This window comes from Papaver somniferum, chromosome 7 (assembly GCF_003573695.1).
Source record: "Papaver somniferum cultivar HN1 chromosome 7, ASM357369v1, whole genome shotgun sequence".
In the NCBI taxonomy this organism is placed as follows: Eukaryota; Viridiplantae; Streptophyta; class Magnoliopsida; order Ranunculales; family Papaveraceae; genus Papaver; species Papaver somniferum.
Genome location: NC_039364.1, coordinates 43,218,490 through 43,279,437, shown reverse-complemented (window position 1 = coordinate 43,279,437; position 60,948 = coordinate 43,218,490). Strand labels below are relative to the sequence as shown.

Here is a 60,948-nt window from a genome sequence, read left to right as displayed (position 1 = left end):
TACTAAATATTTGCATGATAAAGTTAAATATAGGAAGAGAAGAACTCAAATTGAGTCTATTCAATCTGATGTTGGTGTATGGCTAACTGACAGGAGTTGTATTGCTTTAGATCTTAGAAAACATTTTTCTGAAGTTAGTAAATCCACTAATCCTCCTACTTATAGTGAGTTTCTAGGTGATCTCTTACCTTGCATTACCTAGGAAGAAAATGAAATGCTTATTAGAATTCCCATCCCTGAGGAGATAAGATATGTGGTTTTCCAAATGCAACCTTGGACCTCTCCAGGTCCAAATGGTTATCCTCCTGGTTTTTACCATAAAATGTGGCATGTTCTAGGCAAAGATACTGATAGTGTGGTACAATCTTTCTTTCATTCTAAGCATTTGTTGAAACAGCTCAACCATAGGTTTATAAGTTTGATTCCCAAGAACAGTAATCCGATGAAACCTCATGATTTTAGGCCAATTAGCTTAAGCAATGTTGCGTACAAAATTATCAGTAAAATTTTGGATAATAGATTAAAAAAAGGTTATGGACAAATTTATTAGTCCATACCAAGCTGCTTTCTTGACTTCTAGGCAGATTACTGATAATATAGTATTTGCACATGATATGATTAATACTATGAGGAAGTGCAAAGCTAAGAAAGGCCTTATGGACATTAAACTGGATATGTCAAAAGCATTTGACAGAATTGAATGGGGTTTTTTGATAGAAATTCTTAGGAAATTAGGCTTTCATGAGGATTGGTGTGTTATGATCTTAGAATGTGTCTCAACTGTTTCTGCTTCTGTCCTTCTTAATGGTTCTCAAAGAGATATCTTCTATCCTACTAGGGGTCTTAGACAGGGAGACCCCTTCTCCCCCTATCTTTTCATTATTGTGATGGATTGCTTATCTAGATTACTGATTAAAGCTGAACATGACAGACTTATGCAAGATATTAAGGTAACTAAAACTAGTCCAGCTATTAGTCACCTATTTTTTGCAGATGACTGCTTGGTTTTTGCTAGAGCTAATCTTCAAGGAGCAAGGAAATTGGATAGTATAATTGAACAATTCAGTAAGTACAGTGGTCAATCCATCAATCTTGATAAGTCAGGTATGGCTTTTATTCCTAAGATGGATAATTATGTTAAAAGTCGGATTGTTTCAATCCTAAAAATTAAGACCTTAGGGATTAAGGATAAATATCTAGGGGTTCCTCTTATTATCCAAAAAAAAATGGAGACCTTTAGTCATCTTCCAGAAAAATTTAAAGATAGACTAGCCAGTTGGAAAGGAAAAAACATGAATCAACCCACTGGAACTGTAATGGTTCAGTCAGTTCTAGGTTCCTTAGCTTCTCGCCATTTAGATGTTTTTTCAATGCCTAAAAAACTCACTGATAAACTTGATAGTATTCATAAGAATTTCTGGTGGAACAAGAAACAAGGTGAAAAAGGGTTTTCGCTAAGAAATGGGATTCCGTTGCTAAGTCTAAAGCTTTGGGTGGGCTTAATATTAAGAAAACTGTTGAGCTCAATACAGCTCTCCTTGCAAAACTTTCCTGGAGAATGCTTACTGAGCCTGATGCCAAATAGGATAAAATCCTTAGTCATAAGTATTTTCCTGACCAAAATCCACTTCATGTGACTACTGAAAATGGAAGTTGGATATGGAAAGGAATTTGTAGAGGACTTGAGATCATTAAGAAGCATTATTGTTGGGAAGTGGGCAATAGTAAGAAAATTGAACTCTGAAAGGATATTTGGGTTCCAACTATAGCTCAACCCCTTGACTCTAGGATAACTTCTAGAAACATGAAGATTGTTGACCAACTTATGCATCCAAATAGTAATAGATGAAATATGGAAATCTTAAATGCCTTGTTTGACTCCCATATTGTTAATGAAATCTGCAAAATTAGGATTCATGTTAAAGGTGAAGATAGAATGATTTGGAAACCAACTGATAATGAAATGTTTTCTGTTAAAAGTGCTTATAGAGTTGTGGATGTTGCAGGTAATTCTTATTCTCTCTCTGATGGACCTGTTAATTTTTCTTGGGTTAAATTTTGGAAACTTTGTCTGCCTCCCAAAGTCTTACACTTTCTGTGGAAGTGTGTTCATGGTTGTCTTCCTGTTAGACATAGGATAGCAAGACATGGATTGGATGCAAATACTGAATGTCCTATGTGTAATAAGGATGTTGAAACATTAGATCATTTGTTCTTAAATTGTGATGTAGCTAAGCAGGTTTTGACTGATATTGAGCTGCCTCACAATATAAGTCTTATAGGCCATAGTTTGATAGGCTTGGCACTTGATCAAATAGTTGTTTGTCTATTCCACAGAACATGTTGGTATTAATAACTCATACCCTATGGCAGATATCGAAAATGAGATGTGATGTGGTTTTCGATAATGTGACTTTGCAGGTTAATAAAATTGTGCAATTGATTAAGCAGTCAGTTCAAGACTGGAATGATGTTAGCACAAAAATCAGAACACATAGAAGTCAAGAAACCAGAGAGAGCTTCTGTGCCATGGCAGACTCCTATGGAGGGTTATATGAAGATTAATTTTGATGCTTCTTTTTGTAAAGAAACTAAATGTATGGGTGGAGCACTAATGATGATTAATGATGCAGGTGAATTCCAGTGAGCCTAGAGATTTCCAGCAGTAGCTGGAGATGCAGAACAGGCTGACGCATTAACAGCTCTTGAAGCAATCCATACAGCAAGAAGGAAAAATATCATCAACCTTCAAATTGAAGGGGACTGCCTCAACGTCATAAATGCCTTGAAAGGAAAAGTAGAAGTTGTTAAATGGAAGAATAACTCAATCATTAGAGATTTTCTTGACTGTCTTAACTCTTTTAATAACTATGAAGCCATTCATGTACCCAGAGAAACAAACTGCGCATCAGATCTTTTAGCTAAGGATGCAATTTGTACAGCAAGGTCTTATTCAGTTTCTGAAATTCCGATGTGGTTAGATACTCTTATTAAAGAGAAACTTCATGTAATACAGAGTTGAAATTTGAATGAAATTTATCTTTCCTATTAATATATATATATAGATTCTCCCTCATAATATTATGAGTCATATTACGGAAGTGCTACATATCCCGCAGGTTGTACCGAGTGAGAGAGTGGGGTGGGAGCCCTCCCAACCCGGGCGATTTTGTAGGGGGCGGGTTTAGTGTGGATCCACCCCACTCTTTCACTCGGTACAACCCGCGGGATATAAATCATTTCCGGTTATATTATTATAAGGATCTCTTAGGTTAGCTAAATTAGTTATTTTTATCGGTTAAAGTTAATAAACCTGTTATAGGGGCGGCAGATTTTATTAGAGGGACGGCGGGTAATAGGACAAAAAGGATCATTACATGGTAATTTGAAGTGCCCCTTATCCAAAAAACTGAAAATGACTAATTAACCATTACATAGTTTAGTGTTGATAATCTAGTTTAGTGTTGATAATCTAGTTTAGTGTTGGTAATCTAGTTTAGTGATAATGATTAATTTTCACTTATATTAACTCTAAATCAAAACAAAATCAGATTTTAGAGTTTAAAAATAAATCCATTTTTTTATATTTTCAGTGCTAATTACGGTTGGAAGTTTGCTCGTAATCAACCGTAAATCTTAGTTATGGTTCGTAAAATATGAACTACCAATAGTAACTGGTTAAATTTGGGGAAAACCCAATCGTAAAACCAGTTACGGTTGGTAACCAAATGCTCGAGACGAACCGTAACTTAGTTACGGTTCGTAAACTAAAATGGTCACCAACCGTAACAGTATTTATGGTTCATCTCGAATTTTAGTTATGAACCGTAATTGGTGACTTTTCTGAACTCTGGGTTCCAGGGTTATTTACGGTTCGTAATTCTGGTATCGACATCAACCGTAAGTTCACTTACAGTTGAAAAACAAAACGTAACTGAAGAAAATTCTCAGATATAAGAACATACGGTTGGTAATAGTTCAATTACCAACCGTAACAACATCAAAATCTCCAGTTACGGTTCGTATTGAGTTAAAATCAACCGTAACTCACATAAACCAAGTAATTTCAATTTCAATTTTCATCTAAAACCCTAATTTTTAATAGAAATTAAATTTAAATCGAACAAAATAAACTAAATCGTAACTTGGTTTTTCAAAAATCAAAACATACCTCATATAAGTCATTACACTACACTTGATTAATTTTCGAATCGTCGATTAATCAAAGACGATGAAATTTTGAGTTTTAATGAAGGTTACGGTTGATGGGAGGAGGAGGAGAGAAGAAGAAAGAAAACAAATTTTCAATTTAGCTTTGATTTAGGTTAAGAAAATGGGGAGGGTAATCTAATCAATTTACATCCCCTACAGGATATCCCCTAACTAATTAGAGGGACACTATTATCACATTGCCGCCCCTCTAATAAAACCGGCCGCCACTATATCACGATTGTAAGAAAAAGCAGGGCCACATCCAAGAAAGCCATTTTTATTTATTTTTTACTTTTTTTCTTGAAAATATCATACCTTGAGATTCTAAAGGAATTTGATCCTTGAACTTGATACTCCATTGCTTTGTATTAGAAAGATTACTAAGAACTCAGACTAGTAGGGAAGTGCACGAGTACTTCATGTATGTCTTCACAGAGGTGTTCAAAACAAAAACAGAAGACTATAATCCAAATATTCATCCTCGCATTTCACAGTTTTTGCCAACTGGATGAGAAACAATTTTCACTAAAAACAGATACAACCTAAGAAAACCTTGATTTTGCTCAATACTGCCAGACTACTGCTTTCAATTCTATTCGACCTCCAACATAAACAAGCAACTCACTTATGAACAGAACATGAAAAAAGAAAGAAACCCAGCAGGAGCAGAAAGTTCCTTGAGGAGTTCAGTAATATCCACCCTCGAATGACTATGATTCTTCCCTTTCTTACAACGAAAACATTCCGACAGGACATAGGGTTGGGTAATTTATGTTACAAATATGGTCAGCTTGTCTCTCAGTGGGTTCCGTTTGAAAGAACGGACCGAAGATGGCAATCACAAGTATCCATCAGAATCTGTTCAGTGGGCAAAAGCTATGTGTGTCCAGCCGACAGACATGCTTTGTATAAGGAAATTGGATGCTTTGCTTCACGGAGAAATAACTTTTCACGATCTACCCAGAAAGAAGATGTTCAAATCCTTGTATGTCCAACTCGGGCCTTGACGGATATTCAAGACCCTGAAGTGCAGGCATCCGTCTAAGGTCCTCTTCTGAGTAAGCAGGGATGAACCAGTATTTTTTATCTGTGCCAAACACCTAGAGAGAGGGAGAGAAGGAAGTACACGAGAAAAGTGCCGTTAGATGTAAATTAAAAAGATAATTGGAAAGAAACCTCACAAGATCTTGTAGTTCCACATTCTAGTTACAGGTAAAAAGTATCCGCAATTTGGACCAACTTAATTTAATTTTCATATGCTTTAATTTCAGCACTAACAAAGAATTCAGGTGGGCATTAAGCAATATCAGTGTTGTCTCATTTACAAACTTTTCTTTGGATTAGAAAAGCATTTAGTTCATGTTGCAGTTCCTGGTTCTAGGAGGAGATACGCCGTTTAACCTTATGCCAGAAAGTAACAAGGAAGTAGGACACCAAACAAAAAGAGGAAGAGGAAGGAAACCCAAGTGTTCAGTCTACATCAATTCAGCATATCAATTATTCAGGTGCGACCAACAAAAACAGTGATTTACAGGTAAAGTCGGTTAAATCTCTTTGGAGTCTTATCATCTCTAAGAAAAAAGAAATAATCGAAAATGACCATACTCATCTTGTCCATATTATATCAAAAAAAAATTGCATTCTCATCTTATCATCTCTAAGAAACAAAAGATTGTTGCTGAAACTCAAAATAGAGTACAAAGATGGAAGGACACATTGTGAATGTGGTGGGCAAGACTACCACTTGGCGACCCAACCTGATCAGGTTTATTTATGAGTCATGACTGGATCAAAATATCTGGCAAACAAAGACCATGACTGAAGTGCTGCGTTGACATGCACACAATGATGCTCTTCATATTACCCGTATGATGAAAGGTCGTGAGCTGATTCCAGGTGATGACAATATAATATACATATCCAGTAGAATATCTTCACCAAAGATCAACTCATTCTATAACGTATAACCGTGCCATCCATGGACTATATTATGATATGATGTTTAATCAAAGTTGGTGTTTCAATACATTGATGATGGTTTACAAATTTTAGAGTGAACTGACTTTTGGTGAAAATGTACTACTCAAGGTGCTATCATCCCCAAAAAGCAGCCATTGGGTGTTCAAACTTTGGGGATCCAGGTAGAATGCCAATTAAAAGTGTCCAAATAAGCATGTCAAGGGGATCTCCCTCTTAATAATATATGTGATTTTAAGCATTTGAGTTTACTATTTAGTAAGAAGACCAAATACAACAAATATAGCAAAAGAATTAGCAGGGGAATGGACAAACCTGCTCAAAATTTCTTCTCCTTCCAAGATCATATCTCCATTTTGGAGTTGTCTTCTTCTCATATGCCTGATCACATGGAAAAGACAACAGAAAAACCATAAATATCAAAAACCATAAACTGTTGGCCAGAAGATATAGCGATGACAGAGCATTATACCTCAATAGTGGTCGTATTACCCGCCACAAGTGATATATGCATGATTAGAAATCCCATAACACTCAATGAGAATGCTAAGTTCAGCACTACATGGAGCAAAGAGTTGAAAGAAATTAGGGTCAACAACAAAAAAAGCGGCATTTTGACGTCAAGTGTTGAAGACGTGATTTAAGTGCGAAAGGACAACTAACAATTGAGAAACTATGAAGAAGTTCCATTTGCTTGGAGACAACACTTTCATGTATTGTATGCCAACTTCTGAAAATCTTAATGTTAACAATGGATTTACTGAGTACATTGCGTTAAGTTTAATCAGGAAACATGAAGTAAAGTACTCCATGGTGTACCATGAAGTAAAGTAAAGCACTACATGGAGTAATAAATAAGAAACCTTATTCCTTAGCCCTCACCAAATGAAAGAAACGTCGTAGCAAGTGTCCCTGGTGTACCAGGTATCTCTCCATCAGAAAAGAAGGCAATAAAACTAGGCAACAAGGACAAGGTGACCATAGCTGTCTCTAGAAATGTATAGAACTGCAATGATAGAAATTTAGTAAGAAAAGCATCAGTATTGCAGTTTGAATTTTATCGAAAGCCCATAAACTACAAGGGATAAAAGAGTAAAACTCAAATCATGCCCATATGCAAAAATTGCAACGTTAGTAAGTACTCAAGTTTCCACATGTGCAGATAATGTAAGATCCCAGTCTTGAACTCCTTGGTGTGGGCCATAATGTAAGATCCCAGTTTTGAACTCCTTGGTGTGAGCCATCACTGATGTGCCACTGAATCTATTTGTTGGTTAGGGAGTTTGAACACAAAGAATAGTGTTCTTTCTCTCTTCTGAAGTGGTTGATCTTCCCACTAGAAGATTAGGCAACCGGGATAAAGTTCATATTTTAGAGATGGCACAGTTAGGTAGCTAAATCGGGTTCACTTTAGGGTATTACATTTATTTTGCAGAAACCAGAAAGAGTGCAGTTTCCAGTAAGAAGTCATTAAGACAGATGTTCACGTGACAGAAAAACTACCTGATCCAAACCTCCAGGGAGTGATAGAAAGCTTTGCCACATAAAGAAGGTGCTATATGGTTTTGGAACATGATGCCATGAAAAAACTAGGTGCCTACGTCAAGGCTAAGGAACACTCGGTTCACTCAACGAAAACAAAACACATCACCAGAATAATAATGAGCCCCTCTTCTCCCATTGACCCCAAAAAGCTACCTCGAAAAATAATCCCACCAACACAGATAAGGCCAGAGGCACAATCATGTGCTTAACCTTACAATGAGCTTTACCTTCTTTTTAAAAGTATCAACTATTTTCCAACAAACCAACCTAAAGGAGCAGAAGTATAGTCAAAACATGGACGCTTGACAGAAATCAATGTTCTCAAAATAACTAAAATATATATACGCCATGTTGGCAAGTGTAAAATTCAATGAAATCAAGTACTTTTACCAAATCTGATAAGTTATGTTCTTGACAGGGCACACTAAAACAAGATTCTCTTGCCATCACTAAGTAATTGAAATGAGTAGGACCTCGAGCTGCCACAAGCAATGATATCTCAATGAACAAGTGATGTGACAAGGCCTTATATTGTTAATATATACAAAGATACCCTATATCACTCTGATAAATGTTGTTGGATTAACACTAAAGTGAATCCAAGCTCTGTGCAGGTAATAGATTCTCACACGTGCATAATGATATAGATTGAGAACTCTTGATACAGCATAAAAATTAAAAGACAGGACGACATCAGGATTTAACATTGCTGTGCCCACAATATTTGACTCAATAATAATTTGCAGCAAGGATCTCATCAAACTCGTACATATCTAGATAATTGCTTCTTCTTAAATTTTGACCCAGTTAAAATACCAACATCATGTTAGCACCTTTTTTTATCTTTCACGATAGATTCCTTATTTGGGTTTGGTTTTGAGAGATTCACTGAGATGAATACTGGGAGGAATACTTCTATACAACACAACACGATTTATTAGAGAAAAAATTATGTAGTTGATGTGTCTCCTAAACAAAATAAAAATTAATGGAAAATAACGTACCAAGAATAAAAGGAAATACTTATAGTTTAATGCTCCAACACAGTTGACAACCCACACGCAATGGTGGTCCATTTTCAAAATGCATCTCCCACCTAAAACCACAAAGAAACAAAAAATGTCAGCAAAATCTATTCTTCCTTCCATAAAACAACATTGGCCATCTATCAAGAGAATTGCATCTAGAGAATCAAGAGCTCACAAACAGAACAGTGATGACAACGAGGCGGTTTCAGCTGATTGCACTTCCTGCAAATTCGAACTCCCGGGTTTGCAGGATCGCCAAGCATAGAAGATTGCTGCAAACCTGAAGATGCACCATCAAATTCTAACCCTACCATAGGATCTATATCACCGCTCTCCTCGTCAATAGCAGAAGGCCTCCACTTTGGAGGAACACCACCAGGATCTGTAAAAACAACTGAAAAGTAGCTCCACAACAACATCACCAGCTGCAAGATCAAACAAAAGGACTAGCTAAGTCGGAGGTTTAGCAATTAATTAGCTAGGATTATGACACAAAATTGCACCAGAATAGTCAACTTCGAAACTTGTAGTAATCTTGACTTGGCAACTAAAATTCCAAAAGTTCTCAAGACCCAGTGATTATAAATACAAAGGAGCTATTTTTATGCAAAATTTAGACAAAAAAAAATGGTCAACAAAAGAGGAATAAATTACCAGGAAATGAAACGGAATCAAGACAGAAAGAGATATAATTGAATCAAGAGCACCATCAAACAAAGCTGGACCATAATTTGTAATTACAACAGCATAGTAAGTAACACTAATAATACCAAGAACAAGAAAGATCATTATAGAACCAAGACCACGTAAAGCCGTACAAAATTTGAATACATTCCAAGCCATTGTGACTCCGGATCTGTGCATACTCTGAGATAACAATCAATAACAAGTATTGAAATTCAAGATTTCTCTCTTATTGATCCAGAGCGGTATTCAGAGTATATCTAATAGGGTTTCTGTAATTTTAGTAATATTAGGTTTGGGTTCAGGAATTCCAAATAGGGAACGGAATTCCATTTCCCAGAGTATTGCAGTATATTTTATATTTTAGGTTTTTGAGGGTTAAAAATAAAATAATGAAAAAGAAAAGAGATAGTCTAAATTTCAAGTTTTCCAAGTTCAACCACTTCCAAGTGTTTACACGAACTAAAATATTTTAAGTAGGCAGCGCCAACAGTTTTACAAAGTAACCTGTTACAGGGGCCAGGCCCGGTCCTGACAAATTGATGGCTCGATGCAAGAAAAAACAAATTGGCCCCCATCCTTAGGCTCCACGTTGAACGGTGACTTTCACCCACTCACATAATTGTTCCGTTTCACTTTTGATCAAAGGAGAGAAAAAAATGATTTTTCTCAACGGTCCGCGAGTTATAACCCCAAAGATGTCACATCCATGCACAAAAACTCCACCAAAACAAAATGTTCACAAAAACCCCATTTAACATAAATTGTCTACATTACGCTTCTACTATTTAAATCACCCCAACAAAAACAAAAATCAACCCAACCTTTAAATTTTATTATATTATCACCACGCACAACAACCCACCACCAGCAACACCACCACCGCCTGTCGTCGTCGCCGCCACCGACCACCTTCGCCGCCGCCGCCACCGACCACCTTCATCGGCTCCACCGACCACCACCGCGCCACCACCAGAAAAATGATGAAACCAAAAATTGGTTTCACCAAAATAAGATGAAACCAAATTTTGGTTTCATCATAAAAGAAAGGAGAAAGAAGAAGAAGAAAAAATGAAACACAATAAGATGAAACCTTCCACCACCGTCAACTGCACCGCCCCCATCGCCACCACAACCATAATCACCACAACCACCACTACCATTACCTCCTTAACTAAGACTACTTTCAACAAAAAACAATCCACAATAAGATGAAACCTACCACCACCGTCAACTGCACCACCCCCATCGCTGCCACAACCACCAGCACCACAACCACCACTACCATTACCCCCTCAACTACAACCAGTTTCAACAAAAAATAATCCACCTGTATCCCACCATCAAAAATTGGCTTCACAGATATTAATATTCAACAAAATGAAAAATATACGATGAAACCTAATTAGGTTTCATCAACTTCAGCCAATTCATTACACTTTTAACAATGCAGACATACACCTCTTTAATTGTAACCCATACCAGTCCTTTATGCAACACCTGAAGCTCAACTACAACTCTCATTGCATTAGCACCACCCTTACTCAGTTAATCCATTCTTTATCACTTCCATAACTTCAGTTAAGGCCACCACTACCAACAAAACTTCTTCATCAATACCTGGAGTACCAGTACCAGACCCTGCTATACACATTCTCCCAATTCATACACACATATAATCAAAACCACCATTGTACATAAAATCGAAATCACATATTGTCATTTCACAAACATAACTTCAATGATGAAACCAAACATGCCGTCTTCTAAGTCAGACCGAATAAACTAGAAAAAAATCAGGTGAAACCAAAAATTTGGTTTCATCATTAAAATCTTTGGTTTCATGACAGAAAATAGGCAAGTTTATGATGAAACCAAATTTGGTTTCATCATTAGTTTACTGTTTTCACCAACCAAAACTGTCAGAATTTGATGAAACCAATTTTGGTTTCATCATAAATCTGTCATTTCCCAATACAATATTGATTTCGACTTTGAAGATGTATCATCATTTGCTGGTGATGAAAACATCATAAGGTGGTGGTGGTGGTGATTGTAGAGGATTGAACGAGGAGGCGGAGGTGATGTTGGGAGCGGATCTGCAAGTACTGGTGTTGATTGTAGATGAGGTGTTGTTGGTGGCCGATTTGAAGGTATTGGTGGTGGTTTTAGATGATAAAAGGAGGAGGTAGAAGTAGTGTTGGTGGCGGATCTGATGTACTGGTGGGAAAAACAAAAATAAGAGGAGGCGGTGTTGTTGATGGAAAATCTGTAGACGGAGAAGAAGAAGGTGATGATGGTGTTAATGGAGGAGAAGGAGGTGATGATGGTGTTAATGGAGGAGACGGAGGTTCTGTTGGTGGCGGATCTGGACACATCGGTTGGTTTGATGGTGGCGGAGCTACTGTTGGTGATAGATCTGAATAGAAATAGAAGAAAAAGAGACGAAGGTTTCGTGGAGGAGACGAAGGTGTTGCTGTTGGTGGTGACAGAGGTGTTGTTGTTGGTGGTGACGGAGGTGTTGCGATGGTGTTCATGGAGAGATATTTGTTGCTGCTGGTGTTAATGGTGGTGGGGAGATGAAGACCGCATAAATAGAAAAAAGAAAGGAGAGAAGAAGAAGACAAGGTAAAAAGGGTATGTTTGGTTTTTTTTAAAGTAATAAAAACTAAATTTGCACATTATTATTTGACCTGGAGTTTTTGTGTCACTTTTTAATTAAATGGATTTCATTTATTAAAAATAATATGGCTGGATTTTTTGTACCACATGTTTGGTCACCTTGGTTTTATTTGACTAGTTTCGTTTTCGGTCCGCGGGTTATAACCCCAAAGGGGTTATAACCCATCACAAAAAACCCATCCAAACAAAAGTGATACAAAAACCCCAAATATCATAAACTGTCTAAACTACCCTTTTAGTATTTAAATCACCCCAACAAAAACAAAAATCAACCCCACTTTTAAATATACTATCACTAACAACAACAAACCACCAGCAACAGCGCCACCGCCGACCACCACCGTCGACCACCTCCGCCACCACCATCGTCGACCACCTCCGCCGTCGCCCACCACAACCGTCGCCGTCGCCACCTCTGACCACCACCGCCGCCGCCTCCGATTACTGTCGCCGTCTCCGACTACCGCCGCCACCGATACTGAGCAATTGCATCACCACCGCTACCAGTCAGCACCACCGCCAACACCCGCCGCACTGCCACCAGCACCACGACCGCCCACCACCACCTAAAAAATTAGTCATCATAAATACGATGAAACCGATTTTGGTTTCATCTTGGTTTCGTGAGAATTCACCTGCAAGAAGAATTATAAGAGGTATTATACATGTTCATGGATAGAAATACATCGTTGAAATACGATGAAACCGATTTTGGTTTCATCATTAATAAGATGAAACCATAATTGGTTTCATCACACTAACAGCTGCCATTTCAGTTCTTGCAACTTCATTTTCTCTCGGCAATAGCGGCATCTCCCTTCAGTTCAGGTGCAAATGTCCACTATTGCTCCATATCCTCTTCAATCCATTCCCACCAACAAACCAACTTCTCTGTCTTCTAGGTGCAACATCCGCAACCGCAATCTTCCATTCTCTTCAGCACGAACTCATCAGCACCATCAGTTCTTACCTGCAACACCTTCATTACATTGCAGAGTCTTGCTGCGTTACAGCAGCTCGGTAACAACAATACTGCTTCCTTGATGCTCATACACCAGCAAAAATTCCACCAGCATCATATTATCTTCCCTTCCTTGCTCTTTTGTTTACAATTCCACCAGCACACGACCTTGTTTTCTTCTTTCATGGCTCAGTCTTGTACTCAAAATCTCAATTGCAAGCAACCCCAACACATCACCATCTTTATCTAGTTATCATGACCACAACCACCTATAACACGGCTAGCTCAGTCACCACCAATGCTGCAACTGCACAATCCTGCACTTGAGCTAACACCACCTGCACCAGTCACTGCACATGCATCTACTCCCTTGTTGATCCTTCCGTTAATCAGCTGAACCCAAATCAAACCATCCATCTTGCATCTCAGCTCAGAAAGCTCTTAACTCTTTCCATGTCCAGCTCTTTCACTGAATTTCACTAATCTGTAGCGGAAACCCTCGTTTCTCCTTATACTCTGGCCTGAACAGTATGCGACAAAACCCCAATCACAGACCACAATTGTAACTGCCATTATCACTGCTTACAGCATAAGCTTCTCTGCAAATTCAGCTCGACTTCTTGCACATTCTCTACAACAACAGCATATCACCAGCTTCATTCCTTCTCTACATTGCAGCAACGCCAACTCATTCAGCTGGCCTGCAATCACTGCCATCACCTGAACCTCTTTCCCTGCATTGCACTTCTATTGCAACAACAGCAGCACTGTCTCTCATACTTTCCTGTAACTTCTGCTGCACTTCTTTACTGCCTTCTCCAGCAAATTATGTCCTTCCTCGGCTTCCGAGATCAGCCTAAAACCACTTCATGCAACCCTTTCATTTAAGCAACAACAACTGCTCCTATCATACTTCATTTCCTTCCATCTGCGAGTTGGTATTCAACACCACAGACCCAATCAACCACATCAGCAACCTGAACCCTTTGAGTCAAACACACAGCATATCAACAGAATAAACAACCAACACTCCATAGATCAACAGATTGCCCATAACTGGTGGATCCAAGCAAAAGTTCAGGAGGCCGATACCATAAAGTAACAACTCGACTAGTTAATGGTTGAATGTGCCCGACACTAACAAAATTTGCCAGGCCAAAATCAGCTATCTTCAGAGCTCCATCATCACTAACAAGAAGGTTGTATCCCTTGATATCTCTGTGCATTATACCTCTTGAATGACAGTGTTCAAGGCCAGATAGTAGTTGATGCATATAGCATTTAACCTACACAACATGAACAAATCAAACCCTTTAACATTGGTAATTCCCGAATACTAGAACACACATCAAGAGTTCCATATATACGAACCTGTGATTCACTGAACTTGATGTCAGGACAAGATGATAAACCAGCAATATCATGTTCCATGTACTCGAAAACAAGATATACACTAGTTTACCGTCTAGAAGTAATTAGTCCCTCCAGTTTACGGAGAATCATTATTTCCCGCGACATAAATCTCACACTTTCTGGCTCAAAGTTATCGAACCGAAATTTCTTTAAGGCAAGCATCCTCCCAGTTGCAAGCTCTCGTGCTCAGAAAACACTGTTGTATGTACCTTGTCCAATCTAAAGATACAGCCAGAAAATTGCACTATTCACATAATTGCAGCACATGAACAAATACAAAAATACCTTGTCGACGTACTAATCCACTTCAACATTCCGATGTATAGCGACACAAATTAGACCAGAAATGAGCAATTCAAGAACAATAAAAAATAGTAGCAAAATAACAAAAGAAGAAGAAAAAACCCTTACCTTTTCCAATTTCTCGAAACTTTCAGCACGAAGAGGAATCCAACCATGAATAGCTTCACGAGCAACAACACTAAGCCAAGAAGGCCAACCAGCAACAACTTGTTCACCAAACCCAACAGGTCTTCTGAGATTAACATCACCAATTTCTTGTTTGATTCTGCTCTTATCGACAGACCCAATTACCTTCCTGTTCTTCGTTTGGAGATTCAAATCGAAACCCTGATTTCATAAATTTCCTCTTCATCTCTGAGATTAACAGCAACAGGTCTTCTTAAACAGCACCAAACCCAACTCTCCATCTGTCTTTATCTGTATTCTTGAATCAAAAGCAGCCACAGCTCAGCATCAGAACATAAACCCTAATTTCTTCATTGTTTCTCGATCTCAATAAATTCTAGCAACAGTTTTTTGCTGATTCTTCCTCTCTACGCTCTATGAACATCATCTCAAATCTTATTTCCTTCTCAATTTCTCAATCAGCGTCTCGATCTGGTCTCTCGGATTTAACAGCAGCGGCTGCTGCTTTCTCTTTCTTTTCTCAGTTTTAGGGAAATGAATGAACTAATGATTGAGAGAAAACGTCTCTCGAATTCTTCATCTCTTGAATCAGCGACGTTCTTCTCGTGGAGATCCATTGTTGCTGCTGCTGATGAAGGTGGTGGGAGAAGGAGACGGAAGAAAGAAGAAATCAGAGAAGAAGAAGAAGAAGAAGAAGAAGAAGAAAAAAAAAAGATAAAAGGGTACATTTGGATTTTTTAAAAATAAAAAAAAAAGTTAAATTTGCTAATTATCATTTGACTTGGGATTTTTGTCCCAGTTTTATTTGAAACGGTTTTTATTTGGTAGAAATAATATGTCCGGTTTTTTCTTATCACTAGTTTGTTCACCTAGGGGTTTTGTCACTAGTTTTGTTCTTCTTTATATATCTAAAATCCGTAAAACTCTAATATTGGTGATTGTTTCCGGGTGAATTTTTTTTTATCGGTGTTTCCGGGTGAAGTTACTGAAGTTTTTTTATCCATCTACTGTTTTGGAATGACAAGAGTCGTATAAACTTCTATCTGCTTTTGTATCCAAATACTGTTGATATATTATATATATATATTCAATAATGGTAGGATAGCTTGCTGTTGAAGGCATAAAGCCATAAACTACTGTCGGCAATTTTGGCGACATATCAAACCAAATCCAAAATGCGACGTGGCGAGCGATGCCGTGCGACACCAAATCAAAAATGTATATGGACACCTCACCAATTCAAAAATCCTAAGCATGCATTGGGACGGGGCAAGGCGATGCCGAGCCACGCCAAATAAAAAGTGTATGACGATGGGGCAAGGCGAAGCCATATCACACCAAACCAAAAATATGGTTAAAAAAAAATGACAGCGAACGGTTTTCGGATCCGCCCAATGCGTAGCACCACTACGGTTTTTCTATCAACACGTTTCCTAACTAAAATTTATTTATTTTAGTAACTCAAATGATCCATTAAGATTCTAGGTATGTGAATGGATACGATTAACACGATTGTATGGATACATTTTGATTGATGGATTTTGGTTGAATTATATCAGCTTGATAATACTTGAAAAGGTTATACTTTTTCAATCACCATTCAACCGTATAATGGATTATGACGGAGCCTAACCGTATACATTTTTGGTATTGTGTATCTTTTACACTTGAATTTTATTTTCATATTTAAATTTAGATTTTATCTTCATATTTAATATGGTTAACCAAATCAAAAATTCTAAGTAACGGGACAGGGCGAGGCGAAGCCGAGCCACACCAAATTGTTGGAACCGGGCGAGGGGAAACCAATCTTTACCAATTCATATTGGGACGGGGCGAGGCGAAGCCGAGTTTTACCAATTCAAATCGGAATAGGGCGAGGCGAAGCCGAGCCACACCAAATTATTGGGACCGGGCGAGGGGAAACCGATCTTTACCAATTCATATTGGGACGGGGCGAGGCGAAGCCGAGCTTTACCAATTCATATCGGGACAGGGCGAGGCGTGGCGAGACGAAGCCGAAACCGAACTTTATTAAATCAAAAATATAGTTCAAAGAACAAAAATGCACGGGCACAAAATCTAGTTTTACATGTATTAGTCTTTTTACAAAATTAACATATAAGACGATTAATCTTATATTAACTAGAAAAACATTCATTGTAATTGCTCGAAAAGTAATTGTGTATGAACATTTTTCATACGAAACCATGTGAGCGATGCATAGTTCATATTTGCAAAACATGACGTATTCGATATGTAACTTCTGGTCTCGTAGATTGGGTTTGTTTTGATTAAATGAAAGGTAACTACCAGGCGGAAAATTGAAATGGAGAGTGAAATGAATCTCTTTTGTTGCGGCAGAGATGTTTAACGCCTACGAAATAACTGCAGACCTAAGTATATATTGTATTTAAAAAATAATAAGATTTTATGACATCATATTCACATCTGATCAAATTCATTTGAAGCTAATTAGGCCGAACATGGCAATCATAGGTTATTCTCACATAGAATATTTCTCAAACTAAGATTTTATAAGAGATCAAATTCAAAACTAATTTCAAGCTTACAAGCTAATTAAACTGAATATGCAATTGACAAAGACAACACAATATCAACAATTATTAATTAATAAACAAGACAAAGAAATTACTTTAATTTTTTGAATTGAGTTATTAAATAGTTATATCAAATTTATATTTATAAACCTTAGTTTTCCTCCTCTTCCTTTTCTCTCGAACAGTATGTTGTATAAAAACACAAAACAAAAACGGTTTTGTTTGTAAACCAACAAACAAAGCCTAACAAAATTAATTTGTGCCCCATTGCAAAAATGAAATAGTGACCCTTTGAAAGTTTTCAGTTATAGAAAACTCCCCTTATAGTTCATTTTTAATGTGAAGTACATATATTATGTGGCCCCCAAAACTTTGTGGCTCAATGCAAGGCATTGCCTGCATGGGCCCAGGGCCGGTCCTGACAGGGGCTAATTAGGGCTGCACATACTCCGGTGCGGACCGGTTCTCTTATGGAACCGGTGTCTGTACTTGGTGTTGACCGGTACCTCTTTTTGAGTACCGGTACCTGTACTTGTACCTGGTGTTGTACCTGTACCGCCGGTACCGGTCCGGTACAAGACCGGTACCGGTTTTTTTACCCGGAAAACGTTACAAATTAATACTAAGTTATACAACATTTCCATATGATCAATGTATCCAAAATAAGTTCAGGTTGCATACATACTTAAGTTCAACATTTCCATAACTTCAAAACAACAATCCAAAATAATTTCAGTTTGCTAAAAAGTAAAAAACAACATTTCCACAACTATAAGTCTGTCTACGACAAGTCGATAACGATAAGAAATGAAATGTGATCATTGCAAACGAAAATGGATGGTTGCAAAGCCTGCACTTGCAATTTGCAATCCTAGCCTGCATTCATTTCCATAAATTACATAGTAGTAATGAGAATTTGGTATAGAAATGAATCCAAATTATGTTTCAACAAGGACAGCAAGAAAGATAAAGAAAGTTACCAACCTTCCATTTCTTAGCAAGGAGCCAAGAAATAAACTTCAAGCTTTTAGGAAATTCTCAATTATGACTGCAACATGCAAAAAAAAATAAACAAGAAGAAATAATTAAAATTCAGTCAATACAATAAAAGTAATTACTATTAAAGAAAACAAAAAAGAAGAAAAACCTAAATAAGTACCTGCCGCATCTTCACCATCATCATCAGGTACATAATCACATAGTAGATCAAGAGCCATGGGTTTTTGTAAATAACTTTGTGTACAAAGCAATGCCTCAACTGTCTTTGTAGACATAGAAGCTCTCCATGGAGTAAGCACGCGCTTTCCGGTGCTAAAAGCTGATTCAGAGGATACTGAAGACACAGGCAAGGCTAATATATCTCTTGCAATGTAGGACAGTACCTTATACCTGTTTGCATTAGCCTGCCACCAAGCCAATATGTCAAAGTCATCATCTTGATCTACTTCACGCATTTTTCCATCCATCATCACATCTGTCAAGTACCTATCTAACTCCGTTGTTCTTGCTTCTTCAACACAACTTGGGTTGTCCCAATGCTGTCTCTTCCTTGATTGAATTCTTGATTTCAACCCTTGAGATGGCGTGCTAACTGAACTGGCAACTACCGAAGCAACACTAGATGACCCTTCCTCATGAGTTGAATACACTGAACTATAATCATCAAAGAGTTCCTGAAATTCTAATTTCACCTTTCTCATGATTCTTTGAACCTCCCACAAATTGTTCTCAAACAAACAGTTAAGAGTAAATTCTAGCCCCTTTAGTTTCTCTCTTGGATCCAACAATTGAGCAAAAAACATAACAGGATTCATTTTCTCGTACACACCCCAATACTTATTGTACTTGGCAAACATAAGACGAGACATACGTGAAATAAATGGATCTGATGCTACATTTTCTCTAAATTCAATTAATTGTTCATGGATGAATACCAACTCCCATAAGAAAGAATGAGTAGTGACTTGTGTAGAAGCAGAAAAATTTACAGTTGCATCGAAGAATACCTTTAAACACTTCACAAGACCTCTAGCATAAGCCCAATCTTCTGCATAAGGAGCATGAGTCTTTACTTTCTTTTTCTTCTTCTTATTTACCTCTTCTTCCATATCCTCAACCTCTTCATCTTCTTCCATATCCTCAACCACTTCTTCCAAGATATCATCACTAGCTATAGCTTCCTCAATATCAGCATCACTTGGTAAAACAGATTCCTTGTCTTGCTCAAAAATAAACCTCTCTTGAAAGTCCTTATCAATCTGTGCTAACATTGCAAAAACTTTTTCATATCTTTGAGCAGCTTCTAACATCAAGTAAGTGCTATTCCATCGAGTGTATACATCTAAATTCAGTGCTTTCTTATAATCTACCTTTGCTAGGGAAGCACATTGTTTAAACTTTTCATACCTAGAAGGAGAACCAAGAACATATTTTACAACTGACCTTATCCTTTTAACAGATTCATTAAAGAGTCGTACTGCATCTTTTATGACAAGAGCAAGAACATGGGCTGAACACCTCACCTGATAACAATAAACAAATAATCAAGAAAAATTAGTCATAACTCATAAGATGCATGTGACAAATTCCAAAATAAATTAATGATGTGAAATGAGAATGTTACATGTAAATATTTAGCTCTGATTGGTGATCTTGTCCAGCTAGTAACAACTTGCTTCAGATGATCCATAGCTACTGTGTTGGCGCTGACATTGTCTAGAGTGACACCAAACACATCTTTTAGACCCCAATCTTCCAAACAATCCACCAACTTCTCACCGATTGCAATACCTGTGTGACCTTCAACTTGACAAAACATGAGTATTCTCTTCTGCAGTTTCCAGTCCTGATCAATGTAGTGAGCGGTTACACAAATATAATTAAAATTATTTGGTGATGTCCATGTGTCAGTTGTCAAAGATATCCTCTGCTTAGATGTCAAGAAGTAAGTTTTTAGGTTATTCTTCTCTTCTACATACATCTTTAACATATCCCTATAAATTGTCATACGTCCTGGAACCTTGAACCTAGGTTGTGCCTCTTGCATCAATGCCACAAAGCCTGACCCTTCTACTTTTCTAAAAGGAATTTCATCCTTAATTATCCACTCAACAAGACGCCTTCTTAACCTATCATAATTGTAAGTATGAGCAATAAGTTTACCATCCTGACCTGGTTTTGGGGGTGGCATCAACAGAGATGGTTGTCCCTTTTCTTTCTTCCTGTTAGGATTCTTTAGACATCTATTCAAATGCTTTCGCAATCCAGAAGTGCCATTATTGTCATTGTGAGCTTTGTATTTATTGTGGCAATAACGGCATTCAGCCCATTCATCATCTATCCTAGTCATTTCCAACCAAACAGATGATCTCACTCTGCCGTGCTTCTTTTTGCTATCACCAACTTCAACTGCTTCAGCTCTGCCTTTACTTGTTGGAGTTGCAGTTTCAGATTCATTTGTGTGAGATGCAGCTTGAGAGGATGATCCAACTTCTGTTTGTTGAGTTGTACTTGTAGTTGGAGTTGCAGTTGCATTTGTAGTTGGAGTTGCAGTTGATGTGGTCATCTAACAAACATAAAACAGAACCAATTACATTCAGATTATACCAACATTCATTATAGAGTATTAGAAACAAATAATAATCAACCAATGGTATATATATATGGTCATCTAGCAATGCAGTTAATGATGACTGAGCACTATGATGACTGAAAGAGTTCAAGTAATCTTTCACACTTCTTATTTTAAGGTTCAAGTAATCTATCAATCAGATTTAGGAGCCCTATATCTTGTTAGCTGAGCACTATGATGACTGAAAGAACTCATCATTTCCCCACTCATATCCCTGACTACAACGAAGATGACTGAAAGAGTAAAATTAATGAAATACAAGCTAGTTTACATACTCTGAAGTACTTTAAGTCTTTAATGGGTATTTTGTAACACCTGCTGCCCTGAAACAAATCACGATCCTTAAGCGTTCAGCGGTTCAGCCTGAAATTCATTTATAGTTAAAGAGGAAATTAACAAGTAAGTAAATTTGCACAAGAAACAGTAGTCAGTAAAGGTTCAAGTAAATTTAACAAGGAATAGATAAACTGCATTGTGATCCATATCAATATGCACTGAACTCTTATTGCTTGTTTCTTTATATAAGAGTTGAGTAAAAATTGAGCTTACCACAAGCCATTGTGCAGTACTTGAGAACCCCAAAAATCTAATTCTTCCTTCTTCTCTGCTTTGGCCTTTGGACTAATCTTCTCAATATCTGAAAAAAAAAATACAAACGAACTTAGAACATAAAACTGAAATTAGAAAAGGAATTCTACTGAGAGACAATCAGACAAACCAAAACAAAATAAAATGAAAAAATAAACCCTAAAAAAATCAATACAACCAGATATACAGTAACCCTAAAAAAATCAATACAATCAAAACTCGGATCATAAAACTGAAATTAGAACCATACCCATGATTTGAACTTCATAAAATCAAAAAGTTTGCTAGAGATTATGTCAAAAAAATCAATATTCAATACGAAAATCAATGTACAATCAAACGATTCAAAGTTTCAAAGCCTAAGGAGAAGAATACTGACCTGAATCCTGATAGAGATGGTGATCCACTGATATTACTGATATTCAATCTCGATTCAAACCCTAAGAGAATCGAGAAACTGATGTTGCCGCTGAGTGAGAAGAAGAGACGAAGAAGAAAGAACTGAAGAATGCTTCTTCATTTTCTTTTGTTCTCGACATCCTATATAGATATCAACGGCTAGGATTAAAAACCTAGATAGATCTCAACGGCTAATAACAGCCGGTACAAATGGTCCGGTTCAAGTACGGTTCTCCCCAAGAACCGGTGTCTGTACCGGTCTAGTCCGGTTCTCAAATTTCAGAACCGGTGTCTGTACCGGTCAAGCCGGTTCCGGTTCGATACAAGTCCGGTTTTTCCGGTTCTACTCCGGTTCAGGTCGTGTAGACCGGTTCTTGTGCAGCCCTAGGGCTAATAGTTTTACAAAGTAACCTGTGATGGGGGTTAATGAAATCGTTGGAGGGGCTGAACCATGATAATAATATCTATCAAATTGGTTAGGGGGTGTTCTAGTGTCATGTTAAAGGTTTAGATTATCCTTTCATTTTTAAAAGAATTAAATTACCCTCTTATTCATTCAAACCTTCATAAAAAATAAAAATAAAAACGAAATCAAAATCAAAATGTGGGTTGCAGATGGAGTTACGGTTGGTTATAACCAACCGTAACTATAATTTCTAAAGGTGTTACGGTTGGTGATTGAAGAACTACCAACCATAAATCCTAAAAAACCATTTGGAATATCCAGTTATTGTTCATTGTGTAACCGTAAAAATAGTTACCGTTGGTTTCGATTTTAACAATACCAACCGTAAAAATCCCGAGCAAACATAGTTTAAGTTTTTAAGTGTGATTACGGTTGGATTTCACTTAAATGTTATCAACCGTAACTAGTTAAGGTTGGATACTAGCCACCGACAAACGAACCGTAACTAGTTAAGGTTGGATACTAGCCACCGACAAACGAACTGTAACTTATTTACGGTTCACCTTGTAAGATAACAATCCAACCGTAACTGGTTTATGATTGGGTTTTCCCAATTTTAACCAGTTACGGTTGGATGTTCATCAGATACTAACCGTAAATGGCACCTATGGTTGGCTTCTATGGTTAATTCCAATCGTAAATGGCTCCTATGGTTGGCTTATATAGTTAATTCCAACCGTGAATTGCCCTGAAATGGACATTGGAGTTAAGAGATCAACTATAGTAGGATCTCCATCGTGGGGTATCTGTAAAATATGGTTTCTCTATCATATAGAGATTCACCCACCTCCAATTTGCCACTGAAATCATTCATTTTTTTTGAGCAAATCAAAATCTAGATTTTTGAAATAAATCACTAAAAAAAAGAAACCTCTATATCTTATCTCTCCAGCAAACCTAACTCTTAATCTAATTTAATTTTCAATTAAGTATAAAAAAAATTCATTAACCTAATGATTAGCTAATTAAACTAACAACACTAACTAAATAAGGACTTTTTTGCCATTATGAAAATTATATAGATAAGGGGTTTTTGAAATTACTAACTGGTGACCCTTTTTGTCCTATTATATCATCCCCTCTAATGGTTTCGTCAGCCCCTATAACAGGTGTTTTGGGGTAAAAACTGATTCTGCTGGAAATGGTAAATTTGGGCGTGCCGCCGAAAAACGAATCTAAACCCTAAACAAATGCACTGCATGGGAGTACTTTAGGTTCGAGAAATCAATTTGTACAATCCTGGCCTAAACCAAGAAATGGTCGTTCCAGTCTTGCTTCGGTCACAAAATGAAGGAGAAGGGTTGATCTTAGGGAGGGAAGCGAAGAAGGTGTTGAGATCAGAATGGTTCACTCTGAAGGTGTGGTTGTTTTATGACTTGTATCAGAATGTGGAATTGTCTTGTGGAGTGTAAGCTATCAGTTATTTTTTATGTTTTCTGGATACTTGTGTGATAACACTTGTTGTTTGAAATAGGTTGAAAACCTATTTATATAAGTCATAGTTGACGCATCCTGATATCATAGGAAGTAGGAGTAGTTGAGTGATGGAGAAGTGGGGTCGTGTAAAAATATTGAAAACCACGTCTTTCTATGAGAGAAGACCGGTTGGTTTACACCCACTACTTCTCTGCCTCCACTAACTGTTCCCCTTTCCTGACACTTTCTTATAATGGGCGTGTTGCACGCCGCACGTTGTAAACCGCCAGAAAAATACCCTGATGAACATCCCCAAGTTTGTGACATGTTTGATGTCTCGAGTATATTCGTGGAAAATATGCAGCAGGTTGCTGAATGAGTCTTCTTTGCAAGACCTAGTTATTCTGACCAATCAGGCACAAGCTAGGTGGCGGGTGGTCATATGTTACAAGCCAAGTCATGAGACTTTCCGCAAGAGGTAGCATGTAATGCCTTTAGGTCAAATAATTAAATTATTTGTAAAACATCGTTTGTAATCGATGCATATAAAGCATCGCTTTTAAGCAAGCAACTCAAAATAATCGATGTTCATGAAGCATCGTTGTGTAAAGCCTGCCTAAATTAGTCGCGGAACTTAATGTTTTTAAAGGAGCATGACCGACCATTTTCAAGAAGTTGTTAATAGACATTCATGCGCGCCAAAGGTAGGCCGATTGGTCCTTATAGGAGAGTGACGGCTGGCGATCACGGTGAAATCTTATTGGTCGCCTAAAATTAGATCTAGGCCGGTCAATTTGGCTAGCGAAGTTGGACGACCGAGATGGCTTGTGGCGGTTAATGGCTGCTATTGAATTTATTAAAATTCCTAAATGCAGCGCGACTAGCCACTTTCGAGAGACCGTTTGGGGGCCATATAGGCAAGCCGCGGCTTGGCCGATTGCAGCTTATGAAAGAGGGGTGGCCGATGATCATGGCCACATCTTGTTGGCCGCCTAAAATAGGAGTTAGGTCGGCCGATTCGACCGGTGAAATTCGGCGGCCGAGATGATTTGCGGCAGTTAATGGTTGTCGTTGATTCAATTTAGGTTTTAAAATCCGTTTGGCCAACCCATTTTGGGCCAAAAGTTGGTGTTGGAAGCATGTTTTGGACCATTCGACCGGTCAGCGCTATTGTCGAGTCGCTAGTAAGTGTATTCGCACTTTGTCCGTCGATCGGAATTGAATCTATACCGGCCAATTCGGCTGGCGAAGCTGGACGGTCGAGATCGTTTTGCGGATGCAATGTAATGTTGCTTAATAAAAATAGGGTTTTGTAAGTCGCGTGGCCAACTAACTTTGGGCAATCGTTTAATGGCTCTGTTGGCGAGTTGGAAGGCTCTGATTGGCTGGAGTATTATTGGACCCACCGGTGTGTCTGATGACGCTTGTTCGGTCGCGTCAGGGAGCGGCCATGCTTGGTAAATCATCTGGCCAAAACGTAGGGCTGTGATCGTTTTGAGACTGACATGCGCAGTCTATGTCTAATTCCTTAAGAATTAAGTGTGTTGACCAACTAACTTCCATTTTTAATTGGAAGTGCATGTGGCGCTTTTAAAGCAATCTGATGGGTTGGTGGGAAAGGGGGTCGGCAAGCAGCAACATGGAGCGTAGCCAGCCGGCCACAGGTGGCGCCTGCTGAGGAAATTCGGTCGACCAAGTGGCGGCCACGCCTCCTCTTGCCGCTGCTCTTACTTGCCGCAGTTCCTCTTTATTTCTTGTTTTCTGATTATTGGTAGGATCTTGCTCCTACTAGCTCCATGATGGATCAATTTCCTAGTTTGATTAGGTTTAGTTCCGACCAATAGGGCTCGAACTATCGCGCAGGGCGCAAAAAACTTAATTTCTGTAAATTGATAAAATTAGGTTAAAGAACTGAATTTTGCGGGTTGCCGCAAAATCAATCAATTTTTTTGGTGAATTTCGCGTATTGATACAAAAATCACTAATTTAATATCAAAGGGAAGCATAACTTTGTGTGCCTCTGATTGAGTACTTCTACACGCATCCTAATCCTAACACTTCAGGAGATTCATGCTACTCAGCTGCGAGCGAACATTAGTCGTCATGTAATGTCAGTATTAAGAATTCAACTGGGGAACATGGCATAGAATAAATACTCAATAATTTACAGAATATTTGGGATTGTTGTTGCACGCACCATTCTAGATAAATTTCATATAAATATACTGAGTTGCTCAATACATATGTGAGTAAAGAGACCTAGGCACTCGTTACTTTTACATGGCTCTGTTTCTTTGCAGAACGATGGCACATTAAATACAGGGTCTTACAATTATATCCCTGAACTAAAAAGCACCATCAACATTAAGTCCCCCGCTTAGTACGTAACAGTGACATTGTTGTGGGGTAAGCAATAGATGCTGACATTCGAAAATAAAAATGAAAAGACGAAGCAGGTAGATATTACCAGGAAAATTCTAATCGGCCTTCAGCGGCGGGATCGCGCGGCCAGTGGCCTTCGTAGTAGCGTGTTGCTAGCTCAGCTATGGGGTATGAGTGTGTTGCGCCCAACCATTTATTCCCGTTCATGGAGCAAGAAGGAATCCTTCTTCTGTTCGAACTCTAGAAACTTCGTTCGTATAAAAAAGGGGTATTGACCCTCTTTTGTTTTTTGTTGCTCGTCCGGTTCCATGCTTTCGTCTGCAGTGGCCGTCTCCTCTTCGTCACTGTCTGCAGCTCCATCACAATCGTTCCAATCGTCAGCGGCAAGGTAAGTTCATCTTGTCTTTGTATTTTAGCTGTGAGTGTAATATCTTGTCTTTGTTAGCATCGCTAGAGCGAGCGTCAAAGGCAACAAAGCAATATCCAATAATTATGATCAGCAATGCGAGCAAGGATAACTCAAGGTAGGTGCTTTTTTTCTATTTTGCACATGTAGCCACCCAATAGTAACTAGGAGTGTACATCTTTTTTTTAATAAGATGTTACCTGGAGATATTCCCTCTTCTAAGCCACTAGGCATTAATGATTCCAAAGACATGCCAAATATAGATGATGACTTCTTGTAAGTGTCATATACGACTGTTAGGACTCATCTTAATCATGTGACGGTTCTTCTTCCTGGACCATAGGGTGTAGAAGTTGTACCATCGATCTTCTCCAAAATGTGTAATGAGGTTATGTCTCCAGAAGAATAAGTGTCTAGCCTCTCCAGTGGATTTTAAAATTTTCCAAACTCCATTGCGCTCAATTGAAAGAGGCCTTGACTTTAAGTTGTTTGGTGTCTGGACTGCTGAGTCGTAACTAAAATGTTTTTTTTAACTCCTGAGCATTGACTGGAATGAAATTGCGTTCATTCTGACTCTTTATCTCATAGGCTCATTCTTGCCCTGCTGATTGCGATATGTTTGGGATGCTTGTATGGGTAAAATCTTACGGAGCCATTGGGTGGAGTAGACAAGTTGAGAGGCGCTCCGTTTCCGACGTGGTGCTATCAAGTCTTCAAGTACTTCGTTCAAGCGACATCCTTTGAACCATCTTCTGAATCTTGGATTGTTATATGGAATGGGATGCGATGAGCAGTCCCCATTTACACTTTAGATCTGATGGCGTGGCCGGATATGTGAAAATATCTCTGTGGCGTACTTTTGGAGGCCAAGAAATCTTCATCAAATTTGCAGCACTCTGGTTGTCTATTTTTTATGAGCTGGATAGATTTTCGACCGTGAGGGGATTTTATACAAGCCTTCAATCCTCCAAGTATGATTCACGTGATTCTTCGTATGCAGTTGTGCTTCATGCAACAGTTAATGCGAATTTTCTTGTTTGTTGAAGAATCTCGAAAAATTCAAAGGAACTGTAGTTCTGTTTTATTGTTGATCATCAGGCGAGTCCCTTGATAGCAATCCTGTAGCTGAGGGGCGTCATATCTGCTTTGCTCAGGGGTGATACGGCCATAAGTATCTCTGGATCTTTTTTTGGGGTCTTTGATGCACGTGTACAGCTTCATGTTGAGAAATTCCTGCGGCTCGTAAAGCTTTGACAGTGATGATGCTGATATCATAAATAACCTGGTTGAGGGACGTGAAGGAATCCCGTGCTGGAAGTCCCAGGTGTATCTTGAGCCTATTTTCTCCTGAAAGATGTACTTTCATTGCATTTACTGGCAAGGTGGTTGACGAATTGACAAAAGCGGCAATCTTTTGGATCTGTCATTTGTTAATCAATGGGCGGGAGTCGCACTTGATAGACCTGTATTGCATCCAAACTTCTGGCAGCCCATGCACCCCTTCCATAGGGAATTGGGAATCTAGAAACACTGATTCTGACTTTGTCGGCGATGTGGTTGTTGATGCGCATCTTCGTGCAGGCATTTGGGGCGGTGCTGAGTTCTGAGTAGGTGATGCGGAAGACATGATGTGATTGGTCTGTGTGGCTTGCTGAGGCGCAACTTTCCTCTTTGATTTTTCATTGATAACAACGCTTATGAATGGCTGAGACAAATACTGCTTGTTGGGCAGGCGCTTTCCAGACAGGGAGGTGATGATATCCTTACGCTACATCTTTGAAGAGTGGTGAACTTGTCACGGTTATGACTTATCGGTTGACTGTCTCTTCTGAGTTGAAGAGGTCCTTGACGGTGAAAGGATTCCGTGTTGAGCCTCATTCCCCAAGTGTAGTTTTCGTGGTTCTATCTTGTATGGTCGGTGGGTTGACCATGATCCTTTCTTCGAACAATCGAACAACATTCGCCAAAACGAAAAATTTCTCATCAAAGTTCATACAGACAATCTTTCGTCTACACGAACTCACAGAAATTACTCTCAATTGAGAAAAATTCAATCATTCAGAGCATTTTCACGCTGAATTCACAACACACCTACAATCTCAGATCACCATTGATCTCACGCATTTCTCAGCTTCCCTCCTACAGATCAACCCATCCTCTCTTGTGACCGAATTGACTCTGGAACGACCATTGTTCTTGGTTTAGGCCGGGGTCTTACAGATTGATCTCTCGAACTTAAAGCACTCCCTTCTTGCAGTGCATCTGTGTGAGGTTCACCATTTCGCTCAGTTCAAGGGTATCCACACGGTCGACTCTTCAATTCCGTAAAAACCAGCAAATCGTTTTTCCCCATTCACGATAAGATCAATTCCAAGGTAAAATATGTGCAAGAAAAAATTCTTGTGATTGCTACAAAGTTTCCCGAAATGAAGGAAGAAATGGAAAAAGTTCAAGCATCTTGGATGGACTCTGACGACGAAGATGATGATTAGTTTTTCTTCTCTTATCATTTTGTCTAGGAAACTTCTTATGAGAATTTATTCTTGTGTTTTAAGAAGGATAACTAGGGTTTGGAATAACATATATTGTGATTACACATAGCTATTGCCAACGATTTTCATCTTGCAATGTTTTTAGATTTATTTATTTAAATTCTAAAGTTTATTTGGAAGATGATTTTGCAATATTAATCTTCATCGGTTTTATATATTGCAAATAATGTTATGGGATATGTGTGTTTACGTCCGTGAACTATGATTATCCCATATATGTCAAAAGTTAAGTCTATTGTGTCATTATGAAAATATTGATGGGAATAAAATGAAATTTTGAGTTGCAAAGATTAAGTCTATGATATCATTATGCAAATATTAATGAAAAATAGAATGAATCTTTGAATATTCCGTAGTATTGATCTTTCCCTGATCCACTTCTATGTGAAAGTACTGAAAGGTTCCGTAAGTTTTCTTATGTTGATTTCCGATTAAATTAATCATTGAGGTTCCTTTGTGGTTAATTTAATTGAGTTTTCCGGATATAAATTCATGTTTCATGTAATTTGTTAATGTCCAAAGAAATCCTTCTTTTCTTGCAAAAGTAAGGTCGCTCTTGTTGTTCTTCCGGGAATGACATTTTATGGGGGAGAGTTCTTAATTGAACTTGTGCTTAATTGTAAAATCTTTGTGGGGGAGTGCGGCCATGGAATATTGTAGGAGTTTTCTTATATCTTTATAAACTCCTTGATGAATACACTAAGTATAGACTATGTGAAATCATCGAAACAAAGTTGTTATGTTCTCTTTTAGTCATGGAGTATCTCTTTGAGAATTTCATTATGATCCCACTAGTTTTCGTACCTTTGCCAATTTATATTGACAAAAAGGGTGAGAATTATTGTGTAGTTCACACTACAAATACATATGATTTACGGATCATTATGTAAGGGGGAGTGGTTTTCATTGTGAGATGAAGTATTGACTAAGGAGGAGTGATACATCACCGTAGTATTATTGCCAAAGTTGTTATACAACTGATATTTGATGAAGTGTAATAATATTATGACATTATATAACAATACGAAAACATCTTGTTTTTATATATTATTATGGCTACGGATCTTCAACAACTATGATGCTGAGTTGAACACGTTCAAAATCGTTGGAGTACTTGGAAGTGACGAATATTTCGAGTAATGTTGAAGAACCAAGGAAATCAAGCATTTGGATGAGAAGCTACAAAGTTTATTTATTTTTTTAATCCATATGTATTGATAGTTTTGTCATTAAAATTGACAAAGGGGGAGATTGTTAGAGCACTGCTCGGTCGAACTCGCAAGTGTTGCTATCTAAAGCTTGTTTGTCAAGTTTAGTTGTCAAAGCTATAAGTCTTGATTTCTAGTCTACTTATAGCTATGTCACGGATTAGGATAGAATGTATAGTTGAGATTTAGATTTCACGGCATTCATCAATTCAAGACGAACAACTACTAAGGGGGCTTGCGGAACTTCATCAACAAAAGGTATGTGGAGACTTGAACTTATCTATCACTTAGAAGTCTATTTCTATTCTATCTCCTATTGAGACAAAAGTCGTATAGCTATATAGACTTTACATTATACACATTTGACATTTCGAGTTGAGTTTAACTCGCTTTCATATTTCTCGAAATATGTGTTGGTAAGATTTCGCTTTAACCAAGTTCATCTTTTATTCTTGACGAAAGTCAAAAGATGATCACGTGAAAATCTCCTGGTAACATCTTACATGATTTGTGTGAGACAATCATTTGATGTAGACTCGGAATGTTTCATAATGATCATTCGATCACTTCAAAATTTCTTTAAGGCTAATAGTTTGTGTGAGACAATTATTCTCGTCTTCCAAGAATGTTTCAATGATTGAAATGGGGGTTTAGAATAATTAACCTTTGATTGGATATAACACAGTATGCGTACTTGTATGCTAACTGTTGCATGTGTATTCCAAGTCCGGGAATTTAGTATGCATACCCATATGCGTACCGATTCAACAGTTGAAGTCCGGGAACTATAGTGCATACCCGTCGACGTACTAATTCAACTGAGTTCGGTCATGAACGACAGTATGTGTACCCGTTTGCATACTGGCGAACAAGACCAAGTCCGAGAACTTAGGCATGCGTACCTGTTTGCATACCTGTGTGGGTTAAGTTCTAAAATCGGTTATGTATGTTTACATACTCATGATCAAATACATTTATATAATAAGGATAAGGACTGCAAACTTTGAAAACAGTGTCTATAATGTTCATGAATCGATTCGAGTGAATCAAAACCGATTTTGCTTCAATCGTGTCTTGTATACTTCTATGAGAATATAGACAATTGAAAAACTCTATAACTAGTTTCATTTGAGTCATTTGAACTAGTTGTGATAAAGATGAACAAGGTTGATATGAAAGTGTTCATATGGCTAACTTCGGTTAACTATTATTGAGCCAACAAAGTGTACACATTTAGGTACGGTTAACCATATCTAAATGAAGGCACATTTCATTTGTGTATAACAAGCTAAGTCAATCTAACGGTTGAAAGATATTAGCTTGACTCTAATCAGGTTTTCATCTAACGATGAATATTGAATGCTTTGTTACCAAGGTATCATTGATTGTAAACCCTGATATGAAGACTATATAAGGGAGAACTCTAGCAACTGGGAAACCTAATCCCCACACCTCATGTGTGATACAAGTTGCAACTAGAGTCGATTCTCATTTAACCTAGGTTTTTCCTAAAACCATTATAGTTTAACAACATAAAGACTTCATTGGGATTCTGAAGCCAGTCCCAACTATTTTCTCTGTAGTTGAGTGTTCTGATCTTACTTTGTTCTATCATATTGAGTATTATCTTCTCTAAGATTTGCTCGAGATTTAATCTCTGATAGGTAAGATAAAAAGTAATCACAAAGCTCTTCATCTCATTCTTTGTGATTCCACAATATCTTGTTCGGCTACCATACAGTTAAGATTATTTTGAGGTAACCGCAAATGCAGAAAACCCCCGGGACCTAGTCCAGATTTGAACACCACACTGTATTAAGCCGCTACAGACACTAGCCTACTCCAAGTTAACTTCAGTCAGGAATGTAGTTGAATAGATAAACCTGTCTCCCACATAAATACCTATGAGTTTTGTTTCGTATTTTGATAAATCAAGGTGAACAGGAACCAATTGATGCATCGGTCTTATATTCTCGAAGAACAGCCTAGTAATATCAATCACCTCACAATAATTTAATTCGTATGGTAGTGAAACAAGATATTGTGGAATCACAAACGATGAGATGAAGATGTTTGTAACTACTTTTTATCTTTCCTACCGGAGATTAAATCTCGAGCAAATATTAGAGAAGATAGTACTCAATACTATAGAAAACAACAAGATTAGAACACGTAACTACGGAGAAAATAGTTGGGTCTGGCTTCACAATCCCAATGAAGTCTTCAAGTCGTGAACCTACAGGGTTTTGGAAAAACCTAAGGTTAAAGGAGAATCGACTATAGTCGCAACTAGTATCACACAAGAGGTGTGGGGATAAGATTTCCCAGTTGCTAGAGTTCTCCGTTATATAGTCTTCAAATCAGGGTTTGCAATCAATGCTACCTTGGTAACAAAACATTCAATATTCATCGTTAGATGAAAACCTGATTGGACTCAAGCTAATATCTTTTAACCGTTAGATCGAACATAGCTTGTTACACACAAATAAAAAGTGACTTCATTTAGATATGAGTAACCGTACCTAAACGTGTGCATCCTGTTGGCTCAACAATAGTTAACCGAAGCTAGCCTTATGAACACTTTCATATCAACCTTATTTTTCTTAACCATAACTAGTTCAAATGACTCAAATGAAACTAGTTCTAGATTTGTTCAATTGTTTATATTCTCACAGAAGTATACAAGACCCAATTTAAGTAAAATCGATTTTGATTCACTTGAATCAATTCATGAACATTATAGCCACGGTTTGCAAAAGATTGCATTCCTTAATATATAAATGTATTAGTTCATGAACAAACTAATTTTAGAACATAACCTACTCAGGTATGCAAACGGGTACGCATACCTAAGTGGCCAGACTAAGTTTGGGTTCGCCAGTATGCAAACGGGTACGCATACCTCCAAACACAATTGAATTTCTCGGAACTGAACTTACGCCAGTACGCATACGGGTATGCATACTAAGTTATTGGACTTTCATTAACCAACCAGTACGCATACAGGTATGCATGCTATGGTTCCCGAACTTGGAATAACATGCAACAATTTAACATACAAGTACACATACTGTGCTATATTCAAGCATGGTTAATTGTTCTAAATTCCCATTTCAAACATTGAAACATTCTTAGAAGACGACAATAGCTGTCTCACACAAACTATTAGCTCCAAAGCAAATTTCAAGTGATCGAATGATCAATACGAAAAATTCCAAGTCTACATCAAATGACTGTCTCACACAAATCATGTAAGATGTTACCATACGATTTTCACATGATCATCTTTTGACTTTCGTCAAGAATATATGATGAACTTGGTTAAAGCGAAAGCTTACCAACACATATTTCGAGAAGTATGTAAGCGAGTTAAACTCAGCTCGAAATATCAAATGTGTATAATCGAAGTCTATATAGCAATACGACTTGTGTCTCAAATAAGAGATATAGTAGATAGACTTTTGAGTGATAGATGAGTTCAAGTCTCCACATACCTTTTGATGATGAAGTTCCACAAGCTCCCCTTAGTAGTTCTTTTTCTTCAATCGATGAACGCCGTGAAGTCTAATGCTCAACTACACTTATTATCCTAATCCGAGACTTAGCTATAAGTATACTAGAAATCAAGACTTATAGTTTTGGCAACTAAACTTGACAAACAAGCTTAAGATAGCAACGCCTGCGAGTTCGACCGAGAAATACTCTAACAATCTCCCCCTTTGTCAATTTTAGTGACAAAACTATCAATACATATAGATTGCAAAATAAATAAACTTTGTAGCTTTTCATCCAAATGCTTGATTTCCTTGGTTCTTCAACATTACTCGAAATCTTAGTCACTTCCAAGTACTCCAGTGATTTTGAACGTGTTTAACTCAACATCATAGTTGCTGAAGATCCGTAGATCTAACAATATATAAAAACAAGATGTTTTCGTATTATTACACAGTGTCATAGTATTATTACACTGCATCAAAGTCCAATTGTATCACAACTTTGATAATAATACTATGGTGATATGTATCGCTCCGCCTTAGTCAGTACTTCATCTCACATGAAAACCACTCCCCCTTACATAATGATCCGTAAACCATATGTATTTGTAGTTTTAAATACATATTAATTCTCCCCCTTTTTGTCAATATAAATTGGAAAATGTATGAAAACTAGTGGGATCATAACGAAATTCTCATAGAGATTCTTCATGACTAAAAGAAAACATTTCAACTTTGTTTAGATGCAATCATATAGTTGAAACTAAATGCATTCATCAAGGAGTTAATAAAAATACAAGAAAACTCCTACAATATTCCACAGCCGCAGTCCCCACAAAGATTTGGCAATTAAGTACAAGTTCAAAAAAAGAACTCTCCCACATTAAATGTCGTTCCCGAAAGAATAACAAGAGCGACCTTACTTTTGCAAGAAAATAAGGATTTCTTTGGACAATAACAAATTACATGAAATATGAATTTGCATCCAGAAAACTCAATTAAATTAACCACAAGTGAACCTATGATTAATTTAATCGGAAATGCTCAAGACCTTACGGAGCCGCACCGTACTTTCACATAGAAGTGGATCAGGGAACGATCAATACTGTGGAATATTCAAAGATTCATTTTATTATTTTATCAATATTTGTATAATGATATCATAGACTTAATCTTTGTAATCAAAAGTTCATCCTATCTTCCATCAATATTTGCATAATGACACAATAGGCTTAACTTTTGACAAATATGGGACAATCATAGTTCACGGATGTAAACACACATATCCCATAAAAATTTTTTGCAATATATGAAACCAATAAGGATTAATTCTGCAAAAACATCTTCCAAATAAAGTTTAGAATTTAAATAATAAATCTAAAAACATTACAAGATGAAAATCGTTGGCAATAACTATGTGTACTCACAATAATTGCTATTCCAAACGATAGTTATCCTTATTAAAAACACAAGCATAAATTATCATAAGAAGTATCCTAGACAAAAACAAGAAATCAAGTTTCTTTGATAACATCATACCTATGAAAGGGTCCATCATAAACGGTATCACTGATATCCTTGATTCTATTGACCGTAGAGACTCCATGTTCATGAGTTAGAACATTAACTTTTCGATCAACAACGCGGGCAAGATGCCTAGCTTTGACACAGTCACGATGAGTTTCTTCTGATTCCGCATCAAGATATTTTGATTTTTTCAAGGATTTTGGTGTGACCATCAATGAGATGATTTATTTGCAGTTGAAGATTTGCAAATTCGACCTTTGAGTCATTCTGAAAAATAATTAAATCCTTGACATATTCACTAATCCAGGAGTTGTACTCTTTACTTGCAATCATCTTTTTCAAAACAAGTTCTTGAACTGAATCGCATCCTTTAACGTCTTCTTCCATCTCAAGATTCACCACTTCCTGAGGTCTTGAAGAGCTCTCCTTTTTTTTTATTAGGGATGGAAAAACAGTATATAAAATATATATGTTTATAAACAACAGAAGAATACCCTTTTTGTGGAAACCCTAAAAAACCCCAAGCGAGGACACGGACGTTCGTGGACCGGATAAGGCAGGTTAATGGATCAAAGGGGTCCAATAAAAAGGAAATACACTTTTTTTTTATATCTCTTACTTTCATAGCTCAATAATCAAAAGTATCAATTAGAGCATAAATAAAAGATACATTAGTTACCGGGAGTCAAGAATTGGCTCACCCTTCACAAAAAAAAGCTAAATAAAACACAAGGTTAATGGTAACCTACAGTACACTTGAGCAACTCTCAAAAATCATCCTTGCAACTCTCAAGTTACATACAAGGATGAAGTCACCTAGAGTTAGTTGGCAGAGTGAGATGTAAACCCACCATGAAAATTGAGAGAAGAATTGTAAATACCATCTGAAAGTTTGATCCTTGTATTCATTGCCTTCCTTCGGTTATTTCTCTTTCCAGAGGAAATAGTCATAACCCTTTTAACAAATCCATCAGAGAGATTTTTCTGAGGATTAAGTCTAGGATCTCTGGAGATTGGTTCCAGATGGTCAGAATTGTGAGATCTCCACCTCCTAGACTTATCTATACCAATTTTATTCTCATAACTACTGGGAATGTGTGTATTTGTGGTGTAAAAATTTGCACCATGAGAAGGAATACGATTCCATAAAAGATATCGAGATGAGTGACCATTGAAATCCTTTTTATGAGAATTCTGGTTTTCTACAGGAATGAATTCCATTGTAAATGTCGTCAGACAATTTACCCTGTCGACAATAAAAAGAAGTAGATTTTGAAGCTCAGAAATCTGTTTCTTTCTAGCAAAACAATGTAGAACATGGTGATTATTTTTCCCACAAAAGGAACAGGTTCGTGGAAGAGAAGCATCAGAAGGAACTTGTTTTAAGTTAATAGCCCTATTAGAAGACTGCAAGTAATGTAAACATTTCTTAGCAGGAACTTTTTTTTGAGTACTTTTCTTCATGAACGGTAATTCCATTTGAGAATTAGTGGTTGGCACAGAAGATTTCCTCATTAAAACAGAGTTTTCTTTTTCAAGGATTTGCATTGTTCCTGGGCTAGAAGAAGAGATGCATCCAGTTTCTCTTTCTCAACACGAAGTCTGTTTAGATATGATGAGTGAGTCTCGATCAAACGTTTTTATATAATTGAATCTTCTTTAACAATATCCTCAAGAGTACTAATCTTTTCACGCTGTAGAGTAGTTTCTTGAACAAGTTTTTCAATATTGTTAGAGAAGGACTCAATGATGCTATAGAGTTCCCGTTCTCGACCAAGAGACTTTTCAAGCTCATCAATCAGCTGATCATGTTTTTCTTCAGGAGAATTTATCTTAGATCCTTGAGAATCAATAATCTCAGCAGATTTTTTTAGAGTTTTGGTGAGTTACATTTCAGCTTCAGACATAGTATTAAATGTCATATCAGAGGGAATGTTATCAAAATATGATAGCAAAAATTCTTACCTCGGGATTCAGAAGAATCAACAAAGGAGTTATCCTTGGAGGTAAGCCCAAGACATTTAGCATAATCAAAACTTTTGGAACTCATTTATGTGTGCGCGAGTTTGAGATAAACAACTATCCAGACAAATCCGATTGCCACAAACACAGACTTATGAGGTCTTAAACGTGTTTGCCTGCTCTGATAGCAATTGAAAAAGCGGGGGTGTAACAACCTCACCCAATATTTCGTTTAAGAAATACGTATGGACAAACCCCAATATAATTCCAAGAGAATCAACCAGACAGTAGGACTCAATCAATGGAAATATATCTAAGAGTTGCATCTCTGTTTCACAATGTAATCAGCAAATCAAACAGATAGAAATCCGAGACCCTGATTAATATGTGAAACAACCTGAATGGTACCAAAGACTAATGTTCAAGTGTCAGTCAATTTATATCAACAACCAAAGGTTGAAATATCTAATTGATTGAACTACGCATAAGCTGTGATATTTCAATTATATAAACAAATATAATGCGGAAAAGAAATAACACAGACACCAAAAATTTTGTTAACGAGGAAACCGCAAATACATAAAAACCCTGGGACCTAGTCCAGATTTGAACACCATACTATATTAAGCCATTACTGACACTAGCCTACTCCCAGTTAATTTCAGACTGGAATGTAGTTGAGCCCTAACCAATCTCACACTGATCAAGGTACAGTCACGTTCCTTACGCCTCTGAATCCCAGCAGGACTCTGCGCACTTGATTCCCTTAGCTGATCTCACCCACAACTAAGAGTTGCTACGACCCAAAGTCGAAGACTTGATAAACCAATCTGTCTCACACAGAAAAGTCTATTGAATAGATAAATCTGTCTCCCACGGAAATACCTATGAGTTTTGTTTCGTGTTTTTATAAATCAAGGTGAACATGAACCAATTGATACACCGGTCTTATATTCCCGAAGAACAGCCTAGTAATATCATTCACCTCACAATAATCTTAATCGTATGGTAGTGAAACAAGATATTATTGAATCACAAACGATGAGACGAAGATGTTTGTGACTACTTTTTATCTTTCCTATCGGAGATTAAATCTCGAGCAATTCTTAGAGAAGATAGTACTCAATACAATAGAAAACATCAAGATCGGAACACGCAACTACAGAGAAAATAGTTGGGTCTGGCTTCACAATCCCAATGTAGTCTTCAAGTTGTTAACCTACAAGGTTTTGGAAAAACCTAAGGTTAAAGGAGAATCGACTCTAGTCATAACTAGTATTACACAGGAGGTGTGGGGATTAGGTTTCCCAGTTGCTAGAGTTCTCCCTTATATAGTCTTCAAATCATAGTTTGCAATCAACGGTACCTTGGTAACAAAGCATTCAATGTTCACCGTTAGATGAAAACCTGTTTAGACTCAAGCTAATATGTTTCAACCGTTAGATCGAACTTATCTTGTTACACACAAATGAAAAGTGACTTCATTTAGATATGAGTAACCGTACCTAAATGTGTGCTCCTTGCTGGGTCAACAATAGTTAACCGAAGTTGGCCATATGAACACTTTCATATCAACCTTATTCATCTTAACCATAACTAGTTCAAATGACTCAAATGAAACTAGTTCTAGAGTTGTTCAATTTTTTATATACTCATAGAAGTATACAAGACACAATTGAAGCAAAATCGATTTTGATTCACTCGAATCGATTCATGAACATTATAGCCACGTTTTTCAAAAGATTGCATTCCTTAATATATAAATTTATTAGTTCATGAACAAACTGATTTTAGAACATAACCTACTCAGGTATGCAAACTGTTAGAGCACTGCTCGGTTGACCCACCAAGTGCTGGTATATCAAGTTTGGTTGTCATGTTTAGTTCCAAAACTCGAGTCGCTTAATAAGTAAACTAGATTCAACTTCGATAGGTTAGACTAGAAACAATATAATTATTGTACTCCAGTTACTCACAAAGATCTGAAGATGGATTGAAGACAACAAAGACATTTTCCTTCAGCTTAAGGTTATTAACTACGACTTGACTTGTTCCATTTATATCTTGTTTCTTTCAAATATTTTAGATTCAAAACATAACATTCGAGGAAATATTATTATGATCAAAGTATTAAGGAATTATAATACGAAGTATAACGCCTATCTTTTGAACTTCATATATAAGACATCGACATAATCGTATGAATGCTATTGTGATTATGCATGGGTATGGGTGAAGATTTTGTCCTAGGAAACAATATTTTACATTCGTTTAAAGGAAGTACAATTCATAAACTTGTTTTGTGAATCGAAAGAGAAATCGCTAGGCTTATTGGTATTGTTATTCATTGCAAATGTTTGGATTACCAATATGTGTGTTTAGTATAACCGCTCATAACTTGTTTATGTATCTTGGTAAATCTATTCACAATGCCTGACTTTTGTATTGGTATGACTTTTATTAGTGAAACCGATCTTAAGTAATCACCTGAGATGGTATGATCGATATTTTATAATTGGTATGACCAACTCTAAACATTGGGTAACCGATCCTAGTAAGAGGTGCAACCGATCCTTGTAAGAGGTACAACAAGTCTTAGTAATTGGTAACCGATCCTATGACTTGTGCAACCGATCACAAGTAAATACCATATTAATGTGATAACGGATCCCAGTACCTAGTCAACCAATTTTTGGAAAGCTAGTGAAACCGATCCTAGTACCCACGTGGAGGTAGAACAAAAGCTTTGTGTTTTGGTAGAACCGTGAAACCCATTAATGGTGATTTGATAAGATAATCAATCACATAGTTCTTGGAAGTCAGATGAACCTATTCTAAACTCGTTCGGAAGTGTGGCAAATCGGTTCCAAGATTGTAAATATGAAAAAGGATTTAAAAAGTAAAGATGTCGACATACTTTAAACATGTGCAGTAATTTTTATCTTTTATTTTTCAAAGATATTCCTTAATAACTAAAGGAGAATATCAGATCGAAATAAATTGAGAATCTTTTAATTAAGGTTTTTAGTTTTATATGTTTTTAATTTCCAGCAATTAAATGCATATCTTTAGTGTGGATGGGGAAAAACGATTTGCTGGTTTTTAAGGAATTGAGGAGACGACCGTACGGAGGAGACTCCTCGAACCGAGCGAAATGTTAAACCTCACACAGATACACCGCTGCAAAGGGGGTGCTTTAGATTCGAGAGATCAATCTGTAGTACTCCGGCCTAAATCAAGACAATGACCGTTCCAGAGTAAAATTCGGTCACAAGAGAGGATGGGTTGATCTGTAGGAGGGAAGCTGAGAAATGTGTGAGATCAATGGTGATCGAGATTGTGGGTGTGTGAATTCTGAATATGATAAGCTTTGAATAATTGAAATTGCTCAATTGAGAGTAGTTGCTCAATTGATGAGTTTATGATCTCGTGTTGTCGATGAGACGTGAGATTGATGATACTGTTGATACTGATCCTTCAATCATGATTCAGAGACTTATTTATATTGCAGGAATTTTAGACACCATGATCCCATGAAGTGTGACAGTTGCAGGAATTCCTTCAACTGATTGCACGACTTGCTCACATTCCATCGTGTGTTTGAACACACGTGCCGTAGACCGCCAGACCAAAACCCTAAGTGATATCCCCCCAAAGTGACACGATTTACGTCTCGTGGTTTGTTAGTCAATTGATGACTTCGTGGTTTGATGGGACGATGAGTCCATGTAGTTGCTGTGTTGAACATGATGTTCTGAAACTCATGAATTGAATATGTCATGAGACAGAGGTATAGTTCTTACGATGAAGTGAGCAAGTATTGCTCATTAGATGGATCGTTGAATATTGATTGTTGAACCAATATTCAACAAATATTTATCATCTGAGCAAGTGTTGCTCATGTGATGAATTGTTGAATATTTGATCGTCTGAGCATGTGTGGCTCATCTGATGGATTATTGGCAGCGTACCAAAAATATTAATTAGAATACTGGTCGTTGAACTGAGCATAATTAATAAAATTAATGACCATGAGGTCGTCGTAAAATTATTAAGGTTGGAATCTGGAATGATGATCCTTGGATTCAGAAACCCTAATTTGATCAATTAATGATCAATTCATGGTTCGTCAGAAGTTTAACAATGGGATGAAGGAGGGAACGACTACATGCGACCGTGGATCAACCATGTAGTGTACATATGCTCACGTGAGAAAATACAAAGAACTCCTGAAGAGTTGACGATTTGTTGGTGAAAGAATGATTAAATGCTGGTTTAATCATTTATTCGTCTAAGCCTTAGGTGAGAAAACATAATTAATTATGACGGAGTGAGGGACCGACCATGGGGTCATGAAACCGGCCCTGGGTAGTCATGTGACCTCCTGATGATCACTTCATGAAAATCCAAAGTGTTTGGAAGAGTCTTGGACCTAATACGTGCAATTGTGCAAATTAGGTCAAAACTGTGAAACTTGATGGGACCGGCTTCTGTAAGCCAAAGAGACAATCTTAGTTAGTCAAGATAGCGTGCTCGTGTCCCCAAGGCGTCCGCATCTCAGTCCTGAGAACTTTGATATTTTCTGGCTGCAATTGAGCATCCATTCGAGAAAATATGTCAAAATTAGGGTTTCGACGAAACTGAGGAAAACACCATGAGATGAAGGAAAATAATTATAAAATAAGGAATAAGGAGGCGTGGGACCGCCTAGGCCAAGGCATGGTCGTCCGGTCGTGACCATGGTCCCGTGGTGCCATTTTCCTTAATTTTATAATATTTTTGATGATTTTATGAAGAATTCATGAATTTTAAGAAATTTGATAAATTTAGGGAGTTTCCATGAATTGAAGGAGTTTTCATGAGTTCAAGGAAGCAAAAAATATTAAAATAATAAAAACACGGGCGTGTGGGACCGTGGGGGCGTGGCTGGCCGGCTAGGGCCCGATCCCACGAGTTTTCATAATTTTTTATATTTTTTAAGTATTTTTCATGATTTGAGGGAATTTTTCCTAATTTGAGAGAAATACCATGAAATCAAGGAGTTTGATGAATTCAAGGAAAAATAAAATAAAATAATAAAACAAGGGGCATGTGGGACCGGCTAGTGGCCCGGTCCCACAAGTTTTCATAATTTTATTTATTATTTGATGATTTGTGCAAAATACCATGAAATCAAGGAGTTTTTTCATGAAATTAGATAAATAATAATAATAATAATAAAATAATGAGGAACCGTGAGGTGTGGGGCCGGCTGGGACCAAGGCATGGCCAGTTGGCCAACGGTCACGCCCCACACTTCTTTCCTTAATTTTATATTATTTTTTACGAATTTATGAAAATACCATGAAACCGAGGAGTTTCCTCGAGACGAAGGAGATTTGATAGAATGAGAGAATTTTCATCAAATCATGGAAAATAATAAAAATGCATTAAAAATATAAAACTGGCGTGGGATTGACCACGACACGGTCGGTCGATCGTGTGTCCGTGCTCCCAGCACCCTGGTCAATATTTTTAATTATTTATTATTTTCTTCCCTATTTTGCATAGGTTCATCGTTTCGTTGTATTTTGAAATACTCGTTCGTGCGGTGACTGTTAGTGTATCGTCGTTTAATACACCTTCACTATTTGAATCGGGGCTTACTTAGAGGTAGCTCAGACGCCCGGTTGTTGATTATTTATTACTAATTGTGGAATTCAGTGGAGAATAATTCATAAAACTGAGTAATAAGATGTTTATTATTAATTCATAGGATCAGCTGAGGATTCGACTACGAATTCAGAATAATAAAGTGAGCATTACCATTCCATGGGATCGTAGATCCGACCATAGAATCAGAGTAATTAAGATTTATCTATTACCATTTATGAGACCAGTTGTGGATTCGATCTGAAATAGGAGTAATGAGATAATATAATTATTGCTATTCTATGAGATCAAGCCGTAGATTCGATCATAGAATCAGAACAATTGTTTATTGCCATTCCATGGGACTAGTCGTGGATTCGACCATGGAATAGGAGCAATTGTTATTGCCATTCCATGGGACCAGTCGTGGATTCGACCATGGAATAGGAGCAATAATAGATTATTCTGGGAATTCAGTAGTGAATGTCACGGCAGAATTAATCTTAATTAGGAATAATTAACTTTGTGGATCTATACTAGCAGAGCAAGTTGTCTAGGAGCATTAATTATCCCGATATGAGCTTGTCGGTAAGTCATATCCTTTATATAGTCAGGGTAAACTCGTTGTTTGTTCCTGAAGACGTTATCGCTCTACACTAGCAGAGCAAGCTGTCTAGGAGCCGTCCATCTCGTGATACTATATATAAATAATCACTGAAAGTGTTTAATATTCATGAGATATTCCGTTGTCCAGTCGTGAGACTACATATCTACATGTACTCTGAGAGAAAGTAGTCTCCATTGAGAATTCGATGAGAGACCCGTGTCTCAATACTCACGTCTGATTACTGGATCAGAGCTTCGTATAATTATGAGTTTACGATTTTAGCCCTTGTCGAAAATCCACCATCTACATTAAGTCCCCTGCTTACTGAGGAAAGTTGTGTTCCTCAGTCAACATTAAATGGTGATTTTCCGGCCATAAATAATAATACCAGTAATTGAACTTAGTCGTAAGTTGAGATGTTACCGGATTTAGAGATTAAGAGCAAACCATGACTTGAAGGAAGATCCCAGTGGCATGATAGAACGTCGTTTGGTGAGCATAAATTGGTGTTGAACCGCTGATTTGGACGACAAGTCCTTGGTCGTTTAGGATTCGCGGGCCGGGACCAATAAGGAAATCCTTGTTTTAGGAATAGACGCTCGTTCGTTAGTTTAGGGAACAAACAAAATAGACCTGAGTCTAATGACATAAAATTTTGTTTATGAGCTTTCACGAAGACCAAAATTTTATTTTTTAAATATGTGAGATTTCACAAAGTGGAATAAACTCTCGTTTCAAAGGTGGATGCTCGTACGATAGAAAAGTTTTTTTTTTTAATAGACGTGCGTCTATTAATAATAAAATTTTGTTTATGAGCTTTCATGAAAAACTTTTATCTCGAGCTTTCAGAAATCTTTGAGAATATATTCTCGCTTCAAAGACAGATGCTCGTGCAAGGGAGTAAAATATATAGATATATTTTTCAAATTTACGTGAGTTTCACGTCAAATATTTATATATTTTGTAAAACCATGTTTTAGCTTTGAACAACTGTTGAAAGTAAACATGGTTAAATAATGTCTGTATGTGAGTTTTCACAATTGTAGAATGAACATCTGTCCAGTTTTTGAAAAACCAGTGGATGTTAAGATTCACGTGAATTGTTCACGGTTTTATGAAAATCAAGTCATGATTTTGAATAATGAATTTTGCTCGTCCTTGCAGGTTTGACGGAACGAGCGGGTTTTCAAAATTCTGATGTTATAATCACTATAGCTAGTGAAATTGTAAACAGGTGAGAGTTGGATTGTTACCATTTTTGACGATGTGAGCACCTTTGTTATGATTTAATTTCACTGCTTTGATGAAATTTGCACCTCTAAATGACATTCTAAATTAGATATATCCAATGGATACCGCAACTACTTTGCAGAGATGTCAAATGGTGGTTATGAGACTCCTTTAGTTGATGAAGAGGAAGAAGTGGTGACTAAGAGTTCTCCAAATGCGAATGAATTCTTCTTGGTTCAATATAAACCCAAAAAAAGTCACCCAGGTTCGAGCACTGTAAAGTCCCCTGCCTCTTTGGTGAGTCGTTAGCGCTCCTTACATCATGACCTTTTCTTGTCCGTGCAATTAGGATCGCGAAACCAATATTTGTTATCCCGTTGCAGAACTTTCCTCCATCAAGTATTGATGGTCTTCGATTCTCTGGGGATGGTCAGACGGTTTCTGACTCGAGTGTGGAAGAAGAGGCCGAAGTAAGTATTTTTCCATATAACAAATTATGATATTTTGTAGATAAAATGTTCATTGTTGAGAATATATCCAGGAGGATGTCTTCATGGAAGTAGATAGTGCTGATACTCGGTCATCCTCTGAGAATAGAGATGGAGGAAATTCCAAAGGTTCAGAACCGAATGGAAGTAATGAGCCTCTTGATGTTGGCAGGGGCCATCCCAATTCCTTGAATGCTTCGGAGACCTCCCAAGTAAGTACATATCTTGTAACCTCTTCATAGAAGTATGAAATTTCTGATTTGTGAGTAAATGAATGAGAATCCATGTGAATATGCACGTAATTTCGGCGAAATACGTCGTCAGAAAATTTCAGGCTTCAGCTTTTAATGAAAACACCGTAAAATCTTCGTCCGGAATCGTATTTTCAATGTCATCCTCAATCCCAGGAAATTTCCAAGCTTTAACACAGAAGATTTTTAAGGTTTGAGCATGTTAAGCTCCTGAAAAAAGGAGAAATAGTAAACTTCCAAGATACTTTCAGAACTTTTCCAAATGGTATGTTGCTCGATGTTTTTGTCACATCTCCTTGATCGTTCATCGGATTGTTATGAAATTTTGACACATTGTAGAGGACATCCATATGAAGAGAATGGTATATAACCCATCTTCAGATTCCTTGTATATTGCTCCTAGTTCACCTTTTATTACAGGGCAGAGTACAGTTTCTCCTGACGAGGTTGCCGTAAAACGTATTTTCACGACTTTCATGCTATTTGTTCATATATCAGGTGCATGATGATGAACTTTGATGATGTTTCACTGCTTGCATACTGAATTTTATAATCTCACTTGGTTTCATGTTTAGATTGCTCTAACCTCATGTAATCTTCGTATCAGGTGCCAAATACCGAAGTTGGGGATATTGAAACCAATAAGGATAACTCGAGCTGGTCTGGAGTTGTTGATGAAGAGACGACCATCCCTGCACTTCAAGGCCATGAGAAGGTTGTAACTGAAGTTATGGAAACTTCGATTGTTGTTGCTTCAGTATAGAAGAAACCGAGCCACCAGCAGAGAATACTGAAGAAACTGTTTCCCTGATTGTAGAAGCTTCCTCAGTAACTGAGAATCTGTAGTGGTGTATGAATACCCAAGTGCAGGGGTTGTTTTGGTCCTCCATGCATCACTCCCATACCAAAACTAGTTGGTGGAGGATTTCAATGCTATTGATTCATTTGAGATCAGGAGCCTTGATTGACACATGAGCATGGTGCTTGATTGCCATCTTGTTTCTGTCAGTCGTGGAAACATTACTTTTGAAACCCTGGTCATGGGACCATAACTGAGGTTGCTCTCAAGAGGGGATGATGTAATGACCATGATTTCATGTCCCGGTGGTAGCATTCCTTTTATGATGAGTGATTAGCACTGGAGATCCCGGCACCAGGAGTGTTGGGCTGTGAAATTGATTGTCATGATCGGTGGACCGTCAGCCCCCAGTATTTTGTTGAATCTCTCTCTTTCGTTTTTCCTTCTTCTGACAAGACCTAGATAGAGGACCCGGGTAGAAAAATTGATATAAAGACCTAGGTGGTCGAAATTGGAGGTACCTTGATGAAGAACTTAGCGAAAAGACCTGGTAGACACCGATCGACTGTAGAAGTTATGAATCCCGTCTAAAAATTGTTGCTTGTGTGTTGTACGCTCTGGAAGCTTTAGGAACCTCATACGACGTCGGAATTTGATGCTTGACCCCAACTTTTGAATCTAAGAGACTGAGTTCTCTCATGAGGGAAGAATCACCCAATTTGGAGTTGCAGAGGTCATCCAATAAAGCGTGCACATTCGTAATTTGTAATCCCGTACAAATATTTCATATTTTGTAGACCAGACGGTGAAGGCCAAATCTTTCAGATCGTATGTCCAATTGATGCGCCCTTTTGGTATGTTGTAAAATAGACATAAACGAACATCTTTCGTTGAGGAAGCATTGTCACATTCCTCACCCTACGTTTTTGCAAACCCATGGCCCGGAGCACGTCGTATCTCATTTGTAGAGGCAATGAGAACATCTTGTAGGAGACTTTGGATTATGCCCACTAGTCGTGCCAGCTTTGGGAAGACTTTCATGTGAGCATGTTATTAGGTATACACATCTTGATATGAATCACTGGTTCTTAGAGAAGTCTGCTTCATGTGTAACACTTTAGAGAATGATTAGTTGATGAAGCCCTGAGGATGTTGCTCCTGAGACCGTTGTTGGCGCTGAGAATATGAATGATTACGCTCCAGAGATCCTTGTCGATGCTGATATCATGGATGGCGTTTTTCTAGAGATTATTGTTAATGCTGATACCATGGTTGAAGTTTCTCCAAAGACCGAAAAGGCTAGAGCCATGATTATAGATATAACCTCTGCTTCTTCAGTGTGCCTTTTATATTCACAAACTAGTTGATGAGTTGAGCGTCCGTAAGATGAAGGTGTACTGAGAGTTCAACCTGAATGCTCACTTTGATCGTGTCGGTGTTGAATCAATGTGTCATCGTTGAGATGTTTGTGCCGACACTAAGCTGTACTCTTTGATTGAGAGTACAATTTGATGGATTTTTTAGATGCTTGAGCGTTGAAGCGTATACTCCTTAAGCATCGAATGTCTTAGGGGTTTGATCATATCGGTCATGGAATATCTTCTGTTGATTCAGCATCCCTTTCGTTGCGGTAGTGGCATTCGACACTTGTGCAGACATCAGAGCTTTCTGATATTGTGGAACACGTGGTCTTGCAGGAAAAAAGCTAAAAGTATGTTTTGCAGACATCATCTCAGTAATGAATGTTTCAGTGCTTGATTCGGAGAAACGTCAGATTCGACCACTTGGTAAAATACTAATGTGGTGAAGCTACCATTCATAACGTCTTGTAGAGTTGCTAGCATAATTAAGTCCCCATGCTATGGTATCATGTGAGGAAATAAATAACATAGACATGGAATGAGACTTTCCTGAGTGCGGAACCTCTTGATGAATGTCTATGCATCTTTTGCAGGTTCTTGCTTCAACCTCGTCGAAATTCCTCAAAGTACTCTGATGATGGAATGTCCGTCAAATATTCTGGATCAGAACTTTCTTCGTTGGAGAGATGTGTAACCAAAGTCTCTTTGTAAGTACCCATTTTTTCAGCGTGGATCCATGCTCGTCTGAAGGACATGTCATATCCTGGATCTTCCTGATTATGTGAAACTTGGTTTCTGTCCAGGTTAAACTTATGTTCACTTTGAGAATGATGTAGCCATAAGTATTTCTGAGCGCTCCTTCAAGGTCTCTGATTGAGATGGAGCATGAGTACCTTCATGTTCGAGTGATGCATGTGGATCCGATGGTTTTCAGTGGAATGTTGTTGATTGTGGTGTCAGCATCGATCAACGTTCCCAGTCGTACATATCTTGGTCTTTGGCTGGAGACTCAAGAAATATTTCTGGAATGCACTTCTTGACACGATGTGGTTCAGTACTGTGAACATGTCTCTCCTTTGTGCCTTCGACAGATAACGCAATTCACGTTCGACCAAGGATTGAACTGCCGCTTTAATAGGTTGTTCAGAGAGTGTAAAGATTCTGACTGGGAGAAGATTCTTGTGTACTCCTTCAGTCCCCAGTTGAAGCTATTGTGGATCAACCTTCTCTTTGAAAATGTGCATCAAAACTTGGCAGTCGCTTGTGGGATGATTGACGAACCTGTGGAAGTCACCTCTTTAATGGAAAAAGGAAAATCAGGTGCTTCTTGATCAGGAATTCTTGTGCGTTGGTCAGAGGCTTGTGCATCTTGCTTATCCTTCCTTTGTGCTTTTGAAGGAGCTGAGGTATGCTTGCGCGGAGGTTTGGCTTTCCATTTGCTCCCTTCTGCAACAACGTTTGTGGAAGGCTGGAGGTTTTACTGCTTCTTGATCAGACGTCCGCTACTTCAAGTGTCTCGCGGTTCCTGCATTTGTAGCTTTTGTTCTTTCTAGTAAAGCGGGTGCAGTAGTTGACGATCTCTTCGAGGCTTCGTGAATCTCTGAGAAAGTCTGGAATCGAAGATTTTCCAGTAGAGCTCTGTAAACCGGGAGCATGCCATTGATGCACAAATCTACTAGCTGCTGCTCCGTGACATTTGGATCATGACAATCCAAGGCTTGGACTCTGAATCTTTTCACGTAGTCATTGGGGTTTTCACTGACCCTCTGAAACATTCTTCCCATGTCAGAGAGAGTGACTTGCTCTGACACAAAGAAGTACTTTCTGTAGAAGGCATTAATCATTTCTCCTCAATTGTTGATAGTCCCTGGTTCGATGTTGTTGTACCAGGTATATGCTCTGCCTTTCAAGGATTTTGAAAACTCCTTGAGACGAACAACATGGTTATGTTCATGCTATCCCAAGGCTTCGAGGGAACAAGAGACGTGTTCTCGAGCATTGCAAGTTCCATCATACAGAGTGGAAGTTGGAGAAATGTAACCTTTCGTAAGGGGAATCCTCTGCGTAGCGGCAAGATAAGGAGGTTGGTGACGACGAACATGTGATGTCTTGTCTTTTCCATGGTTCTCCAGAAGGTTCTCCACGTATTCCCGAGTAATCAAATTTGATGGTTCCTTTGATGATGAATCTGCAGCTTTGCCGGTTTCATCATCATCCACTGTATGGATTGGGATTACCTCAGGATCAGCAGCATCTGAGGATTTCTCCTTCTCTTTTCCCTTTTCTTGAGTTTTCTCTGACAAATTTTCAGTGAGAGTTTTGAGATAATTACACAGCTCCTTCTGTGTAGCAGCCATGTCAGTCTAATTTTTTGCAAGAGTCTCTTGCGCTTTGATAAGATCAGCAATGGTAGGTGGTGGATTTCCTCTGACTTCTTTAGGGTGTCGACCGAACAGGGTATGACCTTCAGCGTGAGGAGGAGTAATGACACCACCGTCAGTGTTGGATGTCGGAATCGTTTCCGGGATATTCTGATTGTCGTTGTTGTTGCTAGTGCTAGCGTCATTTGCATTGTAGGCTGTAACTAACCCAGACCTAAGACCAGCCATCTTGTGAAGATGAGAGATTGCAACCGAGAGATTAATCTCCCACTGTGGTCGCCAATCTGTGGATGCGGAAAAACGATTTGCTAGTTTTTAAGGAATTGAGCAGACGACCGTACGGAGGAGACTCCTCGAACCGAGCGAAATGTTAAACCTCACACGGATGCACCGCTGCAAAGGGGGTGCTTTAGATTCGAGAGATCAATCTGTAGTACTCCGGCCTAAATCAAGACAATAACCGTTCCAGAGTAAATTAGGTCACAAGAAAGGATGGGTTGATCTGTAGGAGGGAAGCTGAGAAATGTGTGAGATCAATGGTGATCGAGATTGTGGGTGTGTGAATTCTGAATATGTTAAGCTCTGAATAATTGAAATTTCTCAATTGAGAGTAGTTGCTCAATTGATGAGTTGATGATCTCGTGTTGTCGATGAGACGTGAGATTGATGATACTGTTGATACTGATCCTTCAATCATGATTCAGAGACTTATTTATATTGCAGGAATTTTAGACACCATGATCCCATGAAGTGTGACAGTTGATGAAATCAAGGAGTGGGGAAGTGGAGATCGTGTTTGAAACCAGTTGCTCAACGTGTGGAGACTTGGTCGATTTTCTACCCACTACCTCGTAAATTCCTTAAACTGATTTCACAACTTGCTCATATTCCATCGTGTGTTTGAACACACGTGCCGTAGACCTCCAGACCAAAACCCTAAGTGATATCCCCCAAAGTGACATGATTGACGTCTCGTGGTTTGTTAGTCAATTGATGACTTCGTGGTTTAATGGGACGATGAGTCCATGTAGTTGCTGAGTTGAACATGATGTTCTGAAACTCATGAATTGAACATGTCATGATACAGAGGTATAGTTCTTACGATGAAGTGAGCAAGTATTGCTCATTCGATGGACCGTTGAATATTGATTGTTGAACCAATATTCAACAAATATTTATCATCTGAGCAAGTGTTGCTCATGTGATGAATTGTTGAATATTTGATCGTCTGAGCATGTGTTGCTCATCTGATGGATTATTGGCAGCGTACCAAAAATATTAATTAGAATATTAGTCGTTGAACCGAGCATAATTAATAAAATTAATGACCATGAGGTCGTCGTAACATTATTAAGGTTGGAATCTGGAATGATGATCCTTGGATTCAGAAACCCTAATTTGATCAATTGATGATCAATTCATGGTTCGTCAGAAGTTTAACCATGGGATGAAGGAGGGAACGACTACATGGGACCGTGGATCAACCATGTAGTGTCCATATGCTCACGTGAGCAAATAAAAATAACTCCTAAAGAGTTGACGATTTGTTGGTGAAAGAATGATTAAATGTTGGTTTAATCATTTATTCGTCTGAGCCTTAGGTGAGAAAACCTAATTAATTATGACGGAGTGAGGGACTGACCATGGGGTCATGAAACCGGCCCTGGGTAGTCATGTGACCTCCTGATGATCACTTCATGAAAATCCAAAGTGTTTGGAAGAGTCTTGGACCTAATACGTGCGATTGTGCAAATTAGGTCAAAACTGTGAAACTTGATGGGACCGGATTCTGTAAGCCAAAGAGACAATCTTGGTCGGTCAAGATAGCGTGCTCGTGTCCCCAAGGCGTCCACATCTCAGTCCTGAGAATTTTGATATTTTCTGGCGTGCAATTGAGCATCCATTCGAGAAAATCTGCCAAAATTAGGGTTTCGACGAAACTGAGGAAAACACCATGAGATGATGGAAAATAATTATAAAATAAGGAATAAGGAGGCGTGGGACCTCCGATGCCAAGTCATGGTCGGTCAGTCGTGACCACGGTCCCGTGGTGCCATTTTCCTTAATTTTATAATATTTTTGATGATTTTATGAAGAATTCATGAATTTTAAGAAATTTGATAAATTTAGGGAGTTTCCATGAATTGAAGGAGTTTTCATGAGTTCAAGGAAGCAAAAAATATTAAAATAATAAAAACACGGCCGTGTGGGACCGTGGGGGCGTGGCTGGCCGGCTAGGGCCCGATCCCACGAGTTTTCATAATTTTTTATATTTTTTAAGTATTTTTCATGATTTGACGGAATTTTTCCTAATTTGAGAGAAATACCATGAAATCAAGGAATTTGATGAATTCAAGGAAAAATAAAATAAAAGAATAAAACAAGGGGCATGTGGGACCGGCTAGTGGCCCGGTCCCACAAGTTTTCATAATTTTATTTATTATTTGATGATTTGTGCAAAATACCATGAAATCAAGGAGTTTTTTCATGAAATTAGAGAAATAATAATAATAATAAAATAATAAGGAACAGTGAGGTGTGGGGCCGGCTGGACCAAGGCATGGCCGGTTGGCCAACGGTCACGCCCCACACTTCTTTCCTTAATTTTATATTATTTTTTATGAATTTATGAAAATACCATGAAACCGAGGAGTTTCCTCGAGACGAAGGAGATTTGATAAAATGGGAGAATTTTCATCAAATCATGGAAAATAATAAAAATGCATAAAAATATAAAATTGGCGTGGGATTGACCACGACACGGTCGGTCGGTCGTGTGTCCGTGCTCCCAGCACCCTGGTCAATATTTTTAATTATTTATTATTTTCTTCCCTATTTTGCATAGGTTCATCGTTTCGTTGTATTTTGAAATACTCGTTCGTGCGGTGAATGTTAGTGTATCGTCGTTGAATACACCTTCACCATTTGAATCGGGGCTTACTTAGAGGTAGCTCAAACGCCCGATTGTTGATTATTTATTACTAATTATGGAATTCAGTGGAGAATAATTCACAAAACTGAGTAATAAGATGTTTATTATTAATTCATAGGATCAGCTGAGGATTCGACTACGAATTCAGAATAATAAAGTGAGCATTACCATTCCATGGGATCGTAGATTCGACCATAGAATCAGAGTAATTAAGATTTATCTATTACCATTTATGGGACCAGTTGTGGATTCGATCTGAAATAGGAGTAATGAGATAATATAGTTATTGTTATTCTATGAGATCAAGCCGTGGATTCGATCATAGAATCAGAACAATTGTTTATTGCCATTCCATGGGACCAGTCGTGGATTCGACCATGGAATAGGAGCAATAATAGATTATTCTGGGAATTCAGTAGTGAATGTCACGACAGAATTAATCTTAATTAGGAATAATTAACTTTGTGGCTCTATACTAGCAGAGCAAGCTGTCTAGGAGCATTAATTATCCCGATATGAGCTTGTAGGTCAGTCATATCCTTTATATAGTCAGGGTAAACTCGTTGTTTGTTCCTGAAGACGTTATCGCTCTATACTAGCAGAGCAAGCTGTCTATGAGCCGTCCATCTCGTGATACTATATAGAAATAATCACTGAAAGTATTCAGTATTCATGAGATATGTCGTTGTCCAGTCGTGAGACTACATATCTACATGTACTCTGAGAGAAAGTACTCTCCGTTGAGAATTCGATGAGAGACCCGTGTCTCAATACTCACGCCTGATTGCTAGATCAGAGCTTCGTATAATTATGAGTTTACGATTTTATCCCTTGTCGAAAATACACCATCTACATTTAGGAAATAAAATAGTAATGTGCATTTACTAATTGGATATTTTCTACTGAGATTTCGGTCAATATTTGGACAGAGCATTTCCAGGAATTATGAAAACCGTTTTTTGCTTTATTGCATATCTTTGAGAATATTCGGTTTTGGAAATTCCTTGGTGTCCAAACTTTCTTGGTCTATAAATATTGAAGCTTTCATTTATAGCAAATTGTCCTAAGAGCCAGCAAAACTACCTTGTTGTGTTGTTACTGGTGGAGCCGTATATCCGGAGAGGAAAGTACCCTAATTAGGCGAAATCTCTTACGACCGCTCGTTTAAAGACTTCTGTGGGATCAAAAAGCTCTACGAGTACCGTTGGTGGGAAACTAGATGATTGCATTGTTATTTTAGTTTACGATTATTGATTTGATTGACTAACGGTTGTTGAATATTTGATTGCATCTAGTTTGTTTATTCTTGAGAACCTTCTCTTCTGATATAAGGCTCACTCAAACTAAATCAAAGATTTAACGTTTCTACGGATCTAAGTTTTTCTAGATCCGTAAGATAGATTCATTGATTTTCCATTGTTAACAGACTCCGTTCTGTGCGACAAATCAATAAGGAATCAAGTTTGTTTTTTGTAGGCTGTTACTTTGAAGATTAAATCGAAGATTGAAGACTTTAAAGATTTGAAGAAGAAGTTATTGTGAACCATTAAGAAGATATATTAGATTTAGTCCTAAAGAGAATGTATGTTGTGCTAGGATATCTAGTATCAAATATCTATTGAGAAATTCGGTTCTGCTAGATATTATCAAAACAAGAATATTGTTGAAGCTGAGTAACTAGAATTTTAGTTTACTTAGTATTGTCTACATGAAGTTGCAGGTTTACTTTTTGTAGTCTCTTAATTCATTGTGTATTCAAAACTGGACTAGGTGCCGGGGTTTTTCTACAAGATTGTAGTTTTCCTCGTTAACAAAATTCTGGTGTGTGCTTTACTTTATTTCCGCATTATAATTGTTTTTATATTATAATTAAAGTTAATACACTTGTACGTTAACTAGGCACTTGATATTTATCTTATAAGGTTTTGTTTATACCGTACTATTATCAAGTGAACATTTTGTTGTAGTATTGTCTCGATTTCATATCCATAGAAGATCACACAAAGTGTATTGGATTTCTCCACTTGACTTTGACATTTTCACATTGTTAGGCCAGTCCGGACTAACCCTATTTCAAGTGGACACCGTGTTGAAATATTCCTTGAGTGATTGTTTCTCCAAGAGGTTTATACACGGTAGAGATTGTATAGGTTGTGATCAAATAAAAAGATTGTGGTGTATTTGGGTACCCTCGTCTTTTCAATTGGTATCAGAGCAGGAAAACACGAAAATATCTAACAATCTGTGTTTGGCGTGATCCAACCTGTAAGTTTTAAATCAAATGGTTGATTCAGTTAACGTACCGCCAGGTTTGGATGGCTCAAACTATCTATGGTGGAAAATGGCAATGGAATCTTTTCTTCAATCTCGTGATTTTAACACTTGGATTTTAGTTATTGATGGATATGAACACCCAAAAGTACTAGTCAACAACTCAACCACTGAGTATAGACTAAAGGAATTAAAGGAGTTCAATAATGAAGAAAAATTGCTTTCAAAGCAAAATTCCGATGGATTGTATGCCATTATTCATGCTTTAACTCGAGACCTCCATCATCATGTAACCAAGTGTAAAATATCAAAGGAGGCTTCGGATATTTTTAATGTCATATTTGATGGGAAAACCTTCGTGTGGATGAAGAAGATACCTTTGATGAGTTTGACCAAAAACTTTCTGAAATAGTGAATGCCTCTTACGCTTTAGGAAAAACTATTTCAGATAAGAATATTGTGTGTAAAACTCTAAGGTATTTACCACCAAGATACGAATCTAAAAAGCATGCCATCATGGAAGCAAATGATCTTTCCACACTATCTAGAAGCGTTGTATTTGGTAAATTAAATATCTTTGACCTTGAATACCAATCCAAGAATGAAGTGGGTATTACCCTTAAAGCTGCAAATAAGACTAGTTCTTCGGCAGAAAACTCTTGTGAGACACAGTCTGAGAATTGCATCTTCTCCTTCTCAAAAATCACAGAAATGTGTAGAGAATAGAGAACAAAATAATGATGATAGCTCTAATTTTTCCAAGGATCAAGAGAACAAAGATTTCACTGCAACTATTGAATGCACACCTGAAAAGGATATTGAAGTAACTCCAGAGCCAAAGGTACTTGAATGTGATCTTAGTAAGGAGAATGAAAGTCTGAAAAAGGAACTTGAAGATCTGTATAAGGATATAGAAATTATCATCGATGAGCGAGATTATCTTGGAGCCATGAAATGTTACAAAGAGCAAATCGAAGAAAGTCATGATCGAGAAAGGAAACTATATACAGAGTTGGAGAACCTAAAGAACATTAAGATAAGTAATTCTACCGAATCTGAAATAGATTATAAAGTTCAAATTGATAGTTTAAGATTGATCTAGATAATGCTCTTGAAAGAATAAAAACGTTGGAAAAAGAGAATATGGGTCTAAAAGCAGACTAGAAAAAGTTCGATAGTAGCACAAAACAACTTGACTAAATGTTGAAGTCAACTTGAGTTCCTCGTGACACGTGAGGATTGGGCTACAAAGGTAAACAAACTTTGAATGCTAAATAGGAGACAAAGTTTCTAAAACCTAAAGACTCTGCTGAAGAAATTGCTTCAAAAGTTGCCACAAAAGATTGCTCTTCCATAAAAGAAAAATCTGTAGCACCTTCATCTTCAGCAAATGATGGAAAACGAAAAATTTATCAAACTCCAATACAAGTGGATCCAAAACAAGGTAACACTAAGCCTCATGATTCGTGTGTTACTAAGCATTGCTTTTATTGTGGAAATAAAGGACACTTGGAAAGGGGATGCATATTCTGTAAAAGGAATGAGAAAGACATAGATGCACGCGTTTCCGCAAAATTGGCTGAACTCAATAATGCTCCTCGTGCTAAATCAGGTCATCATTGTCCTACAAGTGAGCAAAAGAATTATTATAATGATAGTTCAAAGTTTGTTTATGAGGATTCTACTTTCTCATTATCACTTAAATAGTAAAAGGAGAAATAACTTTGTAAAGACAAGATCTGATGTTCAAATTGGAGAAAGGTTAATTCTCAGAATTTTCTATATTTCAGTTACCCTAATGTTTCCTCAAGAGATTCGTCAAAGATTTCAGGAGGAAATAATAGGAAGAACAAAGTTGCTCCTGTAAAACCCATTTCTAAATGGAGTTCAAAGCCTTCTCTAAAGACAACCAGGAAGGTATCAAAATATAGTCACAATGGTGACACTCGAATGATAAGTTTCAATACTCATGACATTCAGAAGATTGTGCTAAACGTTCTTGATCAAATGAATGTATCTCCGTGTTGTCATCGCTATATGAGATAATTAGGTCTCATTTCGGTTACCTTTTTATGACTTTGTGACTTTTGATTTCATATCTATCCTTTTGGGTTGCTAAATAAAATAATCATAAAAGGATGATGACAATTAATCTCATATGTGAGTCACGATTATACTATTATCAATTTATGTTTCATAAGTTGTGTATATAGTTTACATATGAGTTTTTGATTTTAGCTTATTACTATTGGCACGTAATAGTTAAAATCAGTTCAACATTTTTCTGGTAAAGGTTGTTTTTCTTGTTGTTCTTTTGTTTTTGCGAGAGGATGGCAACATAATGGGGAGAAGAGGATGCGTAATTTGAGGTAACGAATTTGTTAGTTAATCGTTCTCCTGTTTAAGAAAACCTGATTTTATTGCATATATTTTACTTTTGCTTAACAAAATTTCGGTACAATGGATGTTTATTCCACTATTTGTGTATGGATGTATGTGTGTGATTCAATTGTTTCCGGTTAAGGAAAACTATTGCTATCTTTCTTTATGGTTTGGTATCAATTGTTTAGGCTTACGAAATTTCGCTGCAATTGCGGTGCTTTAATGTCTATGTTTTTTTTTTTCAATTGCTTCCGGTTGAGATAAATAATTATGCAATTTGATTTATTTGGTTTGTATGAATTGTTTATGGCTTAACGAAAAGGTTTTTTTTCGGGATCAATTGTTTGGTCCAATTTGATTCCGGATAAGAGAAACTAAGTTACTTGGTCTTAGTTAGACTTATCAAAGTGGAGGTTTAGGTTATTCAAGTCTAATCGAATGCCTCAACAAGAAATGCTAGTTAACTAACCTAGCACTTGTCTTGTTTAAAAGTGAAAGGTCGAAGTTATTATTTGAATAATTAGAACCTGATGAGAAAAATAGAGGTAATTCTGATCTTTATTTTGGTCTTATCAAACAAGCGATTGTATTTATACAATCGGTTTAACAAAAAGAACTAAGGTGCTTAGTCAATTTATGATTTGCTAAACTATTAGGGAAAATTGCTTCGGGCAATTGTTTCCTTGGTAACATATCAAAACAAAATTACTTTGTAGTTTCGATTTTGGTATTGGCTATCTATAATGGTGAGGAACCCTCGTGCTTAAATCTTATAGGTTGCAAGTCTTTAGATTTGTAAGATCCTTTCGGTTTGTCTTTTATTTGCTCATACCTTTGTCATTTTGTGACAAAAAGGGGGAGAAATATATGGAGTAAACAAGTGATTTGGTATCACTAAGGAAAGGACAATGATGCTTAAACGTTATATCTAACGAAAGAGTAAAGCATAAACTAAGGGGGAATAACATATCATATTGATACTTGTGGTTATTTTAACTACAAAGGGAATAACAAAGATGTGCGGATTGAAAATCTACCTATCTTACCTTTAGGGGGAGTATTATCTTTGTTATTAAAATGTCAACAACGACATTTATTTTTGAATATCTCCAGGTTATTGTGCTGTTGAAATGTGAATTTAGCGTATGTAGAATGAGTTATGTTTGTAATTTGTTTATCTCCATATGTAATAGAGTTTTGTCACTAAATTGACAAAGAGGGAGATTGTTAGAGCACTGCTCGGTTGAACCCACCAAGCGTTGGTATGTCAAGTTTGGTTGTCATGTTTAGTTCCAAAACTCGAGTCGCTTAATAAGTAAACTAGAGTCAACTTCGATAGGTTAGACTAGAAACAATAGAATTATTGTGCTCCAGTTACTCACAAAGATCTAAGGATGGATTGAAGACAACAAATACATTTTCCTTCAGCTTGAGGTTGGTAACTACGACTTGACTTGTTCCATTTCTATCTTGTTTTTTTAAATCTTTTAGATTGAAAACATAACATGCGATGACATATTATTATGATCAAAGTATTAAGAAATTATAATACGAAGTATAACACCTACTTTTGAACTTAGTATGTAAGACATCGACATAATCGTATAAATGCTATTGTGATTATGTATGGGTATGGGTGAAGATTTCGTCCTAGGAAATAATATTTTACATTCGTTTAAAGGAAGTACAATTCATAAACTTGTTTTGTGAATCGAAAGGGAAATCGCTAGGCTTATTGGTATTGTTATTCACTGCAAATCTTTGGATTACCAATATGTGTGTTTAGTATAACCGCTCATAACTTGTTTATGTATCTTGGTAAAACTATTCACAATGCCTGACTTTTGTATTGGTATGACTTTTATCAGTGAAACCGATCTTAAGTAATCACCTGAGATGGTATGATCGATATTTTGTAATTGGTATGACCAACTCTAGACATTGGGTAACCGATCTAGTAAGAGGTGCAACCGATCACAAGTATGAGGAATCGATCTTTGTAAGAGGTACAAAAAGTCTTATTAATTGGTAATCGATCCTATGACTTATGCAACCGATCACAAGTAAATACCATATTATTGTGGTAACCGATCCTAGTACCTAGTCAACCAATTTTTGGAAAGCTAGTGTGACCGATCCTAGTACCCACATGGAGGTAGAACGGAAGCTTTGTGTTTTGGTAGAACCGTGAAACCCATTAATGGTGATTTGATAGGATAATCGATCACATAGTTCTAGGAAGTCAGATGAACCAATTCTAAACTCATTTGGAAGTGTGGAAAATCGGTTCCAAGATTGTAAATATGAAAAAGGATTTACAAAGTAAAGATGTCGACATACTTTGAACATGTGCAGTAATTCTTATCTTTTATTATTCAAAGATATTCCTTGATAACTAAAGGAGAATCTCGGATCGAAATAAATTGATAATCTTTTAATTAAGGTTTTTAGTTTTATATGCTTTTAATTTCCATTAATTAAATGCATATCTTTAGAAAATAAAAATTAGTAATGTGCATTTACTAATTGGAGATTTTCTACTGAGATTTCGGTTAATATTTGGACAGAACATTTCCTGGAATTATGAAAACCGTTTTTGGCTTTATTGCATATCTTTGAGAATATTCGGTTTTGGAAATTCCTTGGTGTCCAAAATTTCCTGGTCTATAAATATTGAAGTTTTCATTTCTAGCAAATTGTCCTAAGAGCCAGCAAAACTACCTTGTTGTGTTGTTACTGGTGGAGCCGTATATCCGGAGAGGAAAGTACCATAATTAGGAGAAATCTCTTGCGACTGCTCGTTTAAAGACTTCTGTGGGATCAAGAAGCTCTATGAGTACCATGGTGGGAAACTAGATGATTGCATTGTTATTTTAGTTTTCGATTATTGATTTGATTGACTAAGAGTTGTTGAATCTTTGATTGCACCTAGTTTGTTTATTCTTGAGAACCTTCTCTTCTGATATAAGGCTCACTCAAACTAGATCAAAAATTTAACGTTTCTACGGATCTAAGTTTTTCTAGATCCGTAAGATGGATTCATTGATTTGCCATTGTTAACAGACTCCGTTCTGTGCGACAAATCAATAAGG

The 60,948-nt window shown here is 37.4% G+C and overlaps 1 protein-coding gene, 1 long non-coding RNA gene and 1 pseudogene across 2 annotated transcripts; all 3 read right to left on the bottom strand.

The window, feature by feature from the left end:
- Nucleotides 1–4,617: 4,617 nt before the first annotated feature.
- LOC113297128 (probable protein S-acyltransferase 14) lies at nucleotides 4,618–9,876 on the bottom strand. Its single transcript, XM_026545538.1, has 7 exons — nucleotides 9,417–9,876; nucleotides 8,938–9,187; nucleotides 8,739–8,830; nucleotides 7,072–7,195; nucleotides 6,662–6,747; nucleotides 6,505–6,570; nucleotides 4,618–5,312 (listed from the first exon to the last, which is right to left on the bottom strand). The coding sequence occupies exons 1-7, from the start codon at nucleotides 9,624–9,626 to the stop codon at nucleotides 5,169–5,171; spliced, it is 972 nt and encodes a 323-aa protein (XP_026401323.1). The 5' UTR covers nucleotides 9,627–9,876; the 3' UTR covers nucleotides 4,618–5,168.
- A 3,679-nt stretch (nucleotides 9,877–13,555) lies between these two features.
- Nucleotides 13,556–15,212, bottom strand: LOC113294578 (annotated as a pseudogene).
- Nucleotides 15,213–18,115: 2,903 nt separating this feature from the next.
- Nucleotides 18,116–18,736, bottom strand: LOC113297127. The gene is made up of 3 exons (XR_003333336.1): nucleotides 18,652–18,736; nucleotides 18,477–18,540; nucleotides 18,116–18,368 (listed from the first exon to the last, which is right to left on the bottom strand). It is a non-coding gene; the product is annotated as an uncharacterized LOC113297127 (long non-coding RNA).
- Nucleotides 18,737–60,948: the final 42,212 nt, after the last annotated feature.

What these genes read in the sequence shown, in the direction of transcription:
- LOC113297128 (XM_026545538.1), bottom strand. Translation starts at nt 9,626, where the DNA reads ATGCACAGATCCGGAGTCACAATGGCTTGGAATGTATTCAAATTTTGT. An exon ending in TTGTCATCACTGTTCTGTTT is followed by an intron (nt 8,831 to 8,937) that starts GTGAGCTCTTGA and finishes TTGTGGTTTTAG; the next exon opens with GTGGGAGATGCATTTTGAAA. An exon ending in TACGACGTTTCTTTCATTTG is followed by an intron (nt 6,748 to 7,071) that starts GTGAGGGCTAAG and finishes TGCTCCATGTAG; the next exon opens with TGCTGAACTTAGCATTCTCA.